This window comes from Primulina eburnea, chromosome 16 (assembly GCF_022965805.1).
Source record: "Primulina eburnea isolate SZY01 chromosome 16, ASM2296580v1, whole genome shotgun sequence".
NCBI lineage: Eukaryota > Viridiplantae > Streptophyta > Magnoliopsida > Lamiales > Gesneriaceae > Primulina > Primulina eburnea.
The window spans coordinates 10,314,883-10,386,971 of NC_133116.1; the positions used below are offsets into that span (position 1 = coordinate 10,314,883).

The window sequence follows — 72,089 nt, forward strand, 5'->3', positions numbered from 1 at the left end:
TACAATTCCTCCCCCCTTAAATAAAATTTCGTCCTCGAAATTAGAACTTACCGAATAACTCCGGATAGCGACCTTTCAAGTCCCTCTCGGTTTCCCAAGTAGCTTCCTCTTCCGAGTGATTCAGCCACTTGACCTTGACCATTGGAATGACTTTGTTTCGCAATCGTCTTTCTTGTCTAGCCAGAATCTGGACAGGTCTTTCCTCATAAGTCATGTTTGGAGTTAGTTGAAGAGGTTCATAATTAAGCACATGCGACGGATTAGACATGTACTTTCGCAGCATCGAAATGTGGAACACATTGTGAACTCCAGAAAGTGCGGGTGGCAATGCCACTCTATAAGCTAGTGTCCCAATCCTCTCCAAAATCTCGAACGGACCAATAAATCTCGGACTAAGCTTGCCTCTCTTGCCAAAGCGCATAACACCCTTCATAGGTGCTATTTTCACAAACACGTGGTCGCCCACTGCGAACTCTAAGTCCCTTCGCCTCTTGTCCGCATAACTCTTTTGTCGGCTTTGTGCAGTCTTCATTCTATCACGAATTTTGACTACAAGCTCAGCCGTCTCTTCAATGACATTCGGACCAATATCCCTTCTTTCCCCAACCTCATCCCAATGAATAGGAGATCTAAATTTCCTTCCATAGAGTGCCTCAAAAGGAGCCATCCCAATTGATGACTGGAAACTATTATTGTAGGTGAACTCCACTAGAGGTAACTTTGGTTCCCAACTGCCTTGGAAGTCAATAACACATGCTCGCAGTAGATCCTCCAATATCTGAATAACTCTCTCTGACTGGCCATCGGTCTGAGGATGGAATGCCGTACTGAATAGCAACTTGGTCCCCATCGCTGCATGCAGACTCTTCCAAAAAGATGAAGTAAAACGCGGGTCTCTGTCAGAAACAATAGACACTGGAATTCCATGCAGATGAACTATCTCACGAATATACAACTCTGCATACTGAACCATGGTGAATGTCGTCTTAATAGGAAGAAAATGCGCTGATTTCGTAAGACGATCAACTATCACCCAAATGGCATTCAGTCCTCTAACAGTCTTAGGCAATCCCACAACAAAGTCCATGGTGATATTTTCCCATTTCCACTCGGGAATAGGGAGTGGCTTCAATTTTCCTGCTGGTCTCTGATGCTCTGCTTTGACTTGCTGGCAAGTCAAACACTCGGATACATATTTCAGAATGTCCCTCTTCATCCCGGGCCACCAATATAACAACTGCAAATCCCTATACATCTTGGTACTGCCCGGATGAATGGAATATGGTGTGTCATGGGCTTCCTTCATAATAAGATTTCTCAAGGAATCGTCACTAGGAACCCATAGACGGTCACGATAACGGACCAAACCATCCACTACTGATTATAGATTCCGGCCCTTGGCCTCATCTCTAGCTCTCCACTTTTGCAACTGCTCATCAGTGGACTGTCCATCACGGATTTGATCTCTCAACGTCGACTGGACTGATATCGTGGCAAGATTAGGGGCCTCGCCCCTGGCATATACTGCAAGCTCAAACCGCTGTATCTCGGACTGCAACGGTCTTTGGAGTGATAATTGAGCGATAACTGCTGCCTTTCTACTCAATGCATCTGCCACTACATTAGATTTTCCCGGATGGTAGCTAATTTCACAGTCATAGTCCTTTACCAATTCAAGCCATCTGCGCTGTCTCATATTCAACTCCTTTTGGGTGAAGAAGTATTTCAAACTTTTATGATCGGTGAATATCTTGCACTTCTCCCCATAAAGTTAGTGTCTCCAAATTTTCAGTGCGAAGACTACTGCTGCAAGCTCAAGATCATGAGTGGGGTAGTTCTTTTCATGAATTTTCAACTGTCTTGACGCATAGGCGATAACTCGGTCGTTTTGCATAAGAACTGCGCCTAGACCAAGCTTAGAAGCGTCAGTATAAAGAACATAATCCCCTTGCCCTGATGGCATAGATAGCACTGGCGCTGATATCAAGGCTTGCTTCAACTTGTCAAAACTGTCTTGGCACTCGGGTCCCCAAACAAATTTTGCATTCTTCTTTGTCAAGGCGGTCATGGGTACCGCTATAGATGAGAACCCCTGAATAAACTTGCGATAGTAGCCAGCTAGTCCCAAGAAACTGCGAATCTCGGTGACGCTCTTTGGTACTGGCCACTCTCTCACAGCTTCCACTTTACTTTGATCGACCTCCACTCCACTACTAGAGATGATGTGGCCTAAAAACGCCACTCTATCAAGCCAAAACTCGCACTTACTGAATTTTGCATAAAGCTTCCTATCTTGCAATACTTGCAGTGCGGTATTCAAATGACGGCTATGCTCCTCTCTGCTCTTGGAATAGATCAAAATGTCATCAATGAAGACAATAATAAACTGATCCAGAAACGGCTGAAAGACGCGATTCATGAGATCCATGAAGATCGCTGGCGCATTGGTCAACCCGAAGGGCATGACCATAAAATCATAGTGCCCATATCTTGTGCGAAATGCCGTCTTGTGAACATCAGACTCCTTAACTTTCAACTGATGATATCCCGATCGCAGATCAATTTTTGAAAATATCGAAGCTCCTTGCAATTGGTCAAATAAATCCTCAATTCTCGGTAATGGATACTTATTTTTGATGGTGACCTTGTTGAGCTCCCGATAATCAATGCAAAGACGCATGCTACCATCTTTCTTTTTCACAAATAGCACTGGAGCGCCCCAAGGAGAGTAACTAGGGCGAATGAAACCCTTGTCTAGCAGTTCTTGAATCTGATCTTTCAATTCTTTCATTTCAGCGGGTGCTAGACGATAAGGTGCTTTAGATATAGGAACAGTGCCCAGCATGAGATCAATAGAGAACTCCACCTCACGATCGGGTGGAATGCCAGAAACGTCTTCGGGAAAGACGCTAGGAATGTCTCTCACAACATCAACATCCTCTAACCTCTGGCTGATGGATTCATGTGTAGTGGTGACACATGCTAGATACGCCTGGCATCCATGCTTAATAAGCTTCCTCGCACAAAGACAAGAGATAATGTGCGGCATTTGCTTGTTTCTCGTCGCCTCGAAAACAAAAGATTTGCCACTGGGTGGCTTGATAGATACTGATCGCTGACGGAAATCAATCGAAGCTCCATTCACTGATAGCCAATCCATCCCAAGTATAATATCGAATTCGGGCATAGGAAGCACAATAAGATCTGCCCGAACAACATCTCTGAATAAACGAAGCTCCAGATTCTTAACAATCTTAGATGTGAGCATCTGATCACCGGAAGGAATCGAAACCTTGAAACCCAAACCCATATCTTGAGAAGTAATATTCAGTCTTTTGGTGAAGGTTTCTGATATGAAAGAATGTGTAGCTCCCGAATCTAGCAAAGCATAGGTAGCTACCCCTAGAATGATGATCCTCCCTGTGATGGAAAAGTCTTTTAAATCTTTTCGTGTTGAAACTTAAGGATTTACTATCATTAATTCCCAAGGTTGGACGAAGATTTCGTGTTGAACTTAAACATTTCTAGGAAGATTTGCACTTTAGTCCCTTAACTTTTGGAATTTTGCAAAATTTGACCCATAATTTTGAATTGTTGCAATTAGGTCCTTATATTGTTCGAAGTTCTGATTTAATCTTTGATGTTCGAGAATTGCATTATTGGTCCTTAAGAATTCAGAAATTGTACTTAGGTCGATTAATTTCGAGTTATTGCATCTTAGACCCTTAAATTTCGAAAATTGCACATTGGCCCCCAAATAATTCGAAACCCCTCTTCAAGATTTTCTTTAATTTTGGCCCTAAAACTTTTTATTTGGAATCATAACATCCTTCACATAAAATAAGGCACAAAATTCAAATCATTTCTTTATGGTTTCTAGAATCATTGCTTAAGTCCAACTAAGTAGAACATGCAACCTAATTTATTCTAGGTTGAAACTTAATCACAATTCAATCTTAATAACCAAATTAACATTTCATGCAGAAATGAGCAATATAAAAATGTTAAATGACTAGGTTACCCGTGATGAGTGTAGTGTCTGCCTCTCCTTCAGCTTCCTCGGCATTCATAACATAAGCTCGGGCCGTAGTAGCTGCTTTCCTCTTTGGGCAATCGATAGCCTTGTGACCGGCCTCCTTGCAGTAGAAACATTTATATGACCCCAACTCGCATTTGCCAAGGTGTAGGCGGTTGCACTGTTTGCAAGGTTGTCTCTCAGCAGGCTTAGGTGCTCCCGGGTTCTGTGGCTTTGGTGGCACTTGCTTCTTGTCTTGACCTTGGGGCTTTCGAGGCCATTGAGGTCTAGGAGGTCCCGTATACGGTTTCTTGGAAGGCTGATTATTATTCTGATGTTGTTGCCTCTTCCGCTGTAGCTCAAAGTCAATATCCCTCAAGGATTGCTCAGCCCGATATGCACATGTAACTGTCGTAGCATAATTCCTCGGATTCATCATCATGACTTTATCCCGAACAGTAGGTCGTAGGCCATCCATGAAATGCCTAAGCTTCTCCTCCGCATCTCCCGCAATAAGGGGCACAAAATGGCAACCCCTATCGAACTTCTTCAAAAAGTCAGCAACAGGTACGTCTCCCTGACGGAGAGTCATGAATTCCCTCTTTATCCGACTTCGGACATCAGCAGTGAAGTATTTCTCATAAAATTTCGTCTTGAACTGAGCCCAGGTGAGTGTAGCAAGGTCAACACCATGTTCGGCTCCTTCCCACCATAAAGAAGCATCATCCCTCAGCAGATAAGTAGTGCACCTCACACGGTCGGCATCTCCCATGTCTAGATAGCGGAAATGCACCTCTAGCGAACGGATCCAACTCTCAGCAGCAAATGGATCGGTGGTGCCAGAAAATTCCTTTGGCTCTAGCCTCCGGAACTGCTCATAAATATCCTGCTGTGGCCTAGGTGGCGGCTGCTGCTGCTGCATCTGCTGTAACTGCAGTTGTAACTGCTGCTGTTGCAACTGTTGCTGCTGTATCTGTTGCTCAAAGAGACGAGTCATGCCTTCTAATGCACGAGTAGCAGGATCCCCCAGTGGGGGGTGGTGGTGGTGGTGGTGCATTTCCTTGACTGATCCCTCGTCGGTTAACACTGTTCTCGGCTTGGTTCTCATGAGCGTGAGCACGTCTAGGAGGCATTATATCTGAATGTTTTCCAAATTCTAACGTATCCAACATGCGTTTAAATCTAAGTTCTCTAATCATGCGACAAATCCTAACTCAATTAGCAAATTAAGCATGCAAAGCATAAATACTCAAAAAGATAATAAACATGCATCATAAACATAATATTCATAACTTCATGCAGGTTTAAATCATAAAATCACATAAAGCATGTAAACTTACAAATTGAGGCTTGACGACTGATCTTCCCGGCGCTGACGGTGGCACAATCCTTTACAGAACCACTGCTCTGATACCAACTGAAACGTCCTCATCTTTTATTGCTTTAAAAGTACTAGAAATTTTTTTTATATATATATTTCGGCCAACGTAAATAACACATGAAAATATAAAATATTTTGCCCCTTTTAAAATGAAACCTCAACCAACTAGCATTTAAAAATTCAAGTGAAATAGACAAACCAAAAGTCGTAAAACGTTTTACCAACCCTAAAAAGCAGTAAATGTTGAAAAGTATAGCCCATACTAAACTCTCAAAAACCTCTCAAAAGCATAAGTAAATAGTCTTAAAATCTTTAACATAAAACTTAAATCATAATGCGAAAAATGTAGCGCTAGTCCTCGGGTTGTGTGCGCCATCAGTCCAGTAGTATCACTCAGCAAGACCTCCCTCGGAACCACCTGCATCCATCACACCTAGTGAGTCTAAAGACTCAACACACCATAATCTTGATAACAAGTACTACGTAATACAGTCAATATATAACGGTGAAAAATACTTGTACTTAAAATATCTTTTCATGAAGATGCATAAATTTAAACATAATCATTTTCGTAAATATTTTCATGATGCATAAAACTTTACCATAAACCATTTCATGACATGCACGTAAAAGTCTTGATCGTTTTCCTTATCATGACATAAAACATTTTAACTTGATCATAATCATTTTCCTTTTCCTTTTCCTTTGTTGAATTCAGATCGTTAATTGTGACTTTCTTGATCATGCTCATGAGGGTCGATGGATCCATCTACATAAAACCACAGTACTGGGCGGCGGGGGACACCGGCAACACTCTCACCGGTCAACCGGGACCTGACCAATCATGATTCGAATAGAAATACGATCGTCGGGGCTCCCTCTGGGGCCTTTTCCCATAAATGGGCTCCCTCTAGGGCCTTTTCCCCTCACGATATTCCCATTCTTCCGTTACCACAAAACCGTTACCACTTTAACCGTTACCACATATTCGCAATGATGGAAACACGGTCGTCGGGCTCCCATTGGGACCATAACCCTCACGACGTCACCACCATTAACGAATTAGTCACAATCACTTCACATCCTTCAACATTTTTCATTCACATCACTTTATAAAAATCATGCATAACATAACATTTTTCATTTTGAAACCAAGCATGCAACATGTATTTTAAATGTCTTCTTAAATCATAACAATTCCTTAGACATTTAAAAATCATCATTTAATCATGAACAATTCATAAACATTTAAAAATAATCATAATATCACAAAAACAGCATTTAGGGCACTGCCATGACCTTTATTAATTTCCCGATGTAAAATGGCCGTTTTGCCCCTGGCTTCGACATTTTACGTTTTCGATTATTTTCTTGATTTCATGACTCTAACATGTCCCAAATAATTATTTAAGCTTACGTGAATTTTTTCGTAATTTTATTTGGCTTATATGTTAGACTTTTACAATTATCTATTCTTAATTATTTTAACGGTGTTTTAATCCCGAAAAATACCAAACTTTAATATAAAATTCCTAAATTCTAAATTTAGTCTTTTTATATTATTTTAGCCCTTATGGACCACGACTCGACTCCCGTGAGTCGTTTTCCAAAAATTCTTTATTTTAAAACTTGTTTTGACCTCTAAACTTCGACCCCGAGCCAACTTTTGATTTTATCGAGTTACCCCCAAACTATATCTAGCCAAAAGGTGCCCAACATGTTAATTTGGCCTACTGGACTCTAAGTTCGACCATTCAACCGCTCAAAACCCAAAAACAAGGTGCCCCAACCCACGCCTACCCCGGCCGAGAGTTGTAGGAAGCATTGACTCCAATTGTGTCATCGTGTGGACCTAGCCATCGCCTCTAGCCGTGAACCAGCAAGTCGTGCATCACCTAAGAACCCTAAGGACTAGACCTGACCCAGCCTAGCCCCTCCTGGACCGCGCACCCAAGCCTGCACAAGGCCAGACCCTGCACGCGATCCATCCATGGTTCTCGGGTGGGAGTCCTCTTGATTCAGGACTCCTCCCAGCTGTCAATATCGAGTCCTAGCGTGGCTAGGATTCTACCCTAGACTCAACCAAGCCCCTAGCCAGCCTTGAGCGCAAGCCCAAGCCAACCCTCCCCCTATATCAAGAAACCCGATCCCCCAAGCCATATGACAGCAGAAACTAGTTCATGCTTGTTCAGATTCGAGTTGCAGTGTTTGGGTGGTCCTAGGACATCTTATATTCGCTCGTAAACTTCCCTAGATCGTCGTCTATGATCACGGCAGCCCCTTGCATAAAAACAGTCATGAAATTTGCATCAAAACTCAAGTTCTCTCATGTGCATGCTGTATCCGAAAAATTCTAAGAAAAATTCAATCATGATCTATGTGCATGCAATAATTAAAAGATATTATGATATGGTGGATGAGAAAAGGAGATTAGGGTGTGCTTTTGCGTTATATACGCTCGAAAATCCTTTGACGACGAAGAACGGAGGGACGACTAAGGCTTTCCCTTGCTTGAACCTTCGAAAACCCTTCCAAAGTCTTCTTTAAAGTGCCGTGAGTGGTGTGTGTGGTGTTGGAAAAGAATTTTCAGAATGATAGGGAGGTGGCCGAGACTTGAGTCTTTAATTGTGTAGGGTTTTGTAATTTTTTTATACTTTAAATACTAGTTAAATCCTTAGGTAGACTTTAGGCCTATTAAGCCATCAAATTAAGCCCATTAGTTAATTTAGGATTTAAATAAAATAATGCCAAAGTTTTTCTTTAATTAAAAAAGTGAATTTATTAGCCGGGTTGCCAAAAAGCTCGATTTTTGTTTGAAAAACCAACACCGATAAAATCTACGTCCCGGCGTATAAAATCATCTCAAAACCCCTTATTTTCGAAAATGCTAAGAAAATATTGGCCATCTTTTAAATAACTAAAAATAAATATTTAATAAAAATATTTTACATTTTCTTCAGCTCTCGGTCCCCGTTCCTCGATCGTCACTTGAATATCCCTTAAATATCATTTTATGCATGATGACAATTAAATCTCATTTAGTAAGTAAGCAAGTAAGTCACAAAATTAATTAGCAATTAAAATAAATTAATTACTCATTTTTCGTATTTCCTAGATTTGCATGCAGTTGGATTACGTCGTCTTATTTTTGGACCTTACAGAATCGCACTGTGCCACGAAAAGGAGAAACTTTCAAAAATACTCGATCGCCCTGCTGAAACTCTAAGGGTCTTCGTCTTTTATTTGCATAGGCGGCCTGTCTATCTTGAGCTGCTTTCAATCGTTGTTGTATCACCTTTACTTTGTTCCATCTCATGAATCATATCAAGACCGGTAACTGCAGCTCGATCAACATCATCCCAGTATAACGGAGATCTACAACGTCTCCCATACAATGCCTCAAACGGAGCCATCTGAATACTACTATGTTAACTGTTGTTATATGCAAACTCTACTAATGGAATAGATGACTGCCAACCAGATTTAAAATCCATAACATAAGCACGCAACATATCCTCAAGCGTCTGAATAGTACGCTTAGTCTGACCATCTGTCTGAGGATGGTAAGCTGTACTCAATCTCAACTCTGTCCCCATCGCAGTCTGCAATCCTTCCCAAAAATGAGACGTAAATCGAGGATCTCTATCAGAAATAATAGACACTGGAATCCCATGCAACCGTACGATCTCTCGTATATATAACTGTGCCATCGTCAAGTACGTACTACTCATGCTATAGGGTATAAAATGTGCAACTTTCGTCAATCGATCAACAATCACCCAAATAGCATCAATAGTTCCAGTGCTTCTTGGCAAATGAGTCACAAAATCCATCGATATGTGCTCCCATTTCCAAGCCGGTACTTCTAAACTCCTCAATTCACCTCCTGGCCTTCTCCTCTCAGCTTTGATTTGTTGACAATTGAGATATCGACGTACAAAATCAATCACATCACGTTTCATTCCCTTCCACCAAAACTGAGAACGTAGATCCTTATACATCTTCTTGCCACCAAGGTGGATAGAGTATCAACTACAATGTGCACGCCGCAACAGGCCCTGGCGCAACTCAGATATATCAGGAACTACCCATCTATCATTCATCCTCAAACTACCATCATCAGCCACCCTAAAATGGGTATCTTGTTTCCGAGAAACCAACTCCTTCCACCGCCGAACTCTCTCATCTGTCATCTGTGCATCACGAATACAACCATATATATCAGGTTCAGCTAATAAGGTAGATACCTGGATAGGAGTCGTCGAGATATCAAAATCATATCCCAAGGAACAACAAGACATCATCATAGCTGATAAACGACTCACATCCTCGGCAGTACAACTCACTTTACGGCTCAATGCATCAGCTGTAAGATTGGCTCGACCAGGATGATATTCAATTTCACAGTCATAATCCTTTAACAAATCTAGCCATCGTCTCTGTCTCATATTCAACTCTGTCTGGGTAAACAAAAATCTCAAGCTCTTATGATCAGTATAAATCGTAAACGAGGTACCGTATAAATAGTGTCGCCATATCTTCAAGGCAAAGATAATGGCTTCCAACTCCAAGTCATGCACGGGGTACCTTGTTTCGTGTGGTTTCAGCTGTCTCGAAGCATATGCCACAACATGTCGATCCTGCATCAAAACACATCCCAAACCATGTAATGATGCATCAGTATAAACAACAAACCTCTCATTTTCTGTAGGGATTGATAACACTGGTGCAGTCGTCAGTCGGTGTTTCAACTCCTGAAAACTCCTCTCACATGCTTCAGACCACTGAAATCGCACACCTTTCTGAGTCAACTGTGTCAAAGGCCTAGCAATCTTTGAAAATTCCTCGATAAATCGACGATAATAACCTGCTAAACCCAAGAAACTATGGATCTCTGGTACAGATGTAGGTGAAGACCACTGTAACACGGCTTCGACCTTCGTTGGATCAACAGAAATCACATCTCTCGATATAACATGACCCAAGAAGACCACTCGATCCAACCAAAACTCACATTTACTGAGTTTGGCATACAACAGTCTATCTCGCAACACCTGTAACACTGAACGCAAGTGCCCTGCATGCTCAGCCTCACTCCTGGAATATATCAATATTTCATCAATAAACACAATAACAAATCGATCGAGATAAGGCTGAAATACCCTATTCATCAAACTCATGAACACAGCTGGAGCATTCGTCAACCCAAACGGCATAACTAAAAACTCGTAATGCCCATATCTGGTCCTGAATGCTGTCTTCTGAATATCCTCCTCTCTAACTCATATCTGATGATATCCTGACCTCAAATCAATCTTCGAATATACCGAGGTTCCCTGTAACTGATCAAACAAATCATCAATACGAGGGAGGGGATATTTATTCTTAATCGTTACCTTATTCAGCTGTCGATAATCAATACAAAGCCTCATCGTTCCATCTTTCTTTCTAACAAATAGTACTGGTGCACCCCAAGGCGATACACTAGGGTGAATGTATCCCTTGTCCAGCAAATCCTGGAACTGGGCTTTCAACTCTCTCAACTATGCTGGTGCCATTCTGTAAGGAGTACGAGAAATAGGGGAAGTACCTGGCATCAACTCAATCCCAAACTCCACCTCACGAGCTGGTGGGAAGCCTTGAATCTCATCAGGAAATACATCAGCAAACTCAGCAACTATAGGTATCTCCTCTATTCCCACCTCCTTCTTCTTCTCTGTCACATCTACAGCATAAATAAGATAACCCTCATGTCCATGCTCCAATAACCGAGACATCCGGATGGCAGATACCAATGGAACACGGGGACGAGAACCCTTCCCATAAAATGTCCAACGCTCTTTCTCATATGTATAAAAATATACTACCCGCTGATAACAATCAACTGTCGCACAATATCTTTTCAGCACATTAATTCCCACAATACAATCAAAATCAGTCATCTCTAGAATAATCATATCAGATCTCAGCTCATAGCCCTCATAAGAAATAATACCATCTGATATCATAGATACAACTGATATATCAACTCCAGAAGGTGTCGAAACAGAAAGAGGCATAGACAATGGAGACGAGCGCATATGATGCTCAACCACAAACCTCTTCGATATAAATGTATGCGAGGAACCAGTATCAATAAGAATATAAGCAGGATAAGAACATAAATAACACTTACCCGCTATCATTTCCTCTCGTGCCTCCTCTGCCTGCTCCCGGGTCAAAGCATACACCTGTGCCTGAGGTGGACCAGCTCCCTGCATACGTGGCTGTCCTCCAGAAGGTCGCGGTGTAGACTTCCGAGGCTGTCGTCCTCCTCTCCCTGAGGATCTACCTCTATCACTACTGGGCTCTCGCTGTCCCTCACGACTAGGACACTGTCTCGCTAGATAACCAACACCGCCACACTCAAAACAGGTTATCTCGGTCTGCGTACAATCTCTGATCAGATGAGGTCCCCCACAACGAAAACATCTCACCGCTCTGGACTCTCCTCTCTGTCCCTGAACAGACTGAGAACTGCCCCCACGACTCTCAACACGTCGTGAATCAAATCGGCGCTTCCCAGATGAGGATGAAGAAGATGAACCCTTCTGATATTTAAAAGATTGTCCCTGAGGTCGCAATGACTCCCTAGTTGGCTCTGATAATCGTCCCTGAGCCCCATACTCCTGCATAACCAACTCAGCCATCTCAGCCCTCGTCACTGCATCCTGTAATGATACTGGGTTATTTGATTGCACACGATCAAATAACTCTAACTTCAACCCTTTCAAGAAGTGTCTCATTTTAGCATGAACATTTGTAGCAACATGTGGCACATATTTCAATAATGCAGAATACCGAGACTCATACTCAGCAACAGACATACTGCCCTGTCTCAAATCCTCGAATTCTCTCTCTTTCTTCTGTCTGGCTGTTATAGAAAAATATTTATCAAGAAAACGAGACCGAAACACATCCCAATCAACAGTGCGGCCCTGAGCTCTCAATCCGGCCTCAGTCGTCTGCCACCACAATAGTACATTCCTCGAAAGCTGAAATGTAGCCAATCGTAACCAAGCAGACCTAGCACATGTAGCGGTCACAAATATCTGCTTTATCCTCTCAATCCACTCCTCTGCTCGCTCAACAGTCTCAGAACTATCAAATCTCGGTGGAAGATAATTGCTAAACTGTGCCAAAGTCAACTCACCGGGCAATAAAGGCTGATCTGCAGGTGCCTGTCCCATAGGAAGAGGTGGCAATGGATTCATATGTCCAAACCCACTGTCAACCTCTTCTGTTTCCTCGTGTGGATGTACCTGTTCTCTAGCTGCCATCACTGGAAATCAAATTGTTAATCATAACATTTAACAATTACAATCCAGTAATCATCATCACACCTTTCGCACGAAAGCACATGCAACTAAAGAAAAGTCAATCATATCGAGAAATCATCAATAACAAGTCAAATGCACAGACACACGCAGATAATATCGTCATCCAACTCCCTCATCACAAACCCAACTCCTAACCATCCCAGACATCTAACATATGCTCTGATACCACCAAATGTGGCGCCCCAAACCTCGCCACGTAATCATGCAACAGGTGACGTCATATGCATAAAATTTTTCTTTTCGACGACGTAATAATATAATGCATATACGACAAAATAGTGCAATCACCACACTATCTACGTCAGTGTAGCAGAAACAGTATAATAAATACACACATACAACTCAAATAAGACAATAAGCTATACTGTCTTTATTTACTATCAACTACAGGACTGTTTGACTAGACACACCTAGTCCTTCACCACTATCCTGTCTCACGCATAGTCCTGTAACCTGCCCAACAAAAACAGCCCTCAAAGGGTGAGCATATACAACAATCATCATCGTAATACATAACAGTTATATTAACAACATAAAATATAACTGAAATCATAATAGAAATACCCCCTTTGCCGTTTCTGGACAATCAGCCAACAACAACCTCAACAACGTCATAATGCAACAACATCAACGATACATCGCACCCCAACACCGGCGACAGAAATATCGTCGAACGAACAACAACATCGACGATACGTCGCACCCCAACACCGGCGACAGCAATATCGTCGAACGAATAACAACATCAACGATACGTCGCACCCCAACACCGGCGACAACAATATCGTTGAACGAACAACATCAACGAGACGTCTCCCAACAACGATAGTCAACAATATCAACAATAATAAACAACAACAAATATAATATTAAATCACCCAATTCCGGTGATTTATCATCGTTCAACTAAATAGTATTCATCAATACTAAACAATAACAACATATGCTCGTACGTCAACACGTACCTGATAATCGAGTGTATATACAATCTGGCTATTTCTTTGATCCTGAGGCTTGTGAAGTATCTAAATAATTCAACAATAATTATCAGATTATTGTCACCGTATCAACACGGTTATAACAGCCTCAATATATAACATCAAATAGCCCAACAACAATTAATTCAACAAAATATAAGACTCGATTATAAATTTGTATTGTTCAACAATTTAATATTCCGGTGTATTTAATTCACAATACTACTATCAAATACACCCTAATTAATTTAACATCAAATAATAGGCTATTTTACAACATCCGTCAAATTGCGAAAACTTTATATCAATGTGTAGCTATACTTCGTAGACTCCAAATATATAATCAGAATTAATAACAACTGACAAACAACTCTCCAATCTCAATCCAACGATTAAAAATCCCTAATTAAAACAAATTAGGAATATTTCAAAATAACAACACAATAATCTTCTCTACTTCGTTAAGATCATACATTATTCAACAATCTTCAATTTCAGTATGATTTAACAATTTATCGGATTTATTTCAGAAATCGACGAATTTCAAACATCACAAAAAATATGAAATTTATACCTCAAATCGAAGACCTCGTGTCAACGATCCCGGAATTGAAGTCGGTTCGTCGATTGGATAAACCGATAAGTCGCACGATTGAAAAGAAATTTAAAAACTGTATATTAATTTCCTTCTCCCGGAGAACCTCGCTCTCTTGCCTTTTTTGTTTTCTTTCATGCGGTGGAAATTGATTTCCACCGCCTCAAATTTTGATTTTTTTAATTTTAAATATTATAATATAATATAATATAATATAATATTTAACATTTTAACATCGGTATATCTCTTTGGACCAGTCAAACGCTCAAATTTTCCAAAACTCAAAACATAGAACTTCTATATCTTTGAGTTTTCTACGTTATATCCAAATCTCAAATCATTTGGACTTCATATGACCAAGATATGTCATATTTCTCTCTTTAAAAATCGTTAATTATTTAGTAATATCATATTACTAAATCAACAACTTGTGATATTCATTTCAGGCATTACAATAAACATGTTAAATTGTTTGTTATAACACATTTTTCCCTGATTGTTGTCAAAATTGTTGAAATCAATGCGCTAATTCTAAAAGGCATCCCTCAATGACACTGCTCAATTAAGAACCATTGTTTTGATTTGTTCCTCCCCTTCACTCCATACCATTGCATGTATCATAATGATGATTGTTTGGTTACATGCCTGCAGGCATGGATAACCACCATCTCCTTGGCACTATGTAAGGTTGGTCTGGATGTTTCTGATCTTTGGAGACTGTCCTTTGTATTTTTAACTTCTTTCTCTTGTTTCCTTGGTACTTACTCACATGCATATAACAGTCGTTTGATCTGTCAGAGATGCTTAAGAAAGAGGAAGAAATGCTCTTAGATCGGCAACGGGTTTTGCGTTCCCGTCGCTAATATAGCGACGGGTTTTCTTTAACCGTCTCTATATAGCGACGGTTTGGGCAAAACAATCGCTTATTAAATTAAGCGACGGTTTTCTTACACTGTCGCTATATAGCGATGTTTTTTTATTAAAACCGTCGTCTATTAAATTAAGCGACGATTTATGAAAATTTGTCGCTATAATAGCGACGGTAGGATACAAGACCGTCGCACATGGTGACGTGTAAAATACACGTCGCACAAAATGGCGACGGGTTTGTGGAACAGTCGCAATAATAGCAACGGTGTATTGTAAACCGTCGCTAATATAGCGACGGCTTTAATAAGACCGTCGCTATTATAGCGACGGGTTTAATTAAACCGTCGCTTAATTTAATATGCGACGGTTCTAATAAAAACCGTCGCTATATAGCGACGGGATATAAAAACCGTCGCTATTTGAGCAACGGTTTTACTAAAACCATCGCTAATCCTTCCGTTTTTTTGCAGTGGGTGTACTTTTTTCCAGGGACTAAAATCTACTCCTGATTTCTGAGACTTAATTCCTCTATTTTGCACAAAGGATATAATTGTAGATATGATTATCAGTTGATGAAGTGTTATGCGTTGCTTTAAAAAAATTAATTATTTACTAATCACTTGAATATAAATTTTAATATGGTACAAGCTGATAGGATCGGTTGGGGGGATCACCGTTGAGCTACAATAGCTCGGTTCTTGAAATATTGAACACCGATGAATTAAATCGAGTTTGGTTAAAAACCAAGCGGAAAATACTCGAAATAATCCTTTGTGGAAACCGATTGAATATTTTGTTAACCATTTAAAATATATGCAAGTTGAATGAGAAAAATATTTCAGTTGAAGCATTTTATCAAACACTTGCTATGCAATACATTGGTATTTGAAGAAGACGTAAAATGCTCAACAATGCATCTTTAAAACTACGGAAATGATAAGTAAATGCAATAAATAAATAGACACGAATTTGTTTATGGATGTTCGGAGATTTCAAACACTCCTACGTCACCCCTTCTTCTCCTTGGGAAGGATCCATTAGAAGACTTTGATTTATACAACTCCTTGTACAAACCCATTCAGCTAGGACTTACCCACTGCCTAAAACTGAACTCCTAGCACTCAAGATTGTAGGCAGGATCTCACAATCAGCATATTGTTTAATGTCTCATATGCAAAGACTATGTAACACCTCTTGCTCTGATCTCTTAAAAGAACAGCGGAATTTAAAAATTTTACTCTTATAAGAAGGAATGATTTAAAACTTCTCTTGACATAAACACATTTTCAATATTTACAACCAAAAGTATAAATACATGATCAATCAAATGATGCAACAAAAGACAAAACATCATTTTAATGATCATGCCAAAGTGCTAGCAAAATACTCTTCTTCCTTCCCTCTCTTATGCATATGACCCCGGCTCCAATCAACGTCCTGGTCCGTCACTCTTATCTGCATCACATGAATAACTGAAATGTGTATAAAACTCAGCAAGTGGAACTCTTACATAGCAATGTACATATCATACTCTGTAAAACATAGCTTTGAAATCATTAAATTTCATCAACTCTGAAACATGAATAATCATAACAATAACGATGGTATTTCTCTTTTCTCTGGTGGATTGATATCTAAATGGTATCTCTGTCTCTCACTTATATCCCATCGATATAAATCGATTACTCTGTCGGGATATAAGCCTATGGTCGTTGATCAACTCTTTGCATGCAAACTATGGCTATCTATTTATCAATCCAATAAATCATTTGAACTCTCTTTGGGGCATTAACTCAAACACTTTGCATACTCTTTTCTCTTGTATTCCCTTTTTTACACAATTGAGACATAAAAGCCTCTCATATACAACAAGGTATATCTATACATAATATGAATCAAATGGAAGGGAATAACATGTTAAAACATTGTAACACAATACATATATTATCATGTGAGCACAAGGAATGAAATTCCACTTACAACCACTTGGAACCTAGAATATATCTCTTGGTACACAACCTACAACAATAAACCATGAAATACACCATCAACATCTCAATAATCATAAACCAATATCAATTAATCCATAAAACCAACACAATCACCAAACCCATGATTTCTCTCAACACCAAAACCAAAAATAAACTATACCAAAAGCTTACCTTAGCTTCCTTGAACCCAAAATAACCTTCTCCTCCCTTCAATAATCCAACAAGAGGCTTGAATCAAGAGAATAAAAGAAAGAAAATGGAACCCTAGCTCACCCCTTGAGAGAAGAATCGAGAATGAGGGGAGAAATGAGAGAAAATAGAGCAACACTTGTATATAAGCACTTAAAACTCCAAAAACACGCTTTTTAAAAATCGATGGCCGCCCGGGCGGATGTCTTTTTCCGCCTGGGCGCGGAACTCTCGGCAAAAATACATTATTTTCGAACAAGGGCCGCCCGGGCGCACCTCTTTTCCCGCCCGGGCGCACTCTGCGCGCTGCTACATCAAAGATCGCTTCTGAAACGCCTCTTCTTTTCATAATTTGGAAAAGTTGTAAACTACGAAGTTGTAGCCCTATGTCTTATCTTCAATCCCTCAAAATTTCAGATCATTTGGAGGTTGGAGTCAAAAGTTATGCCTATTCTCTCAACATGTGTCACTGGAGGAACGTCGAAACACACGACACACTTCGGGGCACTTTTGGCTTACCTTCCACAATGATTTGAACAAAACTCAAAATAAGAAAGTTATAGCCTTATGTCATATCTAACCACTCCAATTGGCCTCTTCTTATTTGGATCAATATACCATTTATCATGAATTAAATCGTAACGCCGCTACAATAGCACTACACATCATCTATAACCAACCATACTAAAATCATAACTCGAAACTCTTAACATCCAAACTATACTTAAACTTGACCAAATAGTCAATAAACTTACGAAATCTTAAACCTTACCGTACACCAGGCTTGGCTATTACAATCTCCCCTCCTTAAGGGAATTTCGTCCTCGAAATTGACGTCACTGTGAAAACAACTCAGGATACTTCTCTTTCATCTCATCCTCTGGTTCCCACGTGGCTTCTTCAATCAAATGATTCATCCAAAGGACTTTAACAATGCCGATCTCTTTGTTTCTCAACACTTTAACTTTACGGTCCAGAATCTGGACTGGAATCTCTTGGTACGTCAAATTCGGCATCAAATCCAATGGCTCGTGGCGAAGAACATGGGAAGGATTCGCAATATACTTCCTGAGCATAGAGACGTGAAAAACATTGTGAACTCTGTCAAGATCTGGCGGTAGGGCTAACCTGTAAGCTCGATCGCCGACTCTGTCCAAGATCTCAAATGGGCCAATAAATCTCGGACTCAACTTTCCCTTCTTGCCAAACCGCATCACACTCTTAAGAGGTGCTATCTTCAAGAACACATGGTCGCCAACCTCAAACTGCAACGGTCTACGACGCACATCAGCATAACTCTTCTGTCTTGACTCTGCTGTCTTCATTCTCTCTCGAATAACAGCAACAACATCAGCTGTCTGTTGTACCAACTCTGGACCCAACATCTTTCTCTCACCAATCTCATCCCAATACAAGGGAGATCTACATTTTCGGCCATAAAGCGCTTCATATGGTGCCATGCCGATCGTCGCTTGGTAACTGTTATTGTACGTGAACTCAACTAAAGACAATTTGAAATCCCAACTACCTGGATAGTCTATAGTACAAGCTCTGAGCATATCCTCTAAAATCTGAATAACTCTCTCTGATTGACTGTCGCTCTGGGGATGATATGCTGTACTAAATGCTAACCGTGTACCCAATGCTCTGTGTAAACTCTTCCAAAACTCTGAAGTAAATCTAGGGTCACGATCAGACACAATCGACACAGGAACACCATGAAATCTAACAATCTCTGCTATGTACTCTTCGGCATATTGATTCATGGAATACGTCGTCTTGACTGTGAGAAAATGCGCTGACTTGGTCAACCGATCAACAATAACCCAAATAGAATTATAACCTTTCTGCGTTCTGGGAAGACCAACCACGAAGTCCATCGTAATGTGCTCCCATTTCCATTGAGGAATCGGCAACGACAGTAATGTCCCAGCAGGTCTCTGATGCTCGATTTTCACCTGCTGACAGGTCAGACACTGAGAAATAAACATAGCAACATCCTTCTTCATACCTGACCACCAATAGAGTCTACGAAGATCCTGATACATCTTGGTACTACCTGGATGTATCGAGTATGGCGCGGTATGTGCCTCTGTCAAGACGTCTCTCCAAATATCATCACCAGTAGGAATGCATATACGGCCTCTGAATGTCATCAAACCATTTCTATTCATTCCAAACTCTGAATTACCTCTCTTCTCTGCTCTAGCTCTCATCTCTGTCAACTGTGCATCATTGGCTTGCTCTCTACGGATCCTGTCTGTCAATGTAGCCCGAATAATTAACGCTGAAAAGCGAGCAATAGTTCCCGGTACTACTAAAGCTATCTCCTCTCGCTGCAAGTCCAACAACAACGGCTGCTGAATCATCGAACTCAAAGATGAATTCGACTTACGGCTCAATGCATCCGCTACAACATTCGCCTTCCCTGGATGGTAACTAATAGTCACATCATAGTCTTTGACAAGCTCTAACCACCGTCTCTGTCGCATATTGAGTTCTTTTTGAGAAAACAAATACTTTAAACTCTTGTGGTCCGTGAAAATTTCACACTTTTCGCCATATAAATAATGTCTCCATATTTTCAAGGCGAAAACCACAGCTGCCAGCTCCAAATCATGCGTAGGATAATTCTTCTCGTAGTCCTTCAACTGACGAGAAGCATAGGCTATAACCTTTCCACGTTGCATCAGCACTGCACCAAGACCCTTCTTCGACGCATCAGTATAAACAACAAAGTCCTCTGTACCACTGGGCAATGCAAGTACCGGAGCTGTCGTCAATTTATCTTTCAATTCTTGGAATCCACTGTGGCATTCATTGGACCACTCAAACTTCACAGTCTTCCTCGTCAGATTGGTTAATGGCAGGGCAATCTTGGAAAAATCTGAAATTAAACGACGATAGTAACCCGCCAAACCAAGAAAACTGCGTACCTCTGAAACAGTGGTAGGGATAGGCCATTTCTGAATCGCCTCTATCTTCACAGGATCAACAGCTATACCATCCTTCGAAACAACATGGCCTAAGAAAGAAATCTGCTCCAACAAGAACTCACATTTCTTCAACTTAGCATACAACTTCTTCTTTCTCAACAGCTGAAGAACAACTCTGAGGTGCTCTGAATGAAGCTCTCTGGTCTTTGAATAAATCAAAATGTCATCGATGAAAACAATGACAAAGCTATCCAAATACGGCTTGAACACACGGTTCATCAGGTCCATGAAGACTGAAGGAGCATTGGTTAAACCAAACGACATCACAAGGAATTCATAATGACCGTACCTAGTCCGGAACGCCGTCTTAGGGATATCAGACTCCCTAACCTTCAACTGATAATAGCCAGATCGCAGATCAATCTTCGAAAATACTGTATCCCCATGTAATTGGTCAAAAAGATCATCTATCCGTGGCAACGGATATTTATTCTTGATAGTCACTTTGTTGATCTCTCTGTAATCAATACACAGCCGCAAAGTTCCATCTTTCTTCTTGACGAAAAGAACCGGAGCTCCCCAAGGCGAAGAACTCGGTCTAATAAAACCTTTATCCAAAAGATCCTGCAACTGCGACTTCAACTCTTTCATCTCTGTAGGGGCCATTCTATACGGAGCCTTAGAAATAGGAACTGTACCCGGAACTAGATCAATCACAAACTCTACATCTCTGTCCGGCGGTAAACCCGGCACATCATCCTCAAATACATCAGGGAACTCTCTCACCACATCAATATCATCAATATTCAACTTAACCATTCTATCCACGTCAACAATCGAAGCCAAAAACCCATCACAACCTTTAAACAACAACTTCTTAGCCTCAAGACATGAAATAAAAGGAAGAACCAGCGAAGTACCTGTACTGGCAAGCATACCTTCCTTATTTGCATCATCTGCAAATTTCACTATCTTGGCAACGCAATCAATCACTGCACGGTAAGTTGATAGCCAATCCATGCCAAGTACAATATCAAACGCAACCATCGGAATAACAATCAAATCAGCATAAACCACCCGCTCATCGATTTGAACAGAACATGAATACACAATAGACGTCGGGCACAACACATCTCCCGAAGGCAATACAACATTAAACTGGAGGGGAATAACAGAAGGAACTATACCCAAAGATCTCAAAAATAATTCAGACATAAAAGAATGAGTAGCACCTGTATCTATCAATGTTGTAGCTACTCTGCCTGAAATTAAAATAGTACTAGAGATCATAGAAGAATCAGGATTTATACCTTCCTTCGTCATGGTGAAGATGCGACCCTGCACCTTCTCTTTATTCGCTCCTCTCGAACAATACTTGGCAATATGGCCTGCAGTGCCACATCGGTAGCAAGTGTAAGAACCAAACCTGCACTCACCTCTATGAGGCCTATTGCACTTGGGACACAATGGCTTCTCGGGATCAAATGGAACTGCCGGTGGTTTAGGACTCGGCTCTAACTTGTCCTTCCCCTTGAAACGATCCTTTCCTCTTTGATTCGAACCCTGGCCTCTGTGAGCCATAGCCTGCTGCCTCGCCTGTCTCTCTCTTGCAATATCTTTCTCATCTTGCTCGGCTAACAGTGCTTTAGCCACTATCTCTTTGAATGTTACCGCCTTCGACATATTAATGTCCCTTCTGATCTCTGCTCGAAGGCCTCTAATGAAATGAGCACCTTTGTCTTTGTCATTGGAGGCAATATATGGGGCAAACAGACAGCCCTCCTCGAACTTCAGAATGTACTCACCAACATTCAAATCTCCTTGGCGAAGTTCTAAAAATTCTGTCACCTTCCTAGCTCGAAGTGCATCTGGAAAGTATTTGTCATAGAAGAGATCAGTGAACTCTTGTCACTTCATTGCCGGAACATAAACACCTACTTTGGTAGCATTCCGTCATATACGTGCAGCCTTGACTAGCATAAACACTGCACAACCAACTTTGTCCTTGTCTTCATAGTTGAGATGATCAAAGATCGCCTCAAGTGCTTTGATCCACTCTACAGCCACCAATGGATTAGTGCTTCCTGCAAACTCCGGCGGATCCATTCTCTTGAAAGCAGTAAATACCCCATCGGTTCCAACTGCTTGAGCCACTTGGCCTCTACCTTGGCCTGTACCTTGCATACGTAGCAACTGCTGGATCTGCTCACTATGGACCTTGGCTTGCTCTTTCAACAACTTGCCGAACTCATCGACAACTCTAGAGGAAGAACTATCCTCACCATCTACTGATTTTCTCTTAGGAGGCATACTCCTACAATGTGCTCACACAATACAAATCAATAGATAAAAATGAATAGATGTAGAAGAAGACATACCCGGACTATTGAAAGCAGACGAAGTCATATGCATTGTCCGAAGAACGGTGCTCTGATACCACTAAATGTAACACCTCTTGCTCTGATCTCTTAAAAGAACAGCGGAATTTAAAAATTTTACTCTTATAGGAAGGAATGATTTAAAACTTCTCTTGACATAAACACATTTTCAATATTTACAACCAAAAGTATAAATACATGATCAATCAAATGATGCAACAAAAGACAAAACATCATTTTAATGATCATGCCAAAGTGCTAGCAAAATACTCTTCTTCCTTCCCTCTCTTATGCATATGACCCCGGCTCCAATCAACGTCCTGGTCCGTCACTCTTATCTGCATCACATGAATAACTGAAATGAGTATAAAACTCAGCAAGTGGAACTCTTACATAGCAATGTACATATCATACTCTGTAAAACATAGCTTTGAAATCATTAAATACCATCAACTCTGAAACATGAATAATCATAACAATAACGATGGTATTTCTCTTTTCTCTGGTGGATTGATATCTAAATAGTATCTCTGTCTCTCACTTATATCCCATCGATATAAATCGATTACTCTGTCGGGATATAAGCCTATGGTCGTTGATCAACTCTTTGCATGCAAACTATGGCTATCTATTTATCAATCCAATAAATCATTTGAACTCTCTTTGGGGCATTAACCCAAACACTTTGCATATTCTTTTCTCTTGTATTCCCTTTTTTACACAATTGAGACATAAAAGCCTCTCATATACAACAAGGTATATCTATACATAATATGAATCAAATGGAAGGGAATAACATGTTAAAACATTGTAACACAATACATATATTATCATGTGAGCACAAGGAATGAAATTCCACTTACAATCACTTGGAACCTAGAATATATCTCTTGGTACACAACCTACAACAATAAACCATGAAATACACCATCAACATCTCAATAATCATAAACCAATATCAATTAATCCATAAAACCAACACAATCACCAAACCCATGATTTCTCTCAACACCAAAACCAAAAATAAACTATACCAAAAGCTTACCTTAGCTTCCTTGAACCCAAAATAACCTTCTCCTCCCTTCAATAATCCAACAAGAGGCTTGAATCAAGAGAATAAAAGAAAGAAAATGGAACCCTAGCTCACCCCTTGAGAGAAGAATCGAGAATGAGGGGAGAAATGAGAGAAAATAGAGCAACACTTGTATATAAGCACTTAAAACTTCAAAAACACGCTTTTTAAAAATCGCTGGCTGCCCGGGCGGACGTCTTTTTCCGCCCGGGCGCGGAACTCTCGGCAAAAATACATTATTTTCGAACAAGGGCCGCCCGGGCGCACCTCTTTTCTCGCCCGGGCGCACTCTGCGCGCTGCTACATCAAAGATCGCTTCTGAAACGCCTCTTCCCTTCATAATTTGGAAAAGTTGTAAACTACAAAGTTGTAGCCCTATGTCTTATCTTCAATCCCTCAAAATTTCAGATCATTTGGAGGTCGGAGTAAAAATATATGCCTATTCTCCCAACATGTGTCACTGGAGGAACGTCGAAACACACGACACACTTCGGGGCACTTTTGGCTTACCTTCCACAATGATTTGAACAAAACTCAAAATACGAAATTATAGCCTTATGTCATATCTAACCACTCCAATTGGCCTCACCTTATTTGGATCAATATACCATTTATCATGAATTAAATCGTAACGGCGCTACAATAGCACTACACATCATCTATAACCAACCATACTAAAATCATAACTCGAAACTCTTAACATCCAAACTATACTTAAACTTGACCAAATAGTCAATAAACTTACGAAATCTTAAACCTTACCGTACACCAGGCTTGGCTATTACAGACTACATACACAAGTTTATTGTCTTTGTGCAAGACTCACTCAACTACTCTTTGATGCTCAACTCTCTTGTATATGTGTGAGTGATTGTGTGTGAGGAATTTATCATTTACAGTGTGCATCTCAAATGTATCCTCACACAAGGGCTTGTGCTCTCAACTAGCTAATTTCTTCATGCTAAGTGCCCATGCTTTGAATCCACTTCAAAAGCTTTTGTTTGATCTTCAAGATGTTGTATTTATAGGCTCCAACACTGATATATACGTTAGACACAAGAATAAGACCTTTGTAAAGTTTCTGTACTGTTTCTGGAATTGCAACGGTCAAATTCGTCTTGCTGGGCATTTTACCGACTGGTCAACTCTGGTCAACTGGTCAACTCTGGTCAACTCAACTGGTCGTTCAGTTCAACTGGTCAGCAACTGGTTCAGTTCAGTTGGTCAACTGCTGGTTCAGTTCAGCTGGTCAGCAGCTAGTTCAGTTCAGCTGGTGTGCTGAAATCAGCCTTGCTGATTTCAGTTTGTGCAGAACCAGTAACTTCATCGTCATTTATCAGCATTGTAAGCTTCGATTCAGACTTTGACTTCTAAGATTGATTTGTAGATCTTTGTCTTATCTTTCCAACGCATACTGAATCGCTTTGTTTCAATAATCGAGCTGAGAGATATGACCAAAATACCGCAGCTGCTCAAACCCAACTGATTGCTGTTTTCGTGTGATCAGTTCGGTAATTGAGCGATCAGTTAGACCATGATAACATCCGATTTTGCCTAACTGACGTGATATAAGACTTGTTCCAAATTGCGTTTTCTAATCATTTCAATTGGTGGATTGACATTTGAATCATCCAGCTGAGAGATATCATCAAAACACCAAAGCTCGCCAGAAATTCAGTTTGTGCAAAATTCAGTTTCAGCTTGCTTCTTGTGTTTGCAACTTCACACTTGAATAAATATGTTAGAAATATAATAACAAGTTTTGTTAACATCAAAATCAAGATTGCGAACTTGAAAAGTTCCAACACAAGCTCTAATTGTTCAGACCATTGCTAATCAGCGATACAAAAACATAAAGAGTGTTCTCAGTAAATCTGTTTTTTTTTTTTAAAAAAAGGAGAAACAGAATGTGCACCTAAATTTGAGGGGTTTTTTTTAAAAAATAATTTAATTTTAAAAAACTTTTTCAAAAATAATTTTAAAAAAAACATTTGCAAAACTAAAGATAAGGTCTAAATTAATTAAGAAAACAACAGCAAACTAAAAATTATTCAAAATAGTTCTTCATTCACTAAATATCATATCAAATTATATAATATAAATAAAAATATAAAAAATTTATTAATTTAATGAAATTTCGGTTTTGATATATATAATCCGAAATCGAACCTAATAAGCTTCGGTTTTAATATTTATATCTGAATTACAAAATTCAAAATAGAACCGACCGATGAACACCCCTATTTATTGATGAATTTTTTGTCTATTTTTTATTATGTCTTCACTACAACAAAAATGGATTTTCGCAGCGCGCAAATTCTCTAATGAAATTATGCGCTTTTAGCGACGGTTTTATGCGCTTTTAGCGACGGTTTGAAAACCGTCGCTAATTGGCGACGGTGTGATAACCGTCGCTGATGCAATTACATCGATGATTTAGCGACGGTGTCTAAAACCGTCGGCAATTAGCGACGGTTTTATTATGAATTCCGTCGCGCACAAACATATTGTGAGAAACATTAAATTTTTGTGACATGTTCATTGATGCTTGAAATATCAAAATTATATTTACAAAAATGAGTTGTTATCATCCTTCTTGTCTATTCATATACTTTGATTTCTTTTGTTAGTCTCTCGATGTAATCATCTATTCAGCTATCTTGTGAATTAAATCGATTATCATATTTAAATATCTTAAAAACTTGAAGTTACAAAATTCATAAATACATCAACTAAATTCTCAAGTAAAAAATGTTATATCTATTGAAATCTTATCTACATTAACGAGTTTTCAAAGCTCTTTGATGACACTAATATTTTAAATGCTCTTTACGATTGTTTAATGGTTCATATTACAACTAATATTTTAGTTAAAGTTGTCACGTTCGTAAAACCATTAGCGTCAACTATATCATTAAGTGAGGCACCCTTACAACTACTACCCTGATTTATTTATTGATGTTCTTTTTTCGAATTTATGATAACATATTTATGGAGTAGATCTATGATTAAATTTTAAGATGAACAAATACATTATGTCCAATTTGAGACTTGTTATTAAAATTCTCCTATTTTAATACCAACTCAATATTTTCCTTAACTATTTTCAATTTTATAAATTCTTTGTTTTTCCATATTTTTTTACTTTGTTAAGTATAATGTCAACTTGAAATAGACTACAAGTATAAAAGTAAATAAAAAATTACTATAACCAAAATATTATGGCTTTTAAAATTAAATTATTAAATAAGACCTAAACAAATATGAACATATGATTAATTGATCTTGAGATAAATATAAATGTTTATATGTTGGACTACAGAGCTGGGTAAGACACCTCAAGAATTGAGGTGCCGCCCTTACCTATATATATATAAACACATTACAATCCCCAAATAGTACTTGGGTTTTTTTTATCAAAAGCCTAGCCCATTTAGAATGCAACCACAATGGAAATGCGATGGGCCTAGGCCCAAACGAATGAGAGAAAGCTTCTCTTTAAATCCACCTAGGGCTTCTCATATTCACGGCACCCTAGTAAAATAGAATAGATAGAAATTCGCGTATTCAATTTCAGAACTTGAGTGACAAAACCTAATCAGCTTTGTGGAATTACAGATGGAGGACATTACGTTGCCGATTCTATTCGAGCAGGCTCAAAAGATTCACCAAATCGCCTCCGATTCTTCAATCGAACAGGTTTTAGAGTGACTGTGTATTAGATGTGTGTTATATTCTGCTATATTTTCCTTTGAGTATTATTTCATGTATATGTTTCATTTTTAATAATCATTGTTAGGAAACTGTGAGAAACGATTGCGAGCTTTTGAGGAAATGCGAGGATATGATTGGAAAGTTGGGGTTATTTTCATCTAATGAGACGAAGGATGATATCAGTACTAACAACCTCAAATATCTTCCTGTAGGTGTTGAATATTTTTTTAATCTTCATGAAAGGCAAAGTAATCTAAATGGATGAATGTTCTGGTTTTGTTTTCCGCTTTAATCTTTAAACTCACTTTCTTGCAAATGTGATAAAAAAACGTGAGCTGATTTTCGTTTCTGCGATAATCTGATGTATTGGTCGTATCTGAAAGTTATCATTTAAAAGTATTTAACTCATGGTCTTTGATGCAGGTTCCATATTATCTCGGTGAGCTAACAGAAAAAAATTCACAGGAGAACCGGATTCAGATTCTTAAAGCTTCACTAGCCAAGCTAAAGGTACTAGTTTTAGATTTTGGTCACACGATAAGGCAATGTGCTCAAGGAAGCTATTGATAATTTTTTGAATGTCGAATTTTCACTTGGCCATATTCCAGGAATTTATTTCATTTTGTGAAGCTATGGAGCTAGTACCAGAAGATGAACTGGAATCATTTATGCAATCAAGGAGCAATTCATCTGCTGATCAAAGAGCTAAGAAGGTTGGCATTCTTCCTCGGACATGTTTCATCGAACTTCATAGTTCCATTTGTTGAATAAGTGACAGTACTCCTCTGCATCTAATACTTGGGATTTATTTCAGATTGCTCGGTTCAAACGCACAAAAGCGGCCGAGTCAAAATTGCTTGAAATAAAGGAACGGAAGGAACGTCGTGGGCGCTCAACTAGAGCATCTGCACTATCTACTCCCATAGAGAGGGGGGAACAAGATTTAGAGGATGATGACGGAGAAGAGGAAAGGGAAGTAAGTTGTTTATTGAGAATTCATTTAATTAACGTGATGTTCTTTATAGAATAGGTTTCTAGCGTGAGTTACACTGTGTCTCCTGGCTCTTCTTAATGCCAAAAGCACATAATATACAATTTTATGATGCACCTTTCACTGCTGCTTGTAATTAGAATACATGTGGCCAATCTATGTAGCTGCTCTGAATCATGATAAAGAGGAAGAATTCACCATTTTATGGTCGTAATAACTTGAACAGACATATCTGGACTGAGAATTCACCTTTATTTAACACCAGCACTTTCTTGTTGGCTTTAAGGCTTATTTTTTGCTGGTCATTTATTTTTCCTCTGTGTCAGTATTATGAGGAAAATTCACCCTCGCAATTGCCTATGTCACCATCTGATACGTGCTTTTCTATTCTATTTTGAAGCATAAACATGTTAAATTGTTTGTTATAACACATTTTTCCCTGATTGTTGTCAAAATTGTTGAAATCAATGCGCTAATTCTAAAAGGCATCCCTCAATGACACTGCTCAATTAAGAACCATTGAAACGTCCTCATCTCTTATTGCTTTAAAAGTACTAGAATTTTTTTTTTTTTTTTAAAAAAATCTCTCACATTTTCGGTCATTGCATGCACATGCAAATAAAATAATCTTGCACCATTTTAAAGTAAATCACCCAACTAGTATTTGAAATTGAAAGGGAAAAGTCAAACCAGAAATCGTCAAACGTTTTACCAAACTTAAAAAGCAATAATTTGAAAAGTAAAGCCCATACTAAACCTCTCAAAAATCTCTCAAAAAGCTTAAGTAAATAATCTTAAAAATCTTTAACATAATTCATAAGTCATAATCGTAAATGCGGAAAAGTAGAAGCGCTGGTCCTCGGGTTGTGTGCACCTTCAGTCCAGTAGTATCACCCGTCAAGTCCTCCCTCAGAACCACCTACATCCATCACACCTAGACTCAACACACCATAATCTTTATAACGAGTAATACGTAATACAGTCAACATATAACGGTGAAAAATATTTGTACTTAAAATATCGTTTTCATGAAGATGCCTAAACATAAACATTTTCGTAAACATTTTCATGATGCATAAAACTTTAAACATAAACATTTTCATGACATGCATAAATAAACCTTAATCTTTTTCCTTCTTCCTCAACATGACATAACATTTTAACATGATCATAAACATTTTCCTTTTCCTTTTCCTTTGTTGAATTCAGATCGTTAATTGTGACTTTCCTCAACATGACATGACATGACGATGGATCCATCTACATAAAACCACAGTACTGGGCGGCGGGGACATCAGCGACACTCTCACCGGTCAACTGAGCCTTGGCCTAACATGATCGAATAGAAATACGATCGTCGGGGCTCCCTCTGGGGCCTTTTCCCATAAATGGGCTCCCTCTGGGGCCTTCTCCCCTCACGATATTCCCATTCTTCCGTTACCACAAAACCGTTACCACATATCCGTTACCACATATTCGCAATGATGGAAACACGATCGTCGGGCTCCCACTGGGACCATAACCCTCACGACGTCGCCACCATTAACGAATTAGTCACAATCACTTCACATCCTTCAACATTTTTCATTCACATCACTTTAGAAAAATCATGAATACATTTACATTTTCCATTTTTGAAACCAAGCATGCAACATGTATTTTAAATGTCTTCTTAAATAATAAAAATCAAATAGACATTTAAAAATCATAATTGAATCATGAGCATTTCATAAACATTTAAAATGACATTTTAACCTCAAACATGAAAAATAACATTTTGACATTTTAAATCATAAACATATAAAATTCCATAAATATTTAAAATACCGTTTTAACATATAAAATCTCATAAACATTTAAAATAGCATTTTAACATAAATATTTCATAAACATCCATCACTAAAGAAAATAATCATATTATCACATAAAACAGCATTCAGGGCACTGCCATGACCTTTACTAATTTCCCGGTGTAAAATGACCGTTTTACCCCTGGACTCGACATTTTACGTTTTCGACTTTTTCATGATTTCACGACTCTAACATGTCCCAAATAATTATTTAAGCTTATATGAATTTTTCCGTAATTTTATTTGGCTTAAAACTTAGACTTTTTCAATTATCTTTTCTTAATTATTTTAACGGTGTTTTAATCCCGAAAAATACCAAACTTTAATATAAAATTCCTAAATTCTAAATTTAGTTTTTTTATATTATTTTAGCCCTTATGGACCACGACTCGACCCCCGTGAGTCGTTTTCCAAAATTTCTTTGTTTTTAAAACTCATTTTGACACCTAAACTTCAACCCCGAGCCATCTCTTAGTTTTCACGAGTTACCCCCGAACAATATCGAGCCGAAAGTTGCTCAACACATTAATTTAGCCTACTGGACTTTAACTTTGCCAAAACAATTCCCCACAACCCAAAAACGTGAGCCCCTAAGACTAACATGTGTTGGCCGAGAGTTGCACTAGTACTAGGACTCTATGTTGTGTGAACTTGTGGACCTAGCCAACAACTCTGGCCGTGAACCAACAATTGTGCATCACCTAAGGACCCTAATGAACCCTCCTGGCCCAGCCCGTGCCCCATGCATCGAGCCCCTGGCCCCTGCAGCCGCACGAAAACGCCCCCAGCTGCTGTCCTATTCTCTCGGGTAGAGTCCTAGCTGCGCTAGGACTCTTTTCCGACCCTTAGCGAGAGTCCTAGCGTGGCTAGGACACCCACCATGACTTACTCAAGGCCTTGGCTAGCCTCTGGAACCAGCCAACCAAGCACCCTGCCCCTGCACCAGAAAACCGAGCCCCAAACTTGACAGCAAGCTTCGGTTCCTGCATGTGCTCTTGTGTTCTTGTTTCTTTTCTTTCTTTCATGGTTTTAATCGGTTTCGGTGAGGTGTGCGAGACTCCAGACCCAGTGTAATCCTTACCCAAACACACTTAGACATCATGGCAGCCCCTTAGTATAACAAAACGTGAATCGAAACATCACAAGTGGCATGAAAATCGAAGGTTCAATGCATGGACAATATGAGTTTCGAAAATTCTGAATATATATATATAAACTTCAAGCTTTTCATGCACACACAATTTAAACAATATTATGATGTAATGGATGAGAAAAGGAGATGTATGGTGTGCCTTTGCGTAGTATACGCTCGAATATCCTTTGACGACGAAGAACGGAGGGGACGACGAAGCTAGAACTCCAAGAGAAGCCTTCCCAAGACTCTGCCGATATTTTTCCAGAAAAATAAAAGCTGCCGAGAGTTTGTTGGGGGTTGGAAGAGTTTTGGTGATTTGAAAAAGGGGTGGCCGAATGATTGTGGAGTCTAGAATAGGTTTTTGATTTAAATTGAATTTTAAATACTAATAAATCCCTAATCTAGATTTTAGGCCCATTAGTGCTTGTTTAGGATTTAAATATAATATTTCCATAACTTTGGTTAAATAAATTTGTGAATTTATTAGCCGGGTTGCCAAAAAGCTCGTATTTTAGTTGAAAAACCAACACCGATAAAATTTACGTTCCGGCGTATAAAATCACCTCAAAACCCCTTATTTTTCAAAAATAATAAAAAGCATCTCCCAACCTTTAAATAATTAAAATCAACTATTTAATAAAAATCATTTTCTATTTTTCAGTCATCGGTCCCCGTTCCTCGATCGCAACTCGAATAACCTTAAAAATACAAATTTAATGCAACCATGTAGAAAATATAATTTAAACATGTCAATTATGCACCACATAATCAATTAATGCAATTAAAACAATTAATTACAATACGCAAGGAATTTAAATAACTAAAATGCTTGTGGTTCGCGTGGATCCTCAAATTTTCGGGACGTTACAATCTTCCCCCCTTAATTTGAATTTCGTCCTCGAAATTCGCTTATTCTTAATAACCCAAAGTATAGACTTAGTTCTATTATCCTAAAAATTCATGCTTCCGCTGCGCTTACTCTGATAAACTTAATTTCTAAAATGTCCTTACGTCTACTTGATCCCAAATAAATTTTTCTTTCTAAATCCTTATTTGTGAATTGCAACTTAAGAAAACCCATAATGACTTCATGCTATATGATTATAACCTCGAATTTCAACTTTTCTTAAAATTCTTAATATAAAAATATGGATGATCATACTTATCATATATTATTTTCCTTAATTTATTCCCAAAATGTTCGTTAACTCATCAAATTTCAATCTTAAAATCTCAAACGCATTTGCTAACGCTTAAATTTTTCAAGCCTAATGTTGATTCAATCTTAAGAATCCTTGATGAACATTCCTTATCACATTATAACTAAAATATCCCAAGTTCCAAATATTCCTAAAAGTCTAAATCATCAAAATTCTTATTATTTAAACTATTTAATTATCGCTTATTGTTAAACTAATCCCCAATTTCTTTAAAAATTGCAAAATAAATTCTTATTTTCCCCAAAAATATCACTTTTTAGTCCCTAAATTCCGAAAATTCCTCAATTAATCCATAAATTTTTGGCATTCTTAATTTTCTTCTACAGTTTTCCCATGACATAATTTCGATAATTTTAAACTTATTTTCCCAAAAATAAATTTCTATAACCAATCTTACTTTTTATCAAAACTTAAAATCCCAAATTATATATTTTCTTATTCCCAAAGTCGTTGTTAATCCTCGAATCATTATTTCTTACGTCTAATTCCCAAAAATTTAATTCGACTAGTAACCATGAATCATAAATATTTTCTTAGAAAATCTACGTGTCCCATAAAACATTCATAATATTCACGATTAACTTATAGCCCAAAAAGTAGAACGTCAATATTAAAACCCAAAAATCAACATCGTCCAATTCCACCACAAAAAACCAACATGCGTTGAAAAATAATTTTTCATTTCATATCATATCATGCATACAAATTCTAATGCATATAAATCATATACCCTCATAATTCTATTAAACATGTGACGTAAACATATAAGTCATGTACTTATGCAGGTAACATCGTAAAATCATATAAAGCATTTAAAACTTACAACTTTGAGGCTTGACGACTGATCTTCCCGGCGCTAACGGTGACACAACCCTTTACAGGAACCACTGCTCTGATACCAACTGAAACGTCCTCATCTCTTATTGCTTTAAAAGTACTAGAATTTTTTTTTTTTTTTTTAAAAAAAATCTCTCACATTTTCGGTCATTGCATGCACATGCAAATAAAATAATCTTGCACCATTTTAAAGTAAATCACCCAACTAGTATTTGAAATTGAAAGGGAAAAGTCAAACCAGAAATCGTCAAACGTTTTACCAAACTTAAAAAGCAATAATTTGAAAAGTAAAGCCCATACTAAACCTCTCAAAAATCTCTCAAAAAGCTTAAGTAAATAATCTTAAAAATCTTTAACATAATTCATAAGTCATAATCGTAAATGCGGAAAAGTAGAAGCGCTGGTCCTCGGGTTGTGTGCACCTTCAGTCCAGTAGTATCACCCGTCAAGTCCTCCCTCAGAACCACCTACATCCATCACACCTAGACTCAACACACCATAATCTTTATAACGAGTAATACGTAATACAGTCAACATATAACGGTGAAAAATATTTGTACTTAAAATATCGTTTTCATGAAGATGCCTAAACATAAACATTTTCGTAAACATTTTCATGATGCATAAAACTTTAAACATAAACATTTTCATGACATGCATAAATAAACCTTAATCTTTTTCCTTCTTCCTCAACATGACATAACATTTTAACATGATCATAAACATTTTCCTTTTCCTTTTCCTTTGTTGAATTCAGATCGTTAATTGTGACTTTCCTCAACATGACATGACATGACGATGGATCCATCTACATAAAACCACAGTACTGGGCGGCGGGGACATCAGCGACACTCTCACCGGTCAACTGAGCCTTGGCCTAACATGATCAAATAGAAATACGATCGTCGGGGCTCCCTCTGGGGCCTTTTCCCATAAATGGGCTCCCTCTGGGGCCTTCTCCCCTCACGATATTCCCATTCTTCCGTTACCACAAAACCGTTACCACATATCCGTTACCACATATTCGCAATGATGGAAACACGATCGTCGGGCTCCCACTGGGACCATAACCCTCACGACGTCGCCACCATTAACGAATTAGTCACAATCACTTCACATCCTTCAACATTTTTCATTCACATCACTTTAGAAAAATCATGAATACATTTACATTTTCCATTTTTGAAACCAAGCATGCAACATGTATTTTAAATGTCTTCTTAAATAATAAAAATCAAATAGACATTTAAAAATCATAATTGAATCATGAGCATTTCATAAACATTTAAAATGACATTTTAACCTCAAACATGAAAAATAACATTTTGACATTTTAAATCATAAACATATAAAATTCCATAAATATTTAAAATACCGTTTTAACATATAAAATCTCATAAACATTTAAAATAGCATTTTAACATAAATATTTCATAAACATCCATCACTAAAGAAAATAATCATATTATCACATAAAACAGCATTCAGGGCACTGCCATGACCTTTACTAATTTCTCGGTGTAAAATGACCGTTTTACCCCTGGACTCGACATTTTACGTTTTCGACTTTTTCATGATTTCACGACTCTAACATGTCCCAAATAATTATTTAAGCTTATATGAATTTTTCCGTAATTTTATTTGGCTTAAAACTTAGACTTTTTCAATTATCCTTTCTTAATTATTTTAACGGTGTTTTAATCCCGAAAAATACCAAACTTTAATATAAAATTCCTAAATTCTAAATTTAGTTTTTTTATATTATTTTAGCCCTTATGGACCACGACTCGACCCCCGTGAGTCGTTTTCCAAAATTTCTTTGTTTTTAAAACTCATTTTGACACCTAAACTTCAACCCCGAGCCATCTCTTAGTTTTCACGAGTTACCCCCGAACAATATCGAGCCGAAAGTTGCTCAACACATTAATTTAGCCTACTGGACTTTAACTTTGCCAAAACAATTCCCCACAACCCAAAAACGTGAGCCCCTAAGACTAACATGTGTTGGCCGAGAGTTGCACTAGTACTAGCTAGGACTCTATGTTGTGTGAACTTGTGGACCTAGCCAACAACTCTGGCCGTGAACCAACAATTGTGCATCACCTAAGGACCCTAATGAACCCTCCTGGCCCAGCCCGTGCCCCATGCATCGAGCCCCTGGCCCCTGCAGCCGCACGAAAACGCCCCCAGCTGCTGTCCTATTCTCTCGGGTAGAGTCCTAGCTGCGCTAGGACTCTTTTCCGACCCTTAGCGAGAGTCCTAGCGTGGCTAGGACACCCACCATGACTTACTCAAGGCCTTGGCTAGCCTCTGGAACCAGCCAACCAAGCACCCTGCCCCTGCACCAGAAAACCGAGCCCCAAACTTGACAGCAAGCTTCGGTTCCTGCATGTGCTCTTGTGTTCTTGTTTCTTTTCTTTCTTTCATGGTTTTAATCGGTTTCGGTGAGGTGTGCGAGACTCCAGACCCAGTGTAATCCTTACCCAAACACACTTAGACATCATGGCAGCCCCTTAGTATAACAAAACGTGAATCGAAACATCACAAGTGGCATGAAAATCGAAGGTTCAATGCATGGACAATATGAGTTTCGAAAATTCTGAATATATATATATAAACTTCAAGCTTTTCATGCACACACAATTTAAACAATATTATGATGTAATGGATGAGAAAAGGAGATGTATGGTGTGCCTTTGCGTAGTATACGCTCGAATATCCTTTGACGACGAAGAACGGAGGGGACGACGAAGCTAGAACTCCAAGAGAAGCCTTCCCAAGACTCTGCCGATATTTTTCCAGAAAAATAAAAGCTGCCGAGAGTTTGTTGGGGGTTGGAAGAGTTTTGGTGATTTGAAAAAGGGGTGGCCGAATGATTGTGGAGTCTAGAATAGGTTTTTGATTTAAATTGAATTTTAAATACTAATAAATCCCTAATCTAGATTTTAGGCCCATTAGTGCTTGTTTAGGATTTAAATATAATATTTCCATAACTTTGGTTAAATAAATTTGTGAATTTATTAGCCGGGTTGCCAAAAAGCTCGTATTTTAGTTGAAAAACCAACACCGATAAAATTTACGTTCCGGCGTATAAAATCACCTCAAAACCCCTTATTTTTCAAAAATAATAAAAAGCATCTCCCAACCTTTAAATAATTAAAATCAACTATTTAATAAAAATCATTTTCTATTTTTCAGTCATCGGTTCCCGTTCCTCGATCGCAACTCGAATAACCTTAAAAATACAAATTTAATGCAACCATGTAGAAAATATAATTTAAACATGTCAATTATGCACCACATAATCAATTAATGCAATTAAAACAATTAATTACAATACGCAAGGAATTTAAATAACTAAAATGCTTGTGGTTCGCGTGGATCCTCAAATTTTCGGGACGTTACAACCATTGTTTTGATTTGTTCCTCCCCTTCCCTCCATACCATTGCATGGATCATAATGATGATTGTTTGGTTACATGCCTGCAGGTAGGCTTGTCAAATTGGGTCAGGCCCGTCGGGTTGGCCCACCCCGCCATAAAAATTGAGCGGGTTGGGTTGATAAAATAGCAGCCTGTTTGGAGGTCGGCCAAATGGGTTGAGCTCGTTTGGGTTGCGGGCCAAACGGGTTGAGCCCGTTTGGGTTGCGGGCTGGCCCGCCAAATTAGGGTAGAAATTTATATTTTTAAGTTTTATATAAAAATTCATATTTTTTCTTATGTGCCTAACTTCAATCACTCTAGTAAAATCTCTATGCTTCTATTTTTTTGAAGATGTTATACTCTCCAGTCTCCTCCCTTTTTTTAATGTTCAACTCGAACTAATCCAGAATTATCGAAATAATATAGTAAATAAAGTCATTATGTGTATTGTTGAACACATAATATTTTTTTGAAATTTACAACCGTCTGTTTCATCGACATTCTGTTATCTTCCAATGTTTCTCACTTTTTAAGAAAATGTGGATGGTAAGAGCTAGGTGCCTTGTGCGGACAAACCCTTAATATCGTTAATTTTTGTTTTCTTGTGAGGACAAATCATTAAGAAACTGGAGAAAATGTATACTAAAAAATTTGAAATTCACACTTAAAGGTTTCATTGTATTTACGGTTGGTGATTTTACATGAGTTAATTTTTAGTACATGTGTACGATGAAATCTTGCGTGAATTAGAATAAGCACTTTATTTTTTATGGATTATGTTGATTGTTGTATGCTTTCAATATCTTATTTCAATGTTTTTAAGTTTTTTATGAAATTATTTGACTGAAATATATTTTTATTCTATGTTTATTTTAATATTATTTAATATTTTTTTTAAAAAAAATATTAAGCGGGTTGGCCCGCTTAACCCGCGGCCCAAGGTGGGTTGGGCTGGGTTGGCCATTTAGAGGCCCGCCATCTGCCCCGCCCCGCCCCGCCCCGCCTAGTGGCGGGTTGCGACGGGTTGCGGGCCGGCCCGCTTCGTTAGCCCGTTTTGACATGTATACCTGCAGGCATGGATAACCACCATCTCCTTGGCACTATGTAAGGTTGGTCTGGATGTTTCTGATCTTTGGAGACTGTACTTTGTATTTTTAACTTCTTTCTCTTGTTTCCTTGGTACTTACTCACACGTCTATAACAGTCGTTTGTTCTGTCGGAGATGCTTAAGAAAGAGGAAGAAATGCTCTTAGATCGGCAACGGGTTTTGCGTTCCCGTCGCTAATATAGCGACGGGTTTTCTTTAACCGTCTCTATATAGCGACGGTTTGGGCAAAACAATCGCTTATTAAATTAAGCGACGGTTTTCTTACACTGTCGCTATATAGCGATGTTTTTTATTAAAACCATCGTCTATTAAATTAAGCGACGGTTTATGAAAATTTTTCGCTATAATAGCGATGGTAGGATACAAGACCGTCGCACGTGGTGACGTGTAAAATACACGTCGCACAAAATGGCGACGGGTTTGTGGAACAGTCGCAATAATAGCAACGGTGTATTGTAAACCGTAGCTAATATAGCGACGGCTTTAATAAGACCGTCGCTATTATAGCGACGGGTTTAATTAAACCGTCGCTTAATTTAATATGCGACGGTTCTAATAAAAACCGTCACTATATAGCGACGGGATATAAAAACCGTCGCTATTTGAGCCACGGTTTTATTAAAACCGTCGCTAATCCTTCCGTTTTTTTGCAGTGGGTGTACATTTTTCCAGGGACTAAAATCTACTCCTGATTTCTGAGACATAATTCCTCTATTTTGCACAAAGGATATAATTGTAGATATGATTATCAGTTGATGAAGTGTTATGCGTTGCTTTAAAAAAATTAATTATTTATTTATCACTTGAATATAAATTTTAATATGGTACAAGCTCTAATTGTTCAGACCATTGCTCATTAGCGATACAAAAACAATCAGCGATACAAAAACATAAAGAGTGTTCTCAGTAAATCTGTTTTTTTTTTTTTTTTTAAAAAGGAGAAACAGAATGTGCACCTAAATTTGAGGGGTTTTTTTTTAAAATAATTTAATTTTAAAAAACTTTTTCAAAAATAATTTAAAAAAAAAACATTTGCAAAACTAATGTTATCCGCGCTCACGGAGCATTATCCAAGGCATGGCATGCCTTTGGAATACACACATTTTCCCACAACCAAGACAACTTTTGCAACATCCAAGGCATGGCATGCCTTTGGAATACACACATTTTCCCACAACCAAGACAAGTTTTCCCTCCTCCCTTTTTGAATATATGATGGCCGAAATTTTGAGGGGATTTTTCTCTCCAAGTTTTCTCTCATTTTTCTTCTTCAATAGTTGAGGAAAGAAAATACTTCTCAAAGAAAAATGCTCTAATTTTTCTAGTGCAAAATTAGAGTGGTTCTAGCTTGTTGGTGGTGGGCTTAATATTTGAGCAAGGTGGGCTCAAAGGAAAACTTGAAGATTATCTTGCCATTCAAGAGCTTAGTTGTATATCAACTAAGTTGGAGCCAACATCAATCTTTTAAGATTGATAGGTAAATTTCTAAACACACTATGAATGTCATTTTTGTGTTTTTGTATATGCTACACACTAGTACTTGAGGTGTTCGAATTTCTTGCTTGAAAATGTATGTTTTTCGAAAATTTTGTACTTCCGTTGCGCATTCGGGCACCTTTAATCGATCCCTTTCAGAAGTTCCTTCCGTTCCTTTATTTCAAGCGATTTTTACTCGGCCGCGTTTGTGCGTTTGAACCGAGCAATCTGAAATAAATCCCAAGTATTAGATGCAGAGGAGTAATATCACTTATTCAACAAATGGAACTATGAAGTTCAATGAAACATGTCCGAGGAAGAATGCCAACCTTCTTAGCTCTTTGATCAGCAGATGAATTGCTCCTTGATTGCATAGATGATTCCAGTTCATCTTCTGGTACTAGCTCCATAGCTTCACAAAATGAAATAAATTCCTGGAATATGGCCAAATGAAAATTCGACATTCAAAAAATTATCAATAGCTTCCTTGAGCACATTGCCTTATCGTGTGACCAAAATCTAAAACTAGTACCTTTAGCTTGGCTAGTGAAGCTTTAAGAATCTGAATCCGGTTCTCCTGCGAATTTTTTTCTGTTAGCTCACCGAGATAATATGGAACCTGCATCAAAGACCATGAGTTAAATACTTTTAAATGATAACTTTCAGACACGACCAATACATCCGATTATCACAGAAACGAAAATCAGCACACGTTTTTTTATCACATTTGCAAGAAAGTGAGTTTAAAGATTAAAGCGGAAAACAAAACCAGAACATTCATCCATTTAGATTACTTTGCCTTTCATGAAGATTAAAAAAATATTCAACACCTACAAGAAGATATTTGAGGTTGTTAGTATTGATATCATCCTTCGTCTCATTAGATGAAAATAACCCCAACTTTCCAATCATATCCTCGCATTTCCTCAAAAGCTCGCAACCGTTTCTCACAGTTTCCTGACAATAATTATTAAAAATGAAACATATACATGAAGTAATACTCAAAGGAAAAGATAGCAGAATATAACACACATCTAATACACATTCACTCTAAAACCTGTTCGATTGAAGAATCGGAGGCGATTTGGTGAATCTTTTGAGCCTGCTCGAATAGAATCGGCAACGTAATGTCCTCCATCTGTAATTCCACAAAGCTGACTAGGTTTTGTCACTCAAGTTCTGAAATTGAATACGCGAATTTCCATCTATTCTATTTTACTAGAGTGCCGTGAATATGAGAAGCCCTAGGTGGATTTAAAGAGAAGCTTTCTCTCATTCGTTTAGGCCTAGGCCCATTGCATTTCCATTGTGGTTGCATTCTAAATGGGCTAGGCTTTTGATAAAAAAAAACCCCAAGTACTATTTGGGGATTGTAATGTGTTTATATATATATAGGTAAGGGCGGCACCTCAATTCTTGAGGTGTCTTACCCAGCTCTGTAGTCCAACATATAAGCATTTATATTTATCTCAAGATCAGTTAATCATATGTTCATATTTGTTTAGGTCTTATTTAATAATTTAATTTTAAAAGCCATAATATTTTGGTTATAGTAATTTTTTATTTACTTTTATATTTGTAGTCTATTTCAAGTTGACATTATGCTTAACAAAGTAAAAAAAATATGGAAAAACAAAGAATTTATAAAATTGAAAATAGTTAAGGAAAATATTGAGTTGGTATTAAAATAGGAGAATTTTAATAACAAGTCTCAAATTGGACATAACGTATTTGTTCATCTTAAAATTTAATCATAGATCTACTCCATAAATTTGTTATCATAAATTCGAAAAAAGAACATCCATAAATAAATCAGGGTAGTAGTTGTAAGGGTGCCTCACTTAATGATATAGTTGATGCTAATGGTTTTACGAACGTGACAACTTTAACTAAAATATTAGTTGTAATATGAACCATTAAACAATCGGTAAGAGAATTCAAAATATTAGTGTCAACAAAGAGCTTTGAAAACTCGTTAATGTAGATAGGATTTCAATAGATATAACATTTTTTACTTGAAAATTTAGTTGACGTATTTATGAATTTTGTAATTTCGAGTTTTTAAGATATTTAAATATGATAATCAATTTAATTCACAAGATAGCTGAATAAATGATTACATCGAGAGACTAACAAAAGAAATCAAAGTATATGAATAGACAAGAAGGATGATAACAACTCATTTTTGTAAATATAATTTTGATATTTCAAACATCAATGAACATGTCACAAAAATTTAATGTTTCTCACAATATGTTTGTGCGCGACGATAACATAACTGTCAACAAATGCATCCGAACTCCAAGTAAACAACCAATTTGTTCTCATTACTTAAACCGAATCATGGTGTTAGGAAAGGAGATTACAAATAATTGTGTTTTCAAACATACGGGTTCTTCCCATGAATTCAAGTTCCGAGGAACACATTTGTGCACTTTTTATTTGCACCCTTTGGTCTCGTCTACATAATTTCATTCAAGAAGTCATATTTTTGTCACTCTTTCGACATAGTCTTATTCAAAAAAGCTCAAACTTGGGTTTTTTTAAAAAATAATTTAATTTTAAAAAACTTTTTCAAAAATAATTTAGAAAAAAACATTTGCAAAACTAATGTAATCCGCGCTCACGAAGCGCGGACGCTGCTCACGTGGAGGAGCGTCCACGCTCCGTAAGCACAGACGATGGTCCATGTCAGCAACATATTATTTTAGCGACGGAATTTGTAAAAAAAACCGTCGCTAATTGCCGACGGTTTTTTATACCGTCGCTAGTTTAGCGACGGTTATTAAACCGTTGCTGTAATTGAATTAGCGACGGTTATTAAACCTTCGCTGATTAGCGACGGTCTTAAAAGTGTCGCTAAATGCACATAAAACCATCGCTAAAAGCTCATAATTTCATTAGAGAATTTGCGTGCTGCGAAAAGCCATTTTTGTTGTAGTGAAGACAGATAAAAAAATAGACAAAAAATTCATCAAGAAATAGGGGTGTTCATCGGTCGGTTTTTTTCTCTATCTTCACTAGGCACTAGGGGTGTTCATCGGTCGGTTCGGTTTGGTTTTTCTATCAAAATGGTTATTAATCCGAACCATTTTTCTTCAGTTCGGTTCGATTTTCTATCAAAATGGTTCGGTTATTTCGGTCGGTTAATTAGATTTTAATATAATTATTTAAATTAATAATATAAATATATTGTAAAATATAATATGTTAACTTTCTACATGTTTTCTTAGTAAAAGCTTTAAAGATAAGGTCTAAATTAATTAAGAAAACAACAGCAAACTAAAAATTATTCAAAATAGTTCTTCATTCACTAAATATCATATCAAATTATATAATATAAATAAAAATATAAAAAAATTTATTAATTTAATGAAATTTCGGTTTTTATATATATAATCCGAAATCGAACCTAAGAAGCTTCGGTTTTAAAATTTATATCCGAATTACAAAATTCAAATCGAACCGACCAATGAACACCCCTATTTATTGATGAATTTTTTGTCTATTTTTTATTATGTCTTCACCACAACAAAAATGGCTTTTCGCAGCGCGCAAATTCTCTAATGAAATTATGCGCTTTTAGCGACGGTTTTATGCGCTTTTAGCGACGGTTTGAAAACCGTCGCTAATTGTCGACGGTGTGATAACCGTCGCTGATGCAATTACAGCGACGGTTTTATAACCGTCGCTAAATTAGCGACGGTTTAGCGATGGTGTCTAAAACCGTCGGCAATTAGCGACGATTTTATTATGAATTCCGTCGCGCACAAACATATTGTGAGAAACATTCAATTTTTGTGACATGTTCATTGATGTTTGAAATATCAAAATTATATTTACAAAAATGAGTTTTTATCATCCTTCTTGTCTATTCATATACTTTGATTTCTTTTGTTAGTCTCTCGATGTATTCACCTATTCAGCTATCTTGTGAATTAAATTGATTATCATATTTAAATATCTTAAAAACTCGAAGTTACAAAATTCATAAATACATCAACTAAATTCTCAAGTAAAAAATGTTATATCTATTGAAATCCTATTTACATTAACGAGTTTTCAAAGCTCTTTGATGACACTAATATTTTAAATGCTCTTACCGATTGTTTAATGATTCATATTACAACTAATATTTTAGTTAAAGTTGTCAGGTTCGTAAAACCATTAGCGTCAACTATATCATTAAGTGAGGCACCCTTACAACTACTACCCTGATTTATTTATTGATGTTCTTTTTTCGAATTTATGATAACAAATTTATGGAGTAGATCTATATTTAAATTTTAAGATGAACAAATACGTTATGTCCAATTTGAGACTTGTTATTAAAATTCTCCTATTTTAATACCAACTCAATATTTTCCTTAACTATTTTCAATTTTATAAATATGAACATATGATTAATTGATCTTGAGATAAATATAAATGCTTATATGTTGGACTACAGAGACACCTCAAGAATTGAGGTGCCGCTCTTACCTATATATATATAAACACATTACAATCCCCAAATAGTACTTGGGTTTTTTTTTATCAAAAGCCTAGCCCATTTAGAATGCAACCACAATGGAAATGCGATGGGCCTAGGCCCAAACGAATGAGAGAAAGCTTCTCTTTAAATCCACCTAGGGCTTCTCATATTCACGGCACCCTAGTAAAATAGAATAGATAGAAATTCGCGTATTCAATTTCAAAACTTGAGTGACAAAACCTAATCAGCTTTGTGGAATTACAGATGGAGGACATTACGTTGCCGATTTTATTCGAGCAGGCTCAAAAGATTCACCAAATCTCCACCGATTCTTCAATCGAACAGGTTTTAGAGTGACTGTGTATTAGATGTGTGTTATATTCTGCTATCTTTTCCTTTGAGTATTATTTCATGTATATGTTTCATTTTTAATAATTATTGTCAGGAAACTGTGAGAAACGGTTGCGAGCTTTTGAGGAAATGCGAGGATATGATTGGAAAGTTGGGGTTATTTTCATCTAATGAGACAAAGGATGATATCAGTACTAACAACCTCAAATATCTTCTTGTAGGTGTTGAATATTTTTTTAATCTTCATGAAAGGCAAAGTAATCTAAATGGATGAATGTTCTGGTTTTGTTTTCCGCTTTAATCTTTAAACTCACTTTCTTGCAAATGTGATAAAAAAAACGTGAGCTGATTTTCGTTTCTGTGATAATCTGATGTATTGGTCGTGTCTGAAAGTTATCATTTAAAAGTATTTAACTCATGGTCTTTGATGCAGGTTCCATATTATCTCGGTGAGCTAACAGAAAAAAATTCACAGGAGAACCGGATTAAGATTCTTAAAGCTTCACTAGCCAAGCTAAAGGTACTAGTTTTAGATTTTGGTCACACGATAAGGCAATGTGCTCAAGGAAGCTATTGATAATTTTTTGAATGTCGAATTTTCATTTGGCCATATTCTAGGAATTTATTTCATTTTGTGAAGCTATGGAGCTAGTACCAGAAGATGAACTGGAATCATCTATGCAATCAAGGAGCAATTCATCTGCTGATCAAAGAGCTAATTAAGAAGGTTGGCATTCTTCCTCGGACATGTTTCATTGAACTTCATAGTTCCATTTGTTGAATAAGTGACAGTACTCCTCTACATCTAATACTTGGGATTTATTTCAGATTGCTCGGTTCAAACGCACAAAAGCGGCCGAGTCAAAATTGCTTGAAATAAAGGAACGGAAGGAACGTCGTGGGCGCTCAACTAGAGCATCTGCACTATCTACTCCCATAGAGAGGGGGAACAAGATTTAGGGGATGCCGACGGAGAAGAGGAAAGGGAAGTAAGTTGTTTATTGAGAATTCATTTAATTAATGTGATGTTCTTTATAGAATAGGTTTCTAGCGTGAGTTACACTGTGTCTCCTGGCTCTTCTTAATGCCAAAAGCACATAATATACAATTTTATGATGCACATTTCACTGCTGCTTGTAATTAGAATACATGTGGCCAATCTCTGTAGCTGCTCTGAATCATGATAAAGAGGAAGAATTCACCATTTTATGGTCGTAATAACTTGAACATACATATCTGGTTTGAGAATTCACCTCTATTTAACACCAGCACTTTCTTGTTGGCTTTAAGGCTTATTTTTTGCTAGTCATTTATTTTTCCTCTGTGTCAGTATTATGAGGAAAATTCACCCTCGCAATTGCCTATGTCACCATCTGATACGTGCTTTTCTATTCTATTTTGAAGCATAAACATGTTAAATTGTTTGTTATAACACATTTTTCCCTGATTGTTGTCAAAATTGTTGAAATCAATGCGCTAATTCTAAAAGGCATCCCTCAATGACACTGCTCAATTAAGAACCATTGTTTTGATTTGTTCCTCCCCTTCCCTCCATACCATTGCATGGATCAAAATGATGATTGTTTGGTTACATGCCTGCAGGCATGGATAACCACCATCTCCTTGGCACTATGTAAGGTTGGTATGGATGTTTATGATCTTTGGAGACTGTCCTTTGTATTTTTAACTTCTTTCTCTTGTTTCCTTGGTACTTACTCACATGCCTATAACAGTCGTTTGATCTGTCGGAGATGCTTAAGAAAGAGGAAGAAATGCTCTTAGATGGGCAACGGGTTTTGCGTTCCCGTCGCTAATATAGCGACGGGTTTTCTTTAACCGTCGCTATATAGCGACGGTTTGGACAAAACAATCGCTTATTAAATTAAGCGACGATTTTCTTACACTGTCGCTATATAGCGACGTTTTTTTATTAAAACCGTCTTCTATTAAATTAAGCGACGGTTTATGAAAATTTGTCGCTATAATAGCGACGGTAGGATACAAGACCGTCGCACGTGGTGACGTGTAAAATAAACGTCGCACAAAGGCGACGGGTTTGTGGAACAGTCGCAATAATAGCAACGGTGTATTGTAAACCGTCGCTAATATATAGCGACGGCTTTAATATGACCGTCGCTATTATAGCGACGGGTTTAATTAAACCGTCGCTTAATTTAATATGCGACGGTTCTAATAAAAACCGTCGCTATATATAAACCGTCGCTATTTGAGCAACGATTTTACTAAAACCGTCGCTAATCCTTCCGTTTTTTTACAGTGGGTGTACATTTTTCCAGGGACTAAAATCTACTCCCGATTTCTGAGACTTAATTCCTCTATTTTGCATAAAGGATATAATTGTAGATATGATTATCAGTTGATGAAGTGTTATGCGTTGCTTTAAAAAAATTAATTATTTACTAATCACTTGAATATAAATTTTAATATGGTACAAGCTCTAATTGTTCAGACCATTGCTAATCAACGATACAAAAACATAAAGAGTGTTCTCAGTAAATCTGTTTTTTTTTTTTAAAAAAAAGGAGAAACAGAATGTGCACTTAAATTTGAGGGGTTTTTTTTAAAAAATAATTTAATTTTAAAAACATTTTTCAAAAATAATTTTAAAAAAAACATTTGCAAAACTAATGTAATCCGCGCTCACGAAGCGTGGACGCTGTTCACGTGGAGGAGCGTCCGCGCTCCGTAAGCATGGACGATGGTCCATGTCAGCAACATATTATTTTAGCGACGGAATTTATAAAAAAACCTTCGCTAATTGCCGACAGTTTTTTATACCGTCGCTAGTTTAGCGACGGTTATTAAACCGTCGCTGATTAGCGACGGTCTTAAAACTGTCGCTAAATGCGGATAAAACCGTCGCTAAAAGCGCATAATTTCATTAGAGAATTTGCGCGCTGCGAAAAGCCATTTTTGTTGTAGTGAAGACATAATAAAAAATAGACAAAAAATTCATCAATAACATAAAGAGTGTTCTCAGTAATTCTGTTTTTTTTTTTTAAAAAAGGAGAAACAGAATGTGCACCTAAATTTGAGGGGTTTTTTTTTAAAATAATTTAATTTTAAAAAACTTTTTCAAAAATAATTTTAAAAAAAACATTTGCAAAACTAATGTTATCCGCGCTCACGGAGCGCGGACGCTGCTCACGTGGAGGAGCGTCCGCGCTCCGTAAGCACGGACGATGGTCCATGTCAGCAACATATTATTTTAGCGACGGAATTTATAAAAAAACCGTCGCTAATTGCCGACGGTTTTTTATACCGTCGCTAGTTTAGCGACGGTTATTATACCGTTGCTGTAATTGAATGAGCGACGGTTATTAAACCGTCGCTGATTAGCGATGGTCTTAAAACTGTCGCTAAATGCACATAAAACCGTCGCTAAAAGCGCATAATTTCATTAGAGAATTTGCGTGCTGCGAAAAGCCATTTTTGTTGTAGTGAAGACAGATCAAAAAACAGACAAAAAATTCATCAAGAAATAGGGGTGTTCATCGGTCGATTTTTTTCTCTATATTCACTAGGCACTAGGGGTGTTCATCGATCGGTTCGGTTTGGTTTTTCTATCAAAATGGTTATTAATCCGAACCATTTTTCTTCAGTTCGGTTCGATTTTCTATCAAAACGGTTCGGTTATTTCGGTCGGTTAATTAGATTTTTATATAATTATTTAAATTAATAATATAAATATATTGTAAAATATAATATGTTAACTTTCTACATGTTTTCTTAGTAAAAGCTTTAAAGATAAGGTCTAAATTAATTAAGAAAACAACAGCAAACTAAAAGTTATTCAAAATGGTTCTTCATTCACTAAATATCATATCAAATTATATAATATAAATAAAAATATAAAAAAATTTATTAATTTAATGAAATTTCGGTTTTGATATATATAATCCGAAATCGAACCTAATAAGCTTCGGTTTTAATATTTATATCCGAATTACAAAATTCAAAATCGAACCGACCGATGAACACCCCTATTTATTGATGAATTTTTTGTCTATTTTTTATTATGTCTTCACTACAACAAAAATGGCTTTTCGCAGTGCGCAAATTCTCTAATGAAATTATGCGCTTTTAGCGACGGTTTTATGCGCTTTTAGCGACGGTTTGAAAACCGTCGCTAATTGGCGATGGTGTGCTAACCGTCGCTGATGCAATTACAGCGACGGTTTAATAACCGTTGCTAAATTAGCGACGGTGTCTAAAACCGTCGGCAATTAGTGACGGTTTTATTATGAATTCCGTCGCGCACAAACATATTGTGAGAGACATTAAATTTTTGTGACATGTTCATTGATGTTTGAAATATCAAAATTATATTTACAAAAATGAGTTGTTATCATCCTTCTTGTCTATTCATATACTTTGATTTCTTTTGTTAGTCTCTCGATGTAATCATCTATTCAGCTATCTTGTGAATTAAATTGATTATCATATTTAAATATCTTAAAAACTCGAAGTTACAAAATTCATAAATACATCAACTAAATTCTCAAGTAAAAAATATTATATCTATTGAAATCCTATCTACATTAACGAGTTTTCAAAGCTCTTTGATGACACTAATATTTTAAATGCTCTTACCGATTGTTTAATGGTTCATATTACAACTAATATTTTAGTTAAATTTGTCACGTTCGTAAAACCATTAGCGTCAACTATATCATTAAGTGAGGCACCCTTATAACTACTACCCTGATTTATTTATTGATATTCTTTTTTCGAATTTATGATAACAAATTTATGGAGTAGATCTATGATTAAATTTTAAGATGAACAAATACGTTATGTCCAATTTGAGACTTGTTATTAAATTCTCTTATTTTAATACCAACTCAATATTTTTCTTAACTATTTTCAATTATATAAATTCTTTGTTTTTCCATATTTTTTTTACTTTGTTAAGCATAATGTCAACTTGAAATAGACTACAAGTATAAAAGTAAATAAAAAATTACTATAACCAAAATATTATGGCTTTTAAAATTAAATTATTAAATAAGACCTAAACAAATATGAACATATGATTAATTGATCTTGAGATAAATATAAATGCTTAAATGTTGGACTACAGAGCTGGGTAAGACACCTCAAGAATTGAGGTGCCGCCCTTACCTATATATATATATAAACACATTACAATCCCCAAATAGTACTTGGGTTTTTTTGTTTTATCAAAAGCCTAGCCCATTTAGAATGCAACCACAATGGAAATGCGATGGGCCTAGGCCCAAACGAATGAGAGAAAGATTCTCTTTAAATCCACCTAGGGCTTTTTATATTCACTGTGGGGACCCGGACGCTAATCATCTTCTTAATCGTCATTGGGACTAATTAATCAATTATAATAAACAGGGTCTAAATAATTTTTTTTTTTAAATGCGGAAGGTAATGGTATCAAACTCCTATACATAACAGTATAAAAGTATAAATCTGATACAACATACAATCATACATACTCAGGTTCAACAACTACTATCAAGTGTTTAAACCCTAGCTCTAGTCCAAGTCCGGTATCACCACTCTAATCTCGATCTGTCTTCACCTCTCTGACCATGTACCTGTCCCACCTGTTGTCATGCACACATACAAACAAGACAACAGCCGGATAACTCCGGTGAGATATAAATATCCCTGTATAAACAATGTAAGCATGCAATCATATAAAACATATATAAAAGCATGAACAATCATGAAAACATGTATCAAATCTGACTACATGAATAAATACGAGTCTGTATTTAAAACAATGTCTTCTTATCTTATCTCAACCTAGGGATCCCAATCTAATTTAGACTTCGGCATGCTGTATCGAGTGTCTACAATAAACGTCGATCTACATTTAAGCGCATCGATACACCGTAAGTCTAGAGTCTCAGCGGTTCTGACAAAGACTCGGCTGTTCTGCCCTAGCTAGGCTGATCTGCCCTAGACTCCACATCTGACTCTGTTCTAAGTCCATGGATTAAAATATCAATCTGATAATCTGCAAATATCTATGCAATAAAATAAAGTATGTGATTTAGGGAAACTCAAGTCAAACCTAACTCGAGTTGTGCAATCCCGAATCAACATTTATTTATACCTTTCTGGCTATCGCTCTGATACAATCGAAGTCTCGATTCAAAGTCTGTCACTGATCAATCTGGTATTGAAAATATCAATATTCTGTATCAATATTCTAATCAAATCACAACATATCTGTTTAATTAAATTCTGACGGTACAACCGTACAATCTTGCGATATCTGTGATACCAAACCAGTATCTACTAATTCCAGTAATTTACAATCAACCACGATACAAATCTGATAACTATTCTAGTCAATTTTCATTCTGAAATTCATAACAATATTATATTCAGCCCGTTTCTTAATCTGACTTCGATTCTACGCTGTCTAACATGTCAAGAACAATATATATGACGTGTATCCAATTCTAACAACATCATACTTTAAAAACATGTCCAAACGTAATAAAACTTACGTCCCGTGGTAGCCTGCGTCGATAGGAACACAATACTGCAGTCAGATTCAAAATCAGACGGACGGATCGAAATATAAAGGCGTAAGGATTTTTCAGAAGCTTCTCGAAATCCTTTTCTCGATTTCTCTTTCTTCGTTTATCCTTCTTATTTTCTGAGGAATTGAAACGTAAAATACATATATATATATATCACAAACTGCATGTATGAGAAACGTGGCAATTTCCCCTTTTGCATGTCTCGCGCTCGGGCGGTGATAATTTACCGCTCGGGCGTGGCTTTCTCTGTCCGAATATTTCGAAGTGCACCCTTGGCGCTCGGGCGGTCAAAATCTACCGCTCGGGCGCCAAACCTTCTGCCCGCGACGTGAATCACCGAAACATTGGCGCTCGGGCGGTTGTTTTCTACCGCTCGGGCGCCGCGAGTACTGTCCCCAAACTATGCAATTCATATGCTTGGCTTAATTCGTTCTCGTAATGGCCCGGCTATAATCACATCAATTTAATTTCAATAATCTCCGCTTAATGTGATATAAAATCTAGGGCATTACATTTCTCCCCCCCTAAGATACGATTTCATCCTCGAAATCACGGGCAATCAGTCGTATCAATAAGGAGTATATATACAAAACCGTATACAAAATTTACATCATCGAAACAACTCTGGGAATTCTTGTCTCATATCAGATTCAGTCTCCCAGGTTGCTTCTTCAGTACCATGACGAGTCCATTGAACTTTTACCAGTGGAATAGTTTTCGTTCTGAGCTGTTTTTCTTTACGATCAATAATCTGAATCGGTTTTTCCACATAGCTCAACGTCTCATCCAGTTCGGCCTCGTCTGACTGAATAGCATGTAAAGCATTAGGAAGGTATTTCCTTAATAACGATACATGAAAGACGTCATGTATCACAGATAATGAAGGCGGTAAAGCGAGTCGATAGGCACGATCTCCTATCTTCTCGAGAATCTCATAAGGCCCAATGTATCGTGGAGACAATTTCCCTTTCTTGCCAAATCTGACAACTCCTCTGAAAGGTGAAATCTTTAAAAATACTCGGTCTCCTACCTCAAATACCAACGGTCTACGTCGAACATTGGCATATTTAGTCTGTCTGTCTTGTGCTGCCTTCATTTTCTTTCGAATTAGCTTCACTTTTTCTGTCATATCTCTGATCATATCTGGTCCAATTTCAGGCACTTCAGAGATATGATCCCAATAAAGAGGGGATCGACACTTCTTTCCGTACAACGCTTCAAATGGTGCCATCTCAATACTCGTCTGATAGCTATTGTTGTACGAAAACTCACAAAGAGGCAATGCATCTTGCCAATTAGTGCCAAAATCTAGCACTACTGCTCTCAGCATATCTTCCAATGTCTGGATAGTCCGCTCTGACTGTCCGTCGGTCTGTGGATGATATGCGGTACTCAAATGTAACTTCGTACCGAGAGCCTGCTGTAAACTCTGCCAGAAGTGCGAAGTAAATCGAGGATCACGGTCTGATACAATTGACTTCGGCACTCCATGCAATCTGACCACTTCTCTGACGTATATCTCTGCCATCTGGTCAAATCTGTATGTCATCTTGTACGGAATAAAACATGCGGATTTGGTCAATCTGTCAATAACGACCCAAATCGCATCACAACCTCGGGAGGAACGCGGTAACTGTGTCACAAAATCCATGGAAATGTGATCCCATTTCCATTCAGGAATGGACAAACTCTGTAATAATCCTCCTGGTTTCTTTCTTTCTGCTTTCACCTGCTGGCAATTCAGACATTTGGAAACAAATTCTGCAATATCTTTCTTCATTCGTTTCCACCAGAACTGTCTTTTCAAATCATTATACATCTTTCTGCCACCAGGATGAATACTAAATCGAATGTTGTGCGCTTCTGACAATATCTGTCGTCTCAAATCTGAAACATTCGGCACAACTAGACGATTATTCACATACAAAACGTTATCATGTACCTGATACTCTGATCGATGTCCTGTTCTGACTATCGATATTGATATCTGTATATTCTGATCAACTTTCTAAGCTGCCTTAATTCTTAAGATCAGCTCTGGCTCTACTTGCACCGTATAAAGTCTCAACGGTCTATAATCTGTTTCAAATGCTAATCCAGACAAACAGCAGTCTTCTATCAAATTTGAAACACCAATCGTCGACAAAGATAAAGAGCATACCTTTCGACTTAGTGCATCAGCTGCTGCATTAGACTTTCCTGGATAATATTTGATTTCACAATCAAAATCTTTAAGCAAATCAAGCCATCTTCGCTGCCTCATATTCAATTCAGATTGTGAAAACAGATATTTCAAACTCTTATGATCAGAATATATCTCAAACTTCTCCCCGTAAAGATAATGTCGCCATATCTTTAATGCAAAGACAATGGCTGCCAATTCTAGGTCATGAATTGGATAACGGGTCTCATGTGGTTTAAGCTGTCTTGAGGCATAAGTAATAACATGCCCTCGTTGCATCAGCACACATCCCAACCCTCTGTGAGAAGCGTTGCAATAAACCACAAAATCACCAGTACCGGATGGGATAGTCAACACCGGGGCACTGGTCAACCTCTTCTTCAACTCCAGAAAACTGGTCTCACATTCTTCAGACCAAACAAACGGAGCATTCTTCTGAGTTAGCTGAGTAATTGGTTTAGCTATACTTGAAAAATCCTTAATAAAACGACGGTAATATCCCGCTAAACCCATAAAACTGCGAATTTCGGGTACTGATGTCGGTCTTGGCCAAGATATCACGGCTTCAACTTTACTGGGATCCACTGATATCCCATCTCCGGATATAATATGACCCAGAAATACTACCTGTCTTAACCAAAACTCACATTTCGACAGTTTAGCATATAATTTCTCAGTCCTTAAAATTCGCAACACAGTTCTTAAATGCTCTGCATGCTCACTCATGTTCTTTGAATAAATCAAAATATCATCGATGAAAATAATCACAAAATCATCGAGATACTTCTGGAAGACACGGTTCATCAATCCCATGAATACAGCTGGAGCATTCGTCAGACCAAACGACATGACAATAAATTCATAGTGTCCATACCTGGTTCTGAATGCTGTCTTTGAGATATCAGAATCTCTGACTCTCAGCTGATGATATCCTGATCTTAAATCAATCTTGGAATATACTGAAGAACCCTGCAACTGATCGAATAAATCATCAATACGAGGCAAAGGATATTTATTCTTTATCGTTGCCTTGTTCAGTTGCCGATAGTCGATGCAGAGTCTCATCGAACCGTCTTTCTTCCTCACAAACAGTACTGGCACACCCCAAGGAGAAACACTAGGTCTGATGTACCCCTTGGCTAGTAAATCTTCCAGCTGATCTTTCAGTTCTTTCAATTCAATTGGTGCCATTCTGTACGGAGCTCTAGAAATCGGCACTGTACCTGGCATCAATTCAATGTTGAAGTCTATCTCTCTAACTGGAGGTAATCCCGGAATCTCATCTGGGAAGACGTCGGCAAACTCACGTACCACTGGCAGATCTGCCAATGCTGGACTCGACTTCAGTAGATCTACTGAATATACAAGGAATCCTTCTGCTCCTTTCTGTAACAATCGAGTCATAGATAATACGGATATTAAAGGAATTCTCGATCTAGATCCCTTACCGTAAAATTTCCACTCTTCAGCCATGTCTGGTCTGAATCTCACTATCTTGTGGAAACAATCTACTGTCGCTCTGTACTGGGTCAGCATATCAATACCGATAATACAATCAAAATCGGACAACCCAAGTACGATGCAATCTAATTCAATCTCATGCCCATCATACTGTAGTACACAATGTTTTACAGAATTTACTGATATCAAACCTGTCCCCAAAGGCGAAGAGACAGACACTACTGATAAGTGCAATTTATTGTACTTTTATTACTTGTTTTTAACTTGGAGTTTTGTGATTTTTGAGCAGGTTTTATTTGATATGTTGTTGTTTTTGTTATTGTAGTTTGGAAGCTTAGAAATGAGAGTTTGAAGTGATATAGTGATGAATTAGAGGTACAAAGGAAAACTAGACACGAGAGTTACCGCACCCGCGCCACAGCAAGCAGCGCCCCCGCGCTACCTGCCGAACACACACCGCCCCCGCGCTGCGTACACGAGCGCCCCCGCGCCAGTTGCCGATGCATTACCGCACCCGCGGTCATGCAAGCGCCGCACCCGCGCTGTGACTTCCGCAGCAAATGATTTCTTGGCGAACAAACACCGCACCCGCGGTCTTACTATCACCGCACCTGCGGTCATGCACAAACATTCCTCCGGAAATTGTGAAACTTTGAAGACTTTGAGGAAATGGAGGGGAGAATGGTGTGCTACGTGATAGATCTTGTCTAGACTATAAAAGGTGTCTCTTTTTCATCATCTAGGTATGGAGAAAAACTAGAAAAAGGGTGGAGGCTATAAAGAACAAGATTAAAGATCAAGATCATCATCTTCAACAATTTCTTGTGCATCTTGGGACAAAATCTTCATACACTCCAAAACTCTTGTTCTAAGTTCTTTCTTTCTTTTATTTTGATATGTTTTGTTTAATATTTATGTGTTGTTGTTTTATTTTCCTTATTATGAACTAAATCTTAATTCTAGAGGGATGATGGAACAAAACTAGAAACCATGTGTGATGATTTATGATTTATGCTATACGAGATTTCCTTATTGTTCATTTGTATGTTTCTAATTTTAATGCTTTCAATTTACTGGCCATATCTTGAATGATGATTATGTTTATAAATTATCACTTGGAAAAGGGAATTTATAAACAAGAAAGGGAAAAATACATCAATAGTATTTTTATAGTTCGGGAGGACATATAGTGCTATTGAAGCCATTAAAAGATTTGAGTGATTATTGTGTTATTTAATTTTAGATTGTTGATGGGGACGTTACAATCTTTTGTTAGATAATTAGTATCTACTTAGCACTCGGGAGAGGGAGTAGATGATTTTTAGAATTCTTAGCTAATGAATAAGAAGGGCAAATATAATATAGCTACACAAAATACACATGGTGGATAGTTGCGTGAAATCGGACCTCTAGATCTTTTATTCTATTGTTGTTCACTATTATTTGGTACTATAATTCAATTTAGTTTTAAATCTAGTTATTGGTATAAACAACTTCGTCAATTGATTTTTCTAAATAAAATCAAGACTATTTTAATTACAAGCATTAATATAAATTTAAAAATACATTCCTCGTGGGATCGACACTTGTACTCAAAATTACATTTTACTATAACTTGACGTTGTGCACTTGCAAGCAATTAAGAAAACACGCAACAACTACAGTAGCTAAAGACTCTACAGGCAATGCATGACTTAATGCAAATCGCTCAGAAATAAACGTATGTGAAGCACCGGTATCAATTAATAAATAAGCAGAGTAACCACATAAAGAACAGTTACCTGCCACAACGTCATCTGGGGCTTCCTGGGCCTGCTCCTCTGTCAAAGCAAATACTCTGGCATGCTGTCTAGGAGGCTGGCTGCCCGCCTGGCTTCCTCCTAGCCTCTGCTGTGACTGAGCTGGCGCTGGCTGGAATGTATGAACAGCAGCTGATCGTCTCTCAGTCTGTGCTGTTGATCCCGATGACTCGGCTCCCTGAGATCTTTGAGAACCTCTCTTTGGACACACTTTAGCAAAGTGTCCCGGCTGTTTACAGATGTTGCAACTACCAGTCACTCCCTGGCATTGTTCAGTCGCATGTCTTCCTCCGCAAGTCTTGCAGTAAACTCCAGGGTAACTATGGCTCTGTTTGGAACCACCGGAGCTGGAAGAAGTACTGCCAGATTTCTTGAATTGCTTTCCATTGGCTTTCAAAAATTCTTTCTTTCCTCCGCTGCTGCTACCACCCTCAAATCTGGGATGTGGTTGCGGTGGTCTCGGTGCTGGAGGCACAAATGAAGCTCCTTTCTGCCTTATCAGGCCGGCTTCTGCTCCCTTAGCTCTGTTCAGGGCATCAGTAAAATTATTCGGTCGCCCTGTGTTTACCAATGTAAAAATGTCGGGGTTCAAGCCATTGATGAACTGATCGGCAGTAGCTTCTTCGCTGTCAGCCACATGTGGAGCAAATTTCAACAAGGTGGAGAATCTGGACACATACTTCTCTATGTTCATCTGTCCTTGCTTTAAATTGGCAAACTCCGCCCCCTTGTCCTTTCGGTACGACACTGGAAAGAATCGTTGATAGAATTCAGTTCTAAATATATTCCAGGTAATAATCGTACCTCTATCCTCCATGGCTCTCTTCCTCGTAATCCACCAGTCTTTGGCCACATCGTGTAACTGGTGCCCAATTAACTTCACTCTCTTCTCATCTGTATACTCCAATGAGTCAAACAACAGTTCTATATCATCAAGCCAACTCTCGCACTCTATAGCGCTCTCGGTTCCTTTCAAAGTCGGCGGATGAAATGACTGAAACCTCTTCAGCAAGGTTTCCATTGGAGTAGGGGTGACATCCATCGGAGGATTTGATGTACTACCCTGTTCTGGGATTCATCTTGGAGGCATATCTGATAATCAAATAGATTAGCAACAAATACCCCAATTCTGTTTCAATCCTCCTCTGATCATCTTACTGCTGATCTAGAATCGGTGCTGATCCAATCTCAATAAAACATATCACTATATCAAATCAGATAAACAAGTAACATGTAATAAAGCAGTAAGACATGCTAGCAATCAAAAGCAGGAAAGAAAACCTCAATCTACCCCGCTCACTAGCCTCTTCTATCTCAATCTAAAGGATCTATCGCTCTGATACCACCTGTTGTGGGGACCCGGACGCTAATCATCTTCTTAATCGTCATTGGGACTAATTAATCAATTATAATAAACAGGGTCTAAATTTTTTTTTTTAAAATGCAGAAGGTAATGGCATCAAACTCCTATACATAACAGTATAAAAGTATAAATCTGATACAACATACAATCATACATACTCAGGTTCAACAACTACTATCAAGTGTTTAAACCCTAGCTCTAGTCCAAGTCCGGTATCACCACTCTAATCTCGATCTGTCTTCACCTCTCTGACCCTGTACCTGTCCCACCTGTTTTCATGCACACATACAAACAAGACAACAGCCGGATAACTCCGGTGAGATATAAATATCCCAGTATAAACAATGTAAGCATGCAATCATATAAAACATATATAAAAGCATGAACAATCATGAAAACATGTATCAAATCTGACTACATGAATAAATACGAGTCTGTATTTAAAACAATGTCTTCTTATCTTATCTCAACCTAGGGATCCCAATCTAATTTAGACTTCGGCATGCTGTATCGAGTGTCTACAATAAACGTCGATCTACATTTAAGCACATCGATACACCGTAAGTCTAGAGTCTCAGCGGTTCTGACAAAGACTTGGCTGTTCTGCCCTAGCTAGGCTGATCTGCCCTAGACTCCACATCTGACTCTGTTCTAAGTCCATGGATTAACATATCAATCTGATAATCTGCAAATATCTATGCAATAAAATAAAGTATGTGATTTAAGGAAACTCAAGTCAAACCTAACTCGAGTTGTGAAATCCCGAATCAACATTTATTTATACCTTTCTGGTTGTCGCTCTGATACAATCGAAGTCTCGATTCAAAGTCTGTCACTGATCAATCTGGTAATGACAATATCAATATTCTGTATCAATATTCTAATAAAATCACAACATCTCTGTTTAATTAAATTCTGATGGTACAATCGTACAATCTTGCGATATCTGTGATACCAAACCAGTATCTACTAATTCCAGTAATTTACAATCAACCACGATACAAATCTGATATCAATTCTAGTCAATTTTCATTCTGAAATTCATAACAATACCATATTCAGCCCGTTTCTTAATCTGACTTCGATTCTACGCTGTCTAACATGTCAAGAACAATATATATGACGTGTATCCAATTCTAACAACATCATACTTTAAAAACATGTCCAAACGTAATAAAACTTACGTCCCGTAGTAGCCTGTGTCGATAGGAAAACAATACTGCTGTCAGATTCAAAATCAGACGGACGGATCGAAATATAAAGGCGTAAGGATTTTTCAGAAGCTTCTCGAAATCCTTTTCTCGATTTCTCTTTCTTCGTTTATCCTTCTTATTTTCTGAGGAATTGCAACGTAATATACATATATATATCACAAACTGCATGTATGAGAAACGTGGCAATTTCCCCTTTTGCATGTCTCGCGCTCGGGCGGTGATAATTTACCACTCGGGCGTGGCCTTCTCTGTCCGAATATTTTGAAGTGCACCCTTGGCGCTCGGGCGGTCAAAATCTACCGCCCGGGCGCCAAACCTTCTGCCCGCGACGTGAATCATCGAAACATTGGCCGCTCGGGCGGTTGTTTTCTACCGCTCGGGCGCCGCGAGTTCTGTCCCCAAACTATGCAATTCATATGCTTGGCTTAATCCGATCTCGTAATGGCCCGGCTATAATCACATCAATTTAATTTCAATAATCTCCGCTTAATGTGATATAAAATCTAGGGCATTACATTCACGGAACCCTAGTAAAATAGAATAGATAGAAATTTGCGTATTCAATTTCAGAACTTGAGTGACAAAACCTAATCAGCTTTGTGGAATTACAGATGGAGGACATTACGTTGCCGATTCTATTCGAGCAGGCTCACAAGATTCACCAAATCGCCTCCGATTCTTCAATCGAACAGGTTTTAGAGTGACTGTGTATTAGATGTGTGCTATATTATGCTATCTTTTCCTTTGAGTATTATTTCATGTATATGTTTCATTTTTAATAATTATTGTCAGGAAACTGTGAGAAACGGTTGCGAGCTTTTGAGGAAATGCGAGGATATGATTGGAAAGTTGGGGTTATTTTCATCTAATGAGACGAAGGATGATATCAGTACTAACAACCTCAAATATCTTCTTGTAGGTGTTGAATATTTTTTTAATCTTCATGAAAGGCAAATAATCTAAATGGATGAATGTTCTGGTTTTGTTTTCCGCTTTAATCTTTAAACTCACTTTCTTGCAAATATGATAAAAAAACGTGAGCTGATTTTCGTTTCTGTGATAATCTGATGTATTGGTCGTGTCTGAAAGTTATCATTTAAAAGTATTTAACTTATGGTCTTTGATGCAGGTTCCATATTATCTCGGTGAGCTAACAGAAAAAAATTCACAGGAGAACCGAATTCAGATTCTTAAAGCTTCACTAGCCAAGCTAAAGGTACTAGTTTTAGATTTTGGTCACACGATAAGGCAATGTGCTCAAAGAAGCTATTGATAATTTTTTGAATGTCGAATTTTCATTTGGCCATATTCTAGGAATTTATTTCATTTTGTGAAGCTATGGAGATAGTACCAGAAGATGAACTGGTATCATCTATGCAATCAAGGAGCAATTCATCTGCTGATCAAAGAGCTAATTAAGAAGGTTGGCATTATTCCTCGGACATGTTTCATTGAACTTCATAGTTCCATTTGTTGAATAAGTGACAGTACTCCTCGGCATCTAATACTTGGGATTTATTTCAGATTGCTCGGTTCAAACGCACAAAAGCGGCCGAGTCAAAATTGCTTGAAATAAAGGAACGGATGGAACGTCGTGGGCGCTCAACTAGAGCATCTGCACTATCTACTCCCATAGATAGGGGGAACAAGATTTAGAGGATGATGACGGAGAAGAGGAAAGGGAAGTAAGTTGTTTATTGAGAATTCATTTAATTAATGTGATGTTCTTTATAGAATAGGTTTCTAGCGTGAGTTACACTGTGTCTCCTGGCTCTTCTTAATGCCAAAAGCACATAATATACAATTTTATGATGCACATTTCACTGCTGCTTGTAATTAGAATACATGTGGCCAATCTATGTAGCTGCTCTGAATCATGATAAAGAGGAAGAATTCACCATTTTATGGTCGTAATAACTTGAACAAACATATCTGGACTGAGAATTCACCTCTATTTAACACCAGCACATTCTTGTTGGCTTTAAGGCTTATTTTTTACTGGTCATTTATTTTTCCTTTGTGTCAGTATTATGAGGAAAATTCACCCTCGCAATTGCCAATGTCACCATCTGATACGTGCTTTTCTATTCTATTTTGAAGCATAAACATGTTAAATTGTTTGTTATAACACATTTTTCCCTGATTGTTGTCAAAATTGTTGAAATCAATGCGCTAATTCTAAAAGGCATCCCTCAATGACACTGCTCAATTAAGAACCATTGTTTTGATTTGTTCCTCCCCTTCCCTCCATACCATTGCATGGATCATAATGATGATTGTTTGGTTACATGCCTGCAGGCATGGATAACCACCATCTCCTTGGCACTATGTAAGGTTGGTCTGGATGTTTCTGATCTTTGGAGACTGTCCTTTGTATTTTTAACTTCTTTCTCTTGTTTCCTTGGTACTTACTCACATGCCTATAACAGTCGTTTGATCTGTCGGAGATGCTTAAGAAAGAGGAAGAAATGCTCTTAGATCGGCAACGGGTTTTGCGTTCCCGTCGCTAATATAGCGACGGGTTTTCTTTAACTGTCGCTATATAGCGACGTTTTTTTATTAAAACCGTCGTCTATTAAATTAAGCGACGGTTTATGAAAATCTGTCGCTATAATAGCGACGGTAGGATACAAGACCGTCGCACGTGGTAACGTGTAAAACTATAAAGGCCCGTATTTCGTATTCATAATTTTGCGGAATTATTAAAATTTTTCTAAATAAATAAATAACTTGCCTCATTTATAAAATAAACATTTAAATAATTTAAACTTTAAAAATAACAGCGGAAGTCAACGTAATATTTCAAACAACAATTTAAAAATAATCCAACATATTAAAATTGAGTTTGAAAGATAACAGGTGCATAAACTAAAACATGAGGTCCTCGGGTTTACTACTGCAGTCCCAAGACGCTCACTGGTCTCCGCCCGCGGTCTCGACCTCATCAATACCTACTACAATCAAGTCTAGTGAGTCTAAAGACTCAAAATCTATATATCGTGAATAACAAGTAAATATATCATAAAATCGCATGCAACGTAAAAATAAAGTATCGTATAACGTACGGTGAAGATCGTATCATGAATAATTATAACTACGTGCATATCTAAAAATCATACGTAAAAGCTTTGCTCAATAGAGCTCTGTCATAACATATCAAAATTTTCTGGTAGAGATAATATTTCTAAGAAAGTGACCCATAACATAGCGTAAGCGCCTGATCAGACTAAACCACAGTATACTGGGCGGTAGAGATCAATCACAGCCCTTGGACTGGATGTCCGTACCCATACATAATCATAAACCGGTCGTAAGTCACCGGGCGGAGAGGTCCTCGGTTGCGCCTACCGACTTCCAAACCCATAAGCATAAGGTGGCCACAAGACATATAGCATATATCTCAAAAATAAACATTTTATATTTTTATGCACGTAATATAATTATAATCTTATTTTTACCGGATGAGTTGGATCGTTCCCAGGCTTGCTGCGACTTACTTCTAATATGTGACACATGCAATAAATTTTAACTTGACAAAACTTACCAATAGAACCAAAAATGAGACTATTAGGACCAAAAACTTGATTTCTAATCATGGTATCGTACCAACCCGAACCAACATTAAACCGACATTTAACCATGATTAAAATACCCCAAACATACTGAAAAATATGCATAATAACTGTAAAACACGAAAATGGGTGAAAGGAATCCAAAAACATAAAACACTCTTTCGAGAGTCATTTTGGCACCTTTCACCGTAAATTCTCGTACGACCTCTAAACTCAACCAAATCACAAACGGCCAAAACCACGACTTTCCTAACTCATTAAGGTATTGTCCAGTCCAAGGCCATGGGCTAAAAGCCAACCCTGAACTCAAACCAACCTCAAAACCGAAGATGAAAGTTGCAGTAAAAAAAAAAACCAGCAGTGGCAACTTGTGCGTTTGTGGTGTAAACTCTGAAATTTATTGACCAATGGATTGAACCACCTCCAAAGGACTCTTACCAACATCCTAAGGCATGGGTTGGACCATGGCTAAGGGCTAGAATCCAACCACAAACCAAGCAAATACTTATGTCATTCCAAAGTTCCTACCGAGAACCCAAATTCTGTGCATTGTGATGTGTTTGTAATGTTTGCTGTCTTGGCTCGTTCCAGTGGCTGTATGGTCAACCATGGCTCGATCTAGACATGATGGAGTGTTGTATGAACCATGGCTATGGGCTACAAGCCAGCCACAGCCCATCCCAACACCTCAAAACCGAAGTTACTCACACAAACCAGAAACAGAATTTTTTTTTCGAGTGATGATTGTGTTGTTGTTTTAAAAATCTGATGGAATCATGAACCAAGCTTTGAAAGGACACATTGGTCACGTCCTAGACATGATATGGAAGGTTTCTAACCGTGGCTACAGTCCCTAGGACAGCCATGATTTGAACTCTCACCCTAAACAACCAAATGATAAAACCTTGACTCCAATTCCGCACTTAAGGGAAAAGTTGCTGTCATTTATTTGTTTATGCGTGTATGGGCTTGAACCATTGAACCAAAAACACCCTAACACATTCTAATTCATTCCTAGTAGCAGCCATGTGAGCCTGGAACCGAAGCAACACCCTGTAATCAACAAAACATCTCAAACCGTGAAGTTGGAAACAAAAGAATTTATAAAATCTGTACAGCTTTTGCTTGGGAAACTTGCTGTAAATTTCGTGATTTAGCTTGAACCATGGTTATATAATGGTTTAAAAATATCTATAGGACTTGATTGAAGAGAAAAGAAACAACATATACATGCCTGGAATTTGTTTTGAGGAAAAACAAATCAAAACGACAATACGACGCGACGGAACCGAGTTGGATATCTTCCTTTTTTTTCTACTTTTCTGCTGATATTTCCTTCGATTTCAGCTGCTGTTTTTCTGATGTTTTTGAAGCTTAAGGTTGTAGGAAGTGTAAGGGATGAAAGTGAATGATATATGAGGTGTTAAAGGTGCTATAATATGCATTTAGTTTGAGAGTTACAAGTCAAGAATTGAATGGGTTTGAATTGTTTTTCTCACTTCCTTTGCTGTAACTTTTCGTATTATTTTATTTCCCAATTTCAGTAGTATTTCTTCTGATATTTTCGTGAATATGGAATGAAGAAATGCTATGTAATGGAGGTGATGGTTACAAGGGTGTTAATGATACCATAATATGCATTAAGGTGGGAGGTTACAAGTGCAAGCTTTGAATATTATTTGAATGCTTTCTTCCTAGTTGCCGTTGCATGCCCATCAAATTCTTGCAACACAATCAAGCTCATTTCATAGTCTAATAGGTTGAGGGAAATTATATGACTTATAGTATTTGAATTTACCAATAACTTATTGAATTAAAGGTGAGTAATGGTATTTATTTTAAAGGCTATTGAGATTACTAGAATGAATTTACTACTCTTTTGAATTATCTTAACCAATTTTATTACTCATTTGGATAGTATATCGTTATTTAAACCTTATAATTTAAATTCTTAAGATTCTAAATACTCATTATACATATTAGTGAATTAACACCTTAATCTAGATTAAACTCTTGCATGACTTTGCATGGATTCAACTTTAAGTATTTACATACTATGTTTAATTTCTTGAATATATTATACCTAGATTAGTTCATCTTCAATTGCTTACACATTTTAATTTAAACTTTAATTAAATATTAACCTAAAGAATTATTTACTAACTTAACTCCACTTCATTTTATAAATCCTTAAACATCCTATTTCTTTAAATTAACTTATACCTTGACTTAAATTAAATTTAGGAATATTTTTCTTATTATTAATCTTATTTCTAATCTCAAAACTCCGGTCCGACCTCGCGTATTTATTCTAAATAGATAAAACTAAACATCTACTTTTAAAATAATTAAACACTTCATCTATATGTAAAATATCCATTTTTAATTTAAATAATAGAAATTATGCATGGCTTATACGTAATCTGATTTTCGGGTTCTACAATTCTACCCCCCTTAAAAAAATTTCGTCCCCGAAATTAAAACTTACCGAATAACTCGGGATAACGACTTTTCATCTCTGGCTCAGACTCCCACGTAGCTTTCTCCTCCGAATGATTGAGCCACTTGACTTTCACTAGCTTGACCATTTTGTTCCGAAGCTTTTTCTCCTGCCTGTCTAAAATTTGCACTGGTCTTTCCTCATAAGACAAGTTCGGAGTGAGCTGCAACGGCTCAAAATTCAAGACATGTGATGGATTCGCCATATACTTCCTCATCATGGAGACGTGAAACACGTTGTGTACTCCGGCCAAATTCGGCGGAAGAGCAACACGATAAGCTAATGTCCCAACTCTGTCGAGGATCTCAAATGGTCCAATGAATCTCGGGCTGAGCTTTCCTTTCTTCCCGAACCGCATGACCCCTTTCATCGGTGCAATCTTCACGAAAACATGGTCGCCAACAGCAAACTCCAGATCTCTCCTCCTTTGATCCGCATAACCTTTCTGTCTACTCTGAGCGGTCTTCATCCTGTCACGGATCTTGACTACTACATCAGCAGCCTGGTGCACAATTTCCGGACCCAACTCTGATCGCTCCCCTACTTCATCCCAATGAATAGGGGATCTACACTTGCGACCGTACAGTGCTTCGTATGGAGCCATACCGGTAGACGACTGAAAACTGTTGTTATAGGTAAACTCCACTAACGGTAGCTTTGATTCCCAACTCCCGGAGAAATCAAGAACACTTGCACGAAGAAGATCCTCCAAAATCTGGATAACTCTCTCGGACTGACCATCTGTCTGTGGGTGGAAAGCTGTGCTAAACAACAACTTCGTACCCATAGCTGAATGTAGACTCTTCCAAAATGAGGAAGTGAATCTAGGATCTCGGTCAGACACTATAGAAACGGGAATACCATGAAGTCTGACGATCTCCCGGATATATAACTCTGCATACTGGATCATGGAGAAAGTCGTCTTAATAGGCAAGAAATGAGCTGACTTCGTAAGACGATCAACAATCACCCATATAGCATTCGACCCTCTAACTGACTTCAGCAAACCGAAAACGAAGTCCATGGTGACAGTCTCCCACTTCCACTCGGGAATAGAAAGAGGCTTGAGCAAACCTGCTGGTCTCTGATGTTCCGCTTTCACTAGCTGACATGTCAGACACTCGGATACAAAACGTCTGATATCCCTCTTCATTCCTGGCCACCAATATAACAACTGTAGGTCTTTGTACATCTTTCTACTCCCTGGATGTATAGAGTACTGCGACATATGGGCCTCAGATAAGATATCCTCTCGAATAGAACCGCTGTTCGGAACCCACATTCTGTCTCGATATCTGACAATACCGTCTCTAACTGTGTACAAGATACTTCCCTTGGCTTCATCTCTCTATCTCCACTTAGCCAATTGCTCATCTGCTAACTGCCCACTGCGTATACGGTCTAAGAGAGAAGACTGGATCGTCAAAGTAGATAGATGAGGAACTCTACCTTGAGGATATGTCTCTAAATCAAACCTCTGCATCTCAAACTGAAGGGGACTCGAAACCACCAAATGAGCCATTCCTGCTACCTTTCTGCTCAACGCATCCGCAACTACATTAGCTTTGCCAGGATGATAGCTAATGTCACAGTCATAGTCCTTCACTAACTCCAACCAACGCCTTTGCCGCATATTCAACTCTTTCTGTGTAAAGAAGTATTTGAGACTTTTGTGGTCGGTGAAAATCTGACACTTCTCTCCATACAAATAATGCCTCCAAATCTTCAATGCAAATACTACGGCTGCCAACTCTAGATCATGGGTAGGATAATTCTTCTCATGAGTCTTCAACTGACGAGAAGCATATGCTATCACCTTCCCATGCTGCATCAATACTGCGCCTAACCCGAGTTTCGAAGCATCGGTGTATAGAACAAAATCCCCGGGTCCTGAAGGCATGGCCAATACCGGTGCTAAAATAAGAGCTTGCTTCAATGTATCGAAGCTCTTCTGACATTCCTCGCTCCACAGATACTTAACATTCTTCTTCGTCAATGATGTGAGTGGAACTGAGATGGAGGAGAATCCTCGAATAAACTTCCGATAGTATCCTGCTAGTCCAAGGAAACTACGGATCTCGGATGCATTTTGCGACACAACCCAATCTCTGACTGCTGCAACTTTCGCCGGGTCTACCTCGATCCAACTGCTAGAAATGACGTGGCCTAAGAACGCCACTTTCTCTAACCAGAACTCGCATTTGCTGAACTTCGCGAATAGTTTGTGCTTTTGTAAGGTTTGCAGTACTGTGGTCAGATGTCTGCTGTGATCCTCTTGATTCTTTGAGTAGATGAGAATGTCATCTATGAATACTATCACGAACTGATCAAGATACGGCTGGAATACGCGATTCATGAGATCCATGAAGATCGCTGGCGCATTCGTCAAACCGAACGACATCACAAGAAACTCGAAGTGGCCATAACGAGTCCTGGAAGCAGTCTTGAGAACGTCGGCGTCTTTCACTCTCAGCTGATGATAACCAAAACGCATATCAATCTTGGAGAATACCGAAGCTCCCTCCAATTGATCAAATAAATCCTCTATCCTCGGGAGTGGGTATTTGTTCTTCACTGTAACATTGTTCAACTCCCGGTAATCAATGCAGAGCCTCATAGACCCATCTTTTTTTTTCACAAACAATACCGGTGCACCCCATAGCGAAAAGCTCGGGCGAATGAACTCCTTGTCAAGAAGTTTCTGAATCTGTTTCTTAAGTTCTGCCATCTCCGTCGGTGCTAGTCTATACGGCGCCTTTGAGATCGGTGCCGTACTGGGAATAAGCTCAATAGAAAATTCCACCTCTCGCATAGGTGGTAATCCAGAGACGTCATCAGGAAAAACGTCTAGAAAATCCCGGACAACTGGAACATCGGATGCTGACTGTTTGGGCGTCTCGGGAACGGATACAAGAGTAGCTCAAAATGCTCGGCACCCTCTATGAATGAGATTCCTAGGCTGGACACAAGATATCATACCTGGTAAATTAAAATACTTGTCTGGCTCGAATAAGAATTGTTCCATCCCAGGCGGTCGGACTAGAACAGATCTCTGCTGGATTTCAATTAAAACTTGGTTCCTCAGTAGCCAGTCCATCCCTAGAATGATATCAAATTCTTGCATCGGCAGAACAATCAGATCCGCATACACAAGATTACCATGAAGTTCAAGGTCTATATCTCGGATCACATTAGTAGCTGTCATCTCCTCTCCAGAAGGCAATGCTACTGAATATGCTATGTCTAGCCCAATTGATTTGATCTTGAGAGAATTTGCAAAAGTTTCTGAAATGAACGAATGAGTAGCCCCTGAATCTATCAAGGCTTTTGTAGCTGAACCGGCTATAAAGATTCTCCCTGAAATATGGGAATATTATGCTAAATCCAATAGTTTTACAAGAACTATGCTTATAGACATGCAAAGGTCAAAGTTCTTCTAACTTAAATTCTCGTAAATATCACTGATTAGAGCATGCAATCCTATCATAGATTCTAAGTTCAAAAATATTAACCCAAAACATTAAACTTCAATTACAACTTAAGGATTTATGATACCTGTCATGAGCATCGTCTCCGGGTTAGTCTCCGCAGCATGGAGAGCAAAAACTCTGCCTTGGGTAGGCAGATTCTTCTGTGGGCAATTCTTCAATATGTGGTCAGTACTACCACATTTGTAACACTTTCCCGAACCATACATACAAGGCCCAGCATGACGACGTGAGCACCTGGCACAGACTGGATACTCCACTGTCCTCGGGATTGCTCGTCCCTGCTGTTGCTGTTGCGGCCCTCTTTTCCTGGGTGGACCGTTGAAAGGTCTCTTATTCTGATGCTGCGGCTGAGGGGGACGGTGTGGTGCCTGAAATGGTCGCTTACCCTGGCGATCGCGCTCAATATCATTCTGGTCTTGCTCTGCCGCTAGAGCTCTGGAAACGGCCACATCATAAGTAGTAGGGCCAGCCACCCTAACATCACGGCGTAAGATCGGCCGCAGACCATTCAGAAAATGCCTCAATTTGTCTTCAACATCATTAGCAATCAGGGGTACAAAATGGCATCCCCTCTCGAACTTACGGATGAACTCTATAACTGTCAAATCTCCCTGCCTCAGGGTCATGAACTCCGTGGTCAATCTGGAACGCACTCTTCAGTAAAATATTTTGAGTAGAATACCTCGGTGAAGTGCTCCCAGCTCAAAGTAGTCAAATCCAAAGCCACTGATGCTCCTTCCCACCATAGGCGAGCATCTCCTCCGAACAGGTAGGTCGCACATCGAACCCTATCTCCATCTCCCAGCCCCATAAACTCAAAAATAACCTCAAGGGACTTAATCCAACCCTCGGCTGCCATAGGATCGGATGTCCCTAAGAATTCCTTTGGTCGTATCTTCACGAACCGCTCATAGATAGCCTCCGGTCCCGGTTGTCTGGCTCCCACTGCATTGTTCCCCGCAAACTGTGCGAAGAACTGAGTCATCACAGCTAGCATCTGGGCATTCATGTCTGGTGGAGGGGGTGGTGGTAAATCTCTCTCCTCGTTCTTCCCTTGTCTCTGACCCTCACCGTCCTCATGACGACGCTCATCATCACCTCTCGGGCGTCCAACACGGCGTCTAGGAGGCATGCTGTTCCATAATTATAACCCATTTGTAACCAACATGCATAATTCCATTATTTCTATAAATTCAAATAATGCATAATCATAATCTTGACATAAAATCTTTCATGCAATCATGATGAAAAAAATATTTCGAGCTTTAAAATTAATGCGTAATCGTAAAACTTACCGACCGAAGACGTGACTTCATGAGCTTCTCGAGAGCAGTAGTAGTACAACCCTTTACAAGATCATAGGCTCTGATACCAACTGTAAAGGCCCGTATTTCGTATTCATAATTTTGCGGAATTATTAAATTTTTCTAAATAAATAAATAACTTGCCTCATTTATAAAATAAACATTTAAATAATTTAAACTTTAAAAATAACAGCGGAAGTCAACGTAATATTTCAAACAACAATTTAAAAATAATCCAACATATTAAAATTGAGTTTGAAAGATAACAGGAGCATAAACTAAAACATGAGGTCCTCGGGTTTACTACTGCAGTCCCAAGACGCTCACTGGTCTCCGCCCGCGGTCTCGACCTCATCAATACCTACTACAATCAAGTCTAGTGAGTTTAAAGACTCAACATCTATATATCGTGAATAACAAGTAAATATATCATAAAATCGCATGCAACATAAAAATAAAGTATCGTATAACGTACGGTGAAGATCGTATCATGAATAATTATAACTACGTGCATATCTAAAAATCATACGTAAAATCTTTGCTCAATAGAGCTCTGTCATAACATATCAAAATTTTCTGGTAGAGATAATATTTCTAAGCAAGTGACCCATAACATAGCGTAAGCGCCTGATCAAACTAAACCACAGTATACTGGGCGGTAGAGATCAATCACAGCCCTTGGACTGGATGTCCGTACCCATACATAATCATAAACCAGTCGTAAGTCACCGGGCGGAGAGGTCCTCGGTTGCGCCTACCGACTTCCAAACCCATAAGCATAAGGTGGTCACAAGACATATAGCATATATCTCAAAATTAAACATTTTATATTTTTATGCACGTAATATAATTATAATCTTATTTTTACCGGATGAGTTGGATCGTTCCCAGGCTTGCTGCGACTTACTTCTAATATGTGACACATGCAATAAATCTTAACTTGACAAAACTTACCAATAGAACCAAAAATGAGACTATTAGGACCAAAAACTTGATTTATAATCATGGTATCGTACCAACCCGAACCAACATTAAACCGACGTTTAACCATGATTAAAATACCCCAAACATACTGAAAAATATGCACAATAACTGTAAAACACGAAAATGGGTGAAAGGAATCCAAAAACATAAAACACTCTTTCGAGAGTCATTTTGGCACCTTTCACCGTAAATTCTCGTACGACCTCTAAACTTAACCAAATCACAAACGGCCAAAAACACGACTTTACTAACTCATTAAGGTATTTTCCAGTCCAAAGGCCATGGGCTAAAAGCCAACCAAGAACTCAAACCAACCTCAAAACCGAAGATTAAAGTTGCTGTCAAAAAAAAAACAGCAGTGGCAACTTGTGCGTTTGTGGTGTAAACTCTGAAATTTATTGACCAATGGATTGAACCACCTCCCAAGGACTCTTACCAACATCCTAAGGCATGGCTTGGACCATGGCTAAGGGCTAGAAGCCAACCACAAACCAAGCAAATACTTATGTCATTCCAAAGCTCCTACCGAGAACCCAAATTCTGTGCATTGTGATGTGTTTGTAATGTTTGCTGTCTTGGCTCGTTCCAGTGGCTGTATGGTCAACCATGGCTCAATCTAGACATGATGTAGTGTTGTATGAACCATGGCTATGGGCTACAAGCCAGCCACAGCCCATCCCAACACCTCAAAACCGAAGTTACTCACACAAACCAGAAACAGAATTTTTTTTTCGATTGATGCTTGTGTTGTTGTTTTAAAAATCTGATGGAACCATGAACCAAGCTTTGAAAGGACACCTTGGTCACGTCCTAGACATGATATGGAAGGGTTCTAACCGTGGCTACAGTCCCTAGGACAGCCATGATTTGAACTCTCACCCTAAACAACCAAATGATAAAACCTTGACTCCAATTCCGCACTTAAGGGAAAAGTTGCTGTCATTTATTTGTTAATGCGTGTATGGGCTTGAACCATTGAATCAAAAACACCCTAACACATTCTAATTCATGCCTAGTAGCAGCCATGTGAGCCTGGAACCGAAGCAACACCCTGTAATCAAAAAAACATCTCAAACCGTGAAGTTGGAAACAAAAGAGTTTATAAAATCTGTACAGCTTTTTCTTGGGGAACTTGCTGTAAATTTCGTGATTTAGCTTGAACCATGGTTATATAATGGTTTAAAAATATCTATAGGACTTGATTGAAGAGAAAAGAAGCAACATATACATGCCTGGAATTTGTTTTGAAGAAAAACAAATCAAAACGACAATACGACGCGACGGAACCGAGTTGGATATCTTCCTTT

General features: G+C 38.1%; 1 protein-coding gene and 1 long non-coding RNA gene across 2 annotated transcripts; both read left to right on the forward strand.

Moving 5' to 3' along the window:
* The first annotated feature begins 27,398 nt into the window (after positions 1–27,398).
* Positions 27,399–38,237, forward strand: LOC140816014 (PP2A regulatory subunit TAP46-like). Its single transcript, XM_073175079.1, has 7 exons — positions 27,399–27,482; positions 27,583–27,705; positions 27,921–28,007; positions 28,106–28,210; positions 28,312–28,473; positions 38,026–38,061; positions 38,157–38,237. Exons 1-7 carry the CDS (start codon positions 27,402–27,404, stop codon positions 38,235–38,237), a joined length of 675 nt encoding a protein of 224 aa, XP_073031180.1. The 5' UTR covers positions 27,399–27,401.
* Positions 38,238–59,608: 21,371 nt separating this feature from the next.
* Positions 59,609–60,105, forward strand: LOC140816342 (uncharacterized). Its single transcript, XR_012114570.1, has 3 exons — positions 59,609–59,623; positions 59,724–59,846; positions 60,061–60,105. It is a non-coding gene; the product is annotated as an uncharacterized lncRNA (long non-coding RNA).
* Positions 60,106–72,089: the final 11,984 nt, after the last annotated feature.

What these genes read in the sequence shown, in the direction of transcription:
- LOC140816014 (XM_073175079.1), top strand. Translation starts at nt 27,402, where the DNA reads ATGGAGGACATTACGTTGCCGATTCTATTCGAGCAGGCTCAAAAGATT. An exon ending in ACAACCTCAAATATCTTCCT is followed by an intron (nt 27,706 to 27,920) that starts GTAGGTGTTGAA and finishes TCTTTGATGCAG; the next exon opens with GTTCCATATTATCTCGGTGA. An exon ending in TCTCCTTGGCACTATGTAAG is followed by an intron (nt 38,062 to 38,156) that starts GTTGGTCTGGAT and finishes CGTCTATAACAG; the next exon opens with TCGTTTGTTCTGTCGGAGAT.